The 60,948-nt window shown below is 43.6% G+C and overlaps 2 protein-coding genes and 1 long non-coding RNA gene across 10 annotated transcripts; 1 reads left to right on the top strand and 2 right to left on the bottom strand.

Moving 5' to 3' along the window:
• Positions 1–1,823: 1,823 nt before the first annotated feature.
• Positions 1,824–19,572, bottom strand: orai3 (ORAI calcium release-activated calcium modulator 3). Its single transcript, XM_003223890.3, has 2 exons — positions 17,814–19,572; positions 1,824–5,796 (listed from the first exon to the last, which is right to left on the bottom strand). The coding sequence occupies exons 1-2, from the start codon at positions 18,087–18,089 to the stop codon at positions 5,215–5,217; spliced, it is 858 nt and encodes a 285-aa protein (XP_003223938.1). The 5' UTR covers positions 18,090–19,572; the 3' UTR covers positions 1,824–5,214.
• Positions 19,573–23,694: 4,122 nt separating this feature from the next.
• On the bottom strand, positions 23,695–55,253 carry fbxl19 (F-box and leucine rich repeat protein 19). 8 transcript variants are annotated; one of them, XM_008115390.3, is made up of 13 exons: positions 53,521–55,252; positions 53,238–53,288; positions 43,362–43,566; positions 42,372–42,515; positions 42,204–42,290; positions 40,934–41,143; positions 40,075–40,107; positions 39,384–39,524; positions 36,528–37,240; positions 31,690–31,853; positions 30,983–31,144; positions 29,821–30,039; positions 23,695–29,286 (listed from the first exon to the last, which is right to left on the bottom strand). In XM_008115390.3, the coding sequence occupies exons 3-13, from the start codon at positions 43,533–43,535 to the stop codon at positions 29,072–29,074; spliced, it is 2,262 nt and encodes a 753-aa protein (XP_008113597.1). In that variant the 5' UTR covers positions 43,536–43,566; positions 53,238–53,288; positions 53,521–55,252; the 3' UTR covers positions 23,695–29,071. The 8 variants fall into 8 exon arrangements, with proteins under 8 accessions (XP_008113597.1, XP_008113603.1, XP_008113599.1 ...); XM_008115396.3 differs by having other exon boundaries at positions 39,384–39,512; XM_008115392.3 differs by lacking the exon at positions 53,238–53,288 and having other exon boundaries at positions 53,521–55,253.
• Positions 30,039–35,160, top strand: LOC134292466 (uncharacterized). The gene is made up of 2 exons (XR_009999711.1): positions 30,039–30,816; positions 31,594–35,160. It is a non-coding gene; the product is annotated as an uncharacterized LOC134292466 (long non-coding RNA).
• Positions 55,254–60,948: the final 5,695 nt, after the last annotated feature.

Here is a 60,948-nt window from a genome sequence, read left to right as displayed (position 1 = left end):
CTGTAAGTCAACTTGAAGGCACAACCACCACCACAACCGTACAATGAATACTCCCTATAATAGGAGTGGGAAACACATGGCCCTCCAGATGTTGCTGGGTTGCCATGCCCAGCATTCTTTACCATTGATTATGTTGGTCAGGAGTGATGGAAATTGCGGTCCAATATAGGAAGGGGGTGCATGATTCCCACCCATGGCCACAAATGAGATAAATCTAAAATACTGGCAAGTATTGGGCTTATTAGAAACTTTATTCCCAGTCTGCCATGATTCCTATTTACAAGATGGGAGATAGTTCATACAATTTCCCTGTATGTAGCACAGTTCCTTCCCTATTTTGCGACTTTGTTCTTTCTTTCTGTGTGTCTTATCCTAGGCCAAGATGTAAGGAGAAAGAGGACAAAACTGTAATTACAGGAAAGGAACACTTAAAACAATAGCAGCTGTTAAGGTGAGTCAGGGATAGGCTAGGGTGAGGACTTAAAAGGCAAACAAGTGCTGCAAAATATTTTGGGTCATTAAAACAGATCTATTTACCATGAATTATAATGGAAAACGAGGGAGAACTGACCAGTTTATCAGCACATACCTAAGGATACACATCCAAGAAGGTTGGAAAGACAAAGAAGGCCAAATAGCAGTCTCTTGTAATTTACTTTGTTTTTCAGAAAGAAATATTGGGAGATGTCAGCTCTGGAATTATGCATAACTCTTTTGCAAACATGTTTGGAACACAAAGTTTGCATTCCATACACACAACAGTGGCTGAACCAGAATTCCAGCAAAGATTTAGTGTGAGAGATAAAGACAAAGCTTTCCAAAAGGCTCAAAAGATAGCTGTTTTATTACTTTAAAAGACCCAGTTTTTGTTGTGGAGATGTCTCTAGTTTTGGGGGGGTTTGGGGGTAGATTTCATTGGGTGCTCCCTAATTTCTGTTTCTTTGGGAATAGATAATGAATTATATTGACTTTTAAAACAGATCCCATTGCAGAATCTTATATGTAAATACTTCCATACAGAATAACATTTCTGGGTTGTTGTGAGTTTTCCGGGCTATATGACCATGTTCCAGAAGCATTCTCTCCTGGCGTTTCGCCCACATCTATTGCAGACATCCTCAGAGGTTGTGAGGTTTGTTGGAAACTAGGCAAGTAGTGTTTATATATCTGTGGAATGATGTCCAGGGTGGGAGAAAGAACTCTTGTCTGTTTGAGGCAAGCGTGAATGTTGCAATTGGCCACCTTGATTAGCACTGAATAGCCTTGCAGCTTCAAAGCTTGGCTGCTTCCTGCCTGGGGGATTTTTTTTTTGGGGGATGTGTTAACTGGCCCTGACTAAAAGCAGCTAAGCTTTGAAGCTCCAAGGCTATTCAATGCTAATCAAGCTGGCCAACTGCAACATTCATACTTGCCTCAGGCAGACAAGAGCTTAAGCGGCTGAGGGGGAAAAGGAAAGGGCCTGAGGCCAGGAATTGTTGGAGTTGAAGTCCAAAACACCTGAAGGGCCAAAGTTTGCCCGTGCCTGATCTACCTTGTAGAAATAATGCAGATTAATACCACGTTCTTCAACTGCAATGGCTCAATGCAATGGAAACCTGGGAGTTGTAGTTTTACAAGGTCTTTAGCCTCCTCTGCTGAAGAGTGTTGGTGTCTCACCAAACTACAACTTCTAAGATTTCATAGCACTGGGCCATGGCAATTAAACTGATGTCAAACTGCATTCGTTCTGCAATTTAGATGCACCCAAAAAGACAGACAAAAGAAAACGCACACAACCTGCAGCTTCTCTGTTTGTTTTGAATAATTGCACATTGACAACTTCCTTTTCTTTAAAAACGTATTTATTTGAAAAACGTACACAATAAAAAGTGCATATTGCTCTTCATTATCAGATGAGAGTTTTAAAAAAAGTCAAGTGTGTACCAAACAAGTGTGTACCGTCCGCACGTGCAATGCCCCTAAACCAACGTGATCGACACATAAACTAAAACAAGCTTCTGCAATAATGGAAAACATTTTTTTAAAGCCAAAACTGTACATGTCCTTAGGCTGACAAATGATGTGAAGAATAAGTTAGCTTTTATTCTCATGACTGCATTTGAGAGCTGTCTGAGTTGAGTGTCAGTCAGTTGCGGAGTTCAAAAATTTTTCCAGCACGTCCTTGATAAGCATCACTTTTATGCATCTTTTTCTCTTCCTCTGGGCTGCCTGCAAACCATCATTTCTTGACATGAGATTAGCAGTTCCTGATGGATAAGAATCAAGCTTCCTTTGCATGTAAATAACAGTTTTCCCCCACCAAAGCACCCCAGCACCATTTTATAAAGTAAAACAGCTATGGGTTGCGGTGAGTTTTCCAAGCTGTATGGCTATGTTCCAGAAGCACTCTCTCCTGACGTTTTGCCCACATCTGTGGCGGGCATCCTTAGAGGTTGTGAAGTCTGTTAGAAACTAGGCAAGTGGGGTTTATATATCTGTGGAATAATGTCCAGAGTGAGAGAAAGAACTCAATTCAATGCTAATCAAGGTGGCCAGTTGCAACATTTACATTTGCCTCAAACAGATAAGAGTTATTTCTCCCACCCTGGACATTCCACAGATGAAAGCCTTCGACAACACAAAAACTATACAGTTTGATACAGGAAACCACTTTCAGCTGTTTTAAGTGATAAAAAAAACCCCATACAAGTTATGTGACCTCACATCAACCATATTTCTAGATAATGGAGGAATGAGGAACATGCAATAATTTGCAATGCAGGTCAAAGCTGCTTACTACCAACACTGTGGCCTTGCTGACTGAGGATTTATGGGGTTTTCGTTTGCCGGATTGGTGGAGGGCTGCTCCATTGGGTGGCCCTGACTCTCCAAAACATTCTTCTTGTCAAAAGAGCGGCCTTTTCTTCCCTATAAGGCAAGATGCAACTTTCGGGGAGGATAGCAAGCAATGGGACACACGATTAAGATTTATAATGTTGTTTGTGGTATTAAGAAAACAGAGAGAAATCCTCTCTCTCTCTCATAATGCTGGAGATCCCTTTAGCTTCATTGAAGTTAAAGTGGTGTCAAACTGCATTAATTCCATAGTGTAGATACATCCTACGTAGATCAGTGGTTCTCAACTTGTGGGTCCCTAGATGTTTTGACCTTCAACTCCCAGAAATCCTAAAAGCTGGTAAACTGGCTGGGATTTTTGGGGAACCACAGGTTGAGACCCACTGCCCTAGATTAAACTTTGTTTCAGATCCCACATGGCTCTTCATACATTCTTATTTTAAGCTTATTAAAATTTTCCAGGGCAGCTGTTTGGCTAACTTTGCAGGCAAATGATGCAAAACAAAGTTGAAGAATGCAAAAATAAAATACCAGTATTCAAATCCGTAGCCAACCCACATCTCTCCATATCTGAACCATGCTTTACTCTCAAGGTCTTCCTACCACTTGGGGATCCAAGGGGTTCCAGTCTGGAGAAGCAAATTTATTTAGGGACCCAAATTATAACAACAAGACCCGAAAAACTACATTCTGGTTTGGATATTAGTGATGGGGTGGAGAAGATATCACACAAAGCCATGGCCTAATGTTAACCTATATACCTTTGTAATTCCTACCCCTTTGAAGAATTTGGGATGTGGCTTTCTTGGTAGGGTGAGTTGTCTACCCCACCTCTCCCGCTTCAAAGGGATTGTCCTTGGCGAACAATACAAAACTGGTAGGAGAGAACAATTACAGGAACCGCTGCACACAATTCACCTTCAGATCTTCATTGGCCCTCCCGCTCTTCCTCCTCTGCCAACAAAAATATACTGCTTCCCCTCAAGCCTGGCTGCTAAGATGAACTGTCCTTCTATAGAGAAAAAGGATTGGTCTTCACCAACACCAAGCGCATGAGTCATGTTGGAAGCATTCTTTTGTTTGAGGCTGGGTCTAAGAATGCAACTGCTACCCTGGACCAGGAACGAGGAGTTTGCCTCTCCCTTCTGCTTGCCTACTCCCCACAAAAAACAAAACAATGCATACACCCATTTTCAGTGGCTAGAAACCTGGTGTGCACCACTGCTGCTACTGGACTTTGTCATCTCCTATTAACTTCTTTGCTCTTGTGGGAGAAAACATTGATATTGCTTATCAACCACATTGAGGAATTGGAAGAGATCATGGAGGAATACTGGTGGACAATGGCAAAGGGCTCTTCTCTTCTGTTTTGGAGATGGTCATGTCAGCAAGTGGCTGCTGGTTCAGCAACACAGGTACAAAACTGGAGGAGAAAAATAGTCCTGGCAGCCTAGCAAAGAGTGTCTGGCAATGAGTCAACAAGCAATAGTGAGATAACCTATTCACCTACTTTCTCTCCATGGCCTACGGCCAACCCTTTCCCTAGCATTAAACATGCAAATACCGCTTTTTATTCTCTCATAGTTTTTCCTTGCAATATATTTAAGTTTCTAACACCATGGTGCTAGAGGTTTGCAGGAAAGAGAAAAAACTGGGGTTTGAGCAACTTCGGCTTTTTAAGATGGCTTTCAGTCTACAACTTTTCCAAGCCCTAGGATGCATCAACACTGTAGAATTAATACAGTTTGACACCACTTTAACTGCCATGGTTCAATGCAATATGTGAAAGGTAAAGTACATTTTTGATTACAGCTCCTAGAAGAGATTATGGGATATGTATTCAAGAAAAGGAACATACAGGCTCTGGGTGGGAGGCACAGTATACAAGGGATTTACTGGCCCAACTTTTCCCAACTTGCATATTAAAATACTCAAGGATTGGAGAGATATGCAAAGAGGAAACAAACTGTACCCAAATAATCAAATTCTTTGTGCTTCCTCGCAGGGGGACAGATGGCATCTCTTTCCTTCAGAGCTATATTTCATTGCCTGTGGAAGTGTGGGCAGAATATTTGAATTCCCACAACTGAAGGAAAAATCCATTGCAACAAATCATTCCACACTTCCAAAACCCTTTTACTTTTTTTTTTTTGGCATTCAGAGAGGACATGAGTGAATTTTGTTAAACAGTGACAAGAAAAGAAAAACCTGTAAAGAGAGGTCACCGTAGCTTCTTGGTTAAGTTCCAGCTGTACCGATGACAGTCGCCTCTTCCGACTCAGGCAAGATGAATAAGATGTCCTAACATCTTTGGAAAAATAACCATCTTCAAAGGCTTTCATCAGTTGTAAGTTCTTCAAGCAAAGGGCACTCAATCCTTCACACCACTTGCAATGCCGTGGCTTCTCCGTCCAACTGATACTTGATCTGGTTGAGTTCCTCCAGCTCTTGTTGGTGCCGGTCTGTCTTGTGCCCAACTAAGGACCGGTAGAAGTGCAAGGCGAATATGATGAAGACCACACCAACTGGAACCATGATGACGGTGGAGGCCATGGCAGCGTTCCACCCAGAACTGTTATGAGGAGCCACCGTTGGAGTCGTGTCATTACCGGTAGGGACCGGCGCAGGATTACAGCACTGCCCAATAGGACTGGCACGTCCAACGGGCATAAATTTGACCCAGCAGATCAGCACCACCTCGGCAAGGAAGAGAAAGATTCCCAAAGCAGTGGAGAAGCCCCAAGCCAGCTCAATATAGTGGTGCATGCGTTCGTGCGGAGACTCGTTGACCGAGTTGAGGTTGTGGATGTTGCTGACGGCCTCGATGTTGGGCAAGATGCAGGTGCTGACCATGAGGGCAAAGAGGTGGACGGCCACCAGCACCGTGGTGCAGGCACTGAAGGCGACCAGCAGCTCTCGGGGATAGTCGTAGTCCTCGAGTTGTACCTCCACCATGGCCACCTGAGGAGGGGAGTTTGCATTATCATCTCTCACAATTGTCATGACAACCTGAACTCAAGGCAGTATACATGGGCCAACACCCTGTTAGAGACATACACATGCGTAAGTTAACCCTTCACTTCCCTATGTTTATCTTTTGCTGCCACAGAGGTTAATATTCCTTTCCTCCCCCTACAGCCACCAAAGCTCCCTCCTGGACTCACTGTAGGATCACTGATGCCCCTCCCTCACAAGTCACATCCATTCATGCTCAGAAGATAGGAGGATTGCAGAAGTATCTATCTACATCATTATATCTAGATGCAAAATGATGACCTCATAGAATCATAAAGAGATGGAAGAGACCACAAGGGCCATCCAGTCCACCCCACTGCCATTCAAAAATATACAATCGGAGCACTCTCATCAGATGGCTATCCAGCCTCTGCAGGGAAGTCTGCAGGGAAGGAGGCTCCAGCAAACTTCGAGGCAACACATTCTTCCTAATGTTTAGGTGGAATCTTTTGCTCTGTGTCCTAGTTTCCAAACCAGCAGCAAACAAGCTTGGCCCCTCCTCAGTGTGACATTATTTCAGATATTTAAATATGGTTTTCATGTCCCCTCTCAGCCTTCTTTTCTTCAAGCTAAAACATATCCAGCTCCCAAAGCCACTCCTCATAGGGCTTGGTTTCCAAATGTTTGGTCATTTTGGTGCAGCCTAGAACTGCATTGGCTTTTTCAGCTGCTGCATCATACTGTTGACTCATTTCCGCTTCTGGTCTTCTAAGACTGATCAAACAATACAGTTCGATCAGTGCCATCAGTTTTCAGCTCTAATATTTCTTTGCAATGGTGATTGTTGCCAAACAAATGGGCTTGCCTGGCAGGGAGCTAGGTCCTGGATAGGAAAATGCTCCCAATTTGCTGCTCCAGAAACTAGAACACAAACCAATGGATACAAGTCATAGGAGATTCTGCATAAACATTAGGAAGAATTTTATCATAAGGGCTGACAGTGGAACAGATTGTCCCAGAGGGTGATAGACTCTCCTTCTTTGGATGTCTTCAAAGAAAAGTTGGATGGGCTTCCTTCTGGATGCCTTGTTGTGTATATTTGGAGATTTTCATCTTTCTGGAATGTCTAAATTTTATATTCCTGTGTGGTAGGGGGTTGCACTAGATGACCCTTGTAACACTTTCCAGCTCTCCAATACTATCATTTATGTTGCAGTCTCGCCATGCCCACAATAATTTCTGATATGAACTGGAAAATATGACTGTGCACAGCTTGCTTTGTTTTCCCCATTGCCTCTTACTGTTGAGACTGAAAGTCACTTTGGCTGGTCTTAAAACACGATTCCTATTAAACCCCAAGTTGGCACTAAGAGCTTTTTTCCAGGGATCTGGGGGAAATGCCCCATATCTCAGCTCCAACTTTGGCTTCGATCCCAGCTCATTGGCACTTTCTCCAGAGAATTGGGGGCAGGATAGGGGAGTGATACAGAAAGGAAGGATTTAACCCACACCGGCTACAGCCTACAGCCGTCACTTTAAGAAACATAAGAAAGGGGAGTCCCCTTTGCCCATATAGCAAGGTTTGCCCTGTCACCCCAATATCACCATTAGGGGCTATTGGGCCAGCAGTGAACTCTTAAACACAGCAGCATTGAGGCATGGCTTCAAGTTATTTGGGAAGCCAAGGGAAGCAGGACAAGGCTTATTTTGGACAAGGCCAACAGCTGGTTGGCACAGGCTCCATAAAGTGGGATGCGTTGGAGACTCAGACAGAGCTGCCAAGGCATGAAAAGAAGGGAATGGACCTGACACCCAAAATATGATCTCTCTTTGTGCTCCACAGAGAAGTTTAATCTAAGAACGATTGGCTGAGAAACCCAGAACTGCTGCCCAGCCATGCCACTGGGTACTATGAGATTTCGACCAAGAATTCTGTTCCTGGCTCCTGTAATTCCTCCCTTTTTTCCATGTGCTGAAGGCTCCTTCCCTTAGAGCTTTACAACCCCCTTTTCTGGACATTATACTGGTATCATTCCCATCTAGGGAATAAAAAGCCAGAAGACTGTCACAGCTTTGTTCAATACATGCACTTTTTCTCATGTCAGAAGCAAATTGAGAACATACTGCAAATTGCTTCTGGTGTGAGAGAATCTGCTGTCTTCTTGGGAAGCCAGATCTAACAGATGGGAGCTCACCCTGTCTCACGGATTTGAACCACCAACCTTCAGGTCAGCAGCTTAGCTGGCTCAAGAGTTAACCCACTGCTCTACCACGGCTCATCTACATGCACTCACATGCAAGTAGAGTTGCCAATTCAAGAGCCTCCCAAGCCCCAAGGTTTCTTAGGGATGGCTGCTGGTGATGTAATTGGGCATCATCATGCCTTAAGTGCCAACCACAGTTGCTCACAGCTTGTCATTCTAACACAGAGAGACAATGTATTTCCCTGTTTGGAAATCAAGAAGGAAATCTCAGCTAATGACTTTTCCCATATCAAGGAGGAATTAGGGCATGGTTACCTTGTCTGCTACAAAAGAATTAGGATAAGGGACATTTAATCTAGCCTCCTTGCCCCTAGTCAGAAGGTGAATGACGAGCAGAATGGAAAGTGAGTCCTGGCACCACAGCGATTGGTAGGGAAGAAGTATCTAAATAAATACATTCAGTCCACATTTGCAGGTTGGACTTTGGCAGATTAGATTAAAATGTTCTATCTATTAATCACTAGGCGATCCAGTGAAACTCCATGGTCTGCTTCTCCCAAAATTCAACCACAGGATCACACTGGAGAACCTAGAAAATCCTAGAGAAAATGCCTCTTCTAAATGCCCCTCCTGAATACCAATCCAGTGATTCCATTTTGTTTTTTCGTGACAGGAGCGACTTGAGAAACTGCAAGTCGCTTCTGGTGTGAGACAATTGGCCATCTGCAAGGACGTTACCCAGGGGACGCCCAGATGTTTGATGTTTTACCATCCTTGTTGGAGGCTTCTCTAATGTCCCTGCATGGGGAGCTGGAGCTGACAGAGCGAGCTCACCCGCTCTCCTAGGATTCGAATTGACAACCTGTCAGTCAGCAGTCTTGCTGGCACAAGGGTTTACCCATTGCGCCTATAACTGTGTAGTGTGAATGGACTCCCTGTAAACTGTGTGACATGCATTCAATTTAGGTTATAATCCTGGTTGGGGACTGTCATGCTAGGATTCTTTTTTAGATAAAACAACCAGATATAAATTGTTTAAGGAGTGGATAACAACAACTTTCCTGATTATTTTGGCCTACAACTCCTATAAACTTTAGCTTTAGTCAATGTTAACGGATTCTGGGAGGTTACCTGGAGATCCTAATCCCTGTTTAAAGGATGGAAGATCTGAATTCAAAGTAAGGTAAAGGTTTTCCCCTGACATTACGTCCAGTCGTGTCCGACTGTGGGGATTGGTGCTCATTTCCATTTCTAAGCTGAACAGCTGGCGTTGTCCATAGACACCTCCAAGGTCATGTGGAGCGCATGGAACGCCATTACCTTCCCGCTGGAGCAGTACCTATTGATCTACTCACATTTGCATGTTTTTGAACTGCTGGGTAGGCAGAAGCTGGGGCTAACAGCAGGTGCTCACTCCACTCCCTGGATTCGAACCTGTGACCTTTCAGTCTGCAAATTCAGCAGCTCAGCGCTTTAACACGCTGCACCACCGAGGGCTCCCGGTGAATTCAAAGCATCTTCCTTAAAGCTCCTATTTTGAGCCACTGGCTTTCCCTTTCCCAGATGTGTCCCACTTCCCTAAAACCTAATGGCAGTTACAGAAACGTTATATATTTTTATTCATGAACTCTTCCAACTCTGAAAACGAGACCTTGCCATCGGTCTAATTTGCCCGATCCTCCCTTTGTCGCTTAAGCTCCCTGGTTGCTTTGGTTACAAGCAAATGAGATCACACAGTGTGGAATGCAGTTTTGCATGCGGACCTGGCCTGAGCAAGGAGAAGGAACAGTGAGTGGGGCGATGTGTGGGGCATTCTCACCCCAGCCTTCCAGCTCTCGTGTTATCTCCAAAACAACCCTGCAAGGGTTTATAGCAGGCATGGGCAAACTTTGGCCCTGCAGGTGTTTTGGACTTCAACTCCCACCATTCCTGACAGCCTCAGGCCCTTTCCTTTTGCCCCTCAGCCGCTTAAGCGGCTGAGGGGCAAAAGGAAAGGGCCTGAGGCTGTCAGGAATGGTGGGAGTTGAAGTCCAAGCGGCTGAGGGGCAAAAGGAAAGGGCCTGAGGCTGTCAGGAATGGTGGGAGTTGAAGTCCAAAACACCTGCAGGGCCAAAGTTTGTCATTCCTGGTCTATAGCCTTCTCTGTCAAAGGTAAAGGTCTTCCCCTGATATTAACTCTTATCGTGTCTGATTCTGGAAGTTGGTGCTCATCTCCATTTCTAAGCCGAAGAGCCGGCGTTGTCCGCAGACACCTCCAAGGCCATGTGGCCGGCACGACTGCATGGAGCACCTATTAGGGTATTAGGGGAGTGATTATCCACCCAAACCAATGTTTTCAAAATTCAAGGACAGCAAAAAGGATCAAGTTCCACCCTCTAGGATTACATTGTGCTGCCTAAGGAAGTAATTGCCCCCACACAAGTTCTTTTAAAAGTTTTTAAAAACTGACTTTATGTATTTCTTAAAAGATGACAGGTGTTTAAATCATCAAACAAAACACCCTAAGACTACAAAATAAGGTGTGGTGCTTTTGAAATACCTTTTTATTGGCAGAGAGCCTAGATCTAGTGGCAGGGGTATGACTGGAACAGGTCAAGATGACCAGAAGAAAAGCAAAGGTAGGAAAATAATTAGCAAAAGTTTGGCTCTCAGGAGCCCAATAACACAGTTGATAAGGAGAAGACCAATATGGATTCATTTGTGTTTTTTTATCAGAAGTGACTTGAGAACATACTGCAAGTTGCTTCTGGTGTGAGAGAATTGGCCGTCTATAGAGATGCTGGCCAGGGCACGCCTGGATGTGTTACCATCCTGCTGGGAGGCTTTTTGCATGTCCTCGCAAGCTAGAGCTGACAGACAGGAGCTCACTCCATATCGCGGATTCGAATTGGCAACCTTCAGGTCAGCAACCCAACCTTCAGGTCAGCAGTTCAGCTGGCACAAGGGTTTAACTCATTGCGGCTCCACGTTTGGGGGGGTTTTTGGTTTAATTTTTTTATTTACATACATTAACAGCTTACAGTGTAAACAAAACACAAAACAATATTTTACAAACATATAACCCCACCATCAAGGCCTGAACAAATATAATTTCCTTTGTCATAAATTTATGAGTCAACCAGTAAACAAATGTCATATTCAAAATTCCTGACCAAGAAAGTTGTATTGTTTTCCTTTTTCATTCTCTAAAACATATTTAATAAAAACTGAACAGTATAAATTAATATCAGATCTATTAGTTTTTCCCCTGAACACGCTCCACACTTGGATTAACACTGTAGAATGAATGCAGTTTGACACCACTATAATTGCCATGACTCAATGTGATGGAAACCTGGGATCGGTAGTTTGGTGAGGCACCAGCACTCTTTGGCAGGGGAGGCCAAAGTTATTTCAAAACTATAACTCCCATGATTCTATAGCACGGGGCCATGATGGTTAAAGTGGTCTCAAACTGCATTCATTCTACAGTGTAGAGATGTACCTTTGAAAACCGTTCCAGGATTGAAAGCTACAGAGCCTTCTGTACCTTTAATGCAACGAGGTAACAAGCAACACCTGTGGAAATCCGCTCTTATGTTTAAAGATACAGGATCCTGATCCAGCTTTCAATCTTGCAACTCTAACTCCTTGGATGGATGCATGCCATAATCTCCAATACAAACGGTGTGGTTACAGAAACATTCATGTAGGAAAAATTACAGACATAACTACAAAGCCCCAAAAGACTATGAAGACATCAATATAGAGCCTATAGAGGTGGGGAAAGGTGGCCCTTCTGCTGTTGTTGAGCTACAGTTCCCAGGAATGCCCACCACTTGTGATGAGTGGTGAGAATTGCAGTCTAATTGCATCAGAAATGCTGCACAATGTGCTGTATTGTCTATTTTCTTTTTAAGGAGGCAATATTTTAACTGGCTTCGTTTTCATTGCTAGCTTCACTCCATTCTCAACTTTTGTATGAAACATGTTTTTAGCTATGCTTATTTTAACTGGGTTGCTGTGATTTTTCCAGGCTGTATGGCCATGTTCCAGAAGCATTCTCCCCTGATGTTTCGCCCACATCTATGGCAGGCATCCTCAGAGGTTGTGAGGTCTGTTGGAAACTAGGCAAGTGGGGTTTATATATCTGTGGAATGATGTCCAGGGTGAGAGAAAGAACTCTTGTCTGTTTGAGGCAAGCATGAATGTTGCAATTGGCCACCTTGATTAGCACTGAATAGCCTTGCAGCTTCAAAGCCAGGCTGTTTCCTGCCTGGGGGAATCCTTTGTTTGGAGGCGTTAACTGGCCCTGATTGTTTCCTGTCTGGAATTCCACTGTCTTCTGATTAAAATTCCTCACAACCTCTGAGGATGCCTGCCACAGATGTGGGTGAAACATCAGGAGAGAATGCTTCTGCAATGGCCATACAGCCCGGAAAACTCACAGCAACCAGTGATTTCGGCCATGAAAGCCATTTACAACAGTTATTTTAACTGTTGTATATTGGATTCAGAATATAAATAAAAATATATAACTAGATTTTTTTTCAGTTTGAAAGTTTGTGACCAATATCACCAGTGGATTTTCATGGCCAAGTGGGCATTCAAACCCTGGTTCTCAGAGTCATAATCTAACACTCAAACCACTATATCACATGGGCTATATACTTCTAAAATAAAGATTCTATTTGGATTTGCACATATTTATTCAAGAAAATCAGAACTTTTTCTCCTTTCTCCAGATTTAAAGGAAATATGCCCACCAGCATGTGAAAGGAACTTCTAAAGCCCTCCTTTTACAAAAGCCAATATTGCCTCTGAGTATGTACAGAGCATAATTCCCTCTCATACCTAAAATTATATTTCTAAAAGCCCCATATATTTTAAAATAAGTTCTCATATTTTACATTTTTTACAAGGAAATATGGTTTTAAGATATTAAAATTTTAATGTGGGTAAGATTAGGTAAACTAAGCTCGAGGCAAGCTAACAGTCCCCTAAATGGTTAAGCTCAGCTCAGCTTTTTTACATCTATGGCTACCACCACCATCCCAAAGCGGATGTTTAACCACACTCAACATACTTCATGTCATCAGTTTCCTGATCGGAAAAGGGGCGTGAGACCGAATATTGAGTCACCAAAAAGCAGAGTGGGTGTGTGAGCATGTGCGTATATATTACAAATAGAAGTTTGCATTTCTGAACTGGAGTCAGAGCTGCCAAATTACAGGCTTAAGTTTAGAATTATCCTAGGAAACGGGAAAGAATCAGAATTCTCAATGGGAACACTTTGGAAAAAAGTACTTTCCCCATTATATATGAGGAGGTTTCAATTTGTTTTAACTTCTGCTTTTTGCAAGCTTTTGCTATAGACTTTTTTTTAGTAAATTAACTAAAAGTTTGCCAATGGAAGAAAACGATTGACACATTTCCGCATTTCCCACACTCATATATATATATATATATATATATATATATATATATATATATTACTCACACACACACAGAGCATTTATATTCCACCCTTCTCACCCCGAAGGGGACTCAGGGCACGCACACACATATACATACGTACACATGCATATACACATGCACACACACAGATATATAAAATAAAAACTCTTGAGGGCATGCAACAAACTATAGACATATAGTTTAGTGCTAAAAGGTTGGTGGTTCAAATCCGGGGAGTGAAGTGAGCTCCCGCTGTTAGCCCTAGCTTCCTCTAACGTAGTTCGAAAACATGCAAATGTGAGTAGATCAATAGGTACTGCTCCAGCAGGAAGGTATTGGTGCTCCGTGCAGTCATGCCGGCCATGACTTTGGAGGAGTCTATGGACAATCCTGGCTCTTCGATTTAGAAATGGAGATGAGCACCAACTCCCAGAGTCAGACACAACTAGAATTAATGTCAGGGAAAAACCTTTACCTATATACATATAATTTGCAAAGCTCAAAATACTGCACCATGCTGGCTCATTAGATAGACAGATAGATAGATAAAGATAAAGATAGAGATAGCATCTATCTCTCTATGGAGCCACAAGTGCTGTGGTTTGAACACTGGACTATAAATCTGAAGAACAGGGTTCTAATCCCCATTTAACCCACCATCTCTATCTCTATCAAGGAATAAGAATCATTGTCTGTGTGAACAACATATCACAGCAAATATGCTATCTAAAAACATATTACGCAAAGCTTAAGCTCTTTCGAGAAATAATGATACGCAATTATACTAAAGTCTTAGTCATACCTACTTTCACATTGAAACTGCTGTGTAACATCCTTTGGAGCCAATTTTTCGGTGCTTATAAATTATAAACAAGAGCCTCCATTAGATATTGCAGAACAAGTATTTCCAATGCTATGTTGTAAATACATCAGGGGCAGGCTAGAAATGGGGAGATGTAGGTTGAGTTTCCCATAGGGAAAGGAGTTGAACTGATAAAATTTATTATTATTACATTATTACTATGCTTGTTGTTATTATTGTTATTATTATTATTATTTTATTTGGCTCTTCAGCTGACTGAGTGATCTCGGGCCACTCTCTCAGCTTAATCTACCTCAAAAGGTTGTTGTGAAAATAAAAAGAGCTTCAGGAAAGAACAGTTATATGCTGCTCTGGTGGCTTTAAAAGAAGTGTGGGTTGAATGTCAATAAAAATATAGTAAGTTTTTAAAAATGATGTGACTATGCCATATTAGAAGGTTGCAACCCTGACTACTCTGTGAAGGTTTTAAATACATTACAAGTACAGGGATATGTGGTGCTTATTTGAATGGGTTGCTCAGAAGCCATTCTGACATAATGTTTGCCACTGTTGAATAATGAATCCCCATCATCCCTGAAGACAAGTTCTACTAGATATTTGAGATTGCTCCTGTAAGTAAGCCGTGCTGCAGCTAAGCACAAATACATACTTGCAATGTATCTACACTTTAGGCTTAATGCAGTCTAATAGCACTTTAATGGCTGTAGCTCAATGATGTGGAAACCTGGGATTTGTAACATGGGAAGGCACCAGCACTCTTTCAGAGAGAAGGCTAAAAGGCCATGTAAAACTGCAACCCTCAGGATTACAAAGCACTGAGCAATGACAGTTAAAGTAGTGTCAAATTGCATTAATTCTACAGTGTTAAAGCATCCTTGGAAAAGCTTTAAAGAAAAGGCTAGTCTCTTTTCAAAAACGCCGTTTTGAACACACACAAAACCTACACAGTAACTCAGATCTGTCTTCCCCTGCCAGCATAGCCCAAAGGACAGGATAATGGGACCTGAAGTCCAATAGCATTGGTAGAGTTATATGGACATATATGGGTTAGTGGCAAAGAGAAGAGAAACCTTAGGGATTTGAAATTTGTCCTACACTGTTTTTTTTATTGTGTCAGAAACTACTTGAGAACATACTGCAAGTCGCTTCTGGTGTGAGAGAATTGGCCGTCTACAGAGACATTGCCCAGGGGATGCCTAGATGTGTTACCACCCTGCTGGGAGGCTTCTCTCATGTCCTCACAAGCTAGAGCTGACAGACAGGAGCTCACCCCGTCTCGCGGATTCAAACTAGCAACGTTCAGGTCAATAATACAACCTTCAGGTCAGCAGTTCAGCCGGCACAAGGATTTAACCCAGTGGTTCTCAACCTGTGGATCCCCACATATTTTGGCCTTCAACTCCCAGAAATCCTAACAGCTGGTAAACTGGGATTTCTGGGAGTTGGAGGCCAAAACACCTAGGGACCCACAGGTTTAACCCATTGCACCACCACAGCTCCTACACTGATGCATGCTTATAATTAATACAACTTGTGGTCTCTTCCAACTCTATGATTCTATGAATTTTTCCATTACCTTTTCCCCTTGCTCTAGGATCAGGCCCTGCTCTTACTCTGAGATTTAAAAAAACTAGCACAGTCAATATGGTTGGACTTCAAAGTTGGGAAAAAAACCCTCAAACCATTTCTGAAGTTTCAAAAACTTAAAAGGAAGTGGGAAAAAACCCCTCATCTATCTTAAACGGGAAGTTCAGCCAAGAGTCCTTGTGTCCAACGTCTTTGATCTAACTCTCCAACAGTCAGCAAAGAAGTCCTTGATGCATCATTCAAAGCTAATTGGGACATAACCCAACAAACACCCAACTTGGTTAAAAGAATACAAATAAAAGAGTTGATTCAAACTGGATAACCAACTACTGGCCTCAATCCTTTACTCAATGCTATAGAATTCTGAGAGTTGTTGTTTTATAAGATCGTCAGCCTTCTTTGTCAAAGGTTCTCCACCAAATCCTGGGATTCTATAGCACGGAGCCATGGCAGTGCAAGTCGTGACACGTTTCATTAATGCCATAATGTAGATGCATCCTACATTAACTACCATGGCCCAGTGCTATGCAATTCAGGAACTAGTAGTTTGAAATATTTATAGTTTTCTGTGAAGGAGCTTTTGGTGCCACAACCAATCACAAGTTTGAGGATTCTGTAGGCAACAAAGTGGTGCAGTATGCAGTAAGGAGGATCAAAAGGAGAGCGAAGTGTGGGAGCAAAGGAGAGTGCATGCCAATGGTCAGGGAATGTCAATGGTAATGATCAAGCAATGTCACTAGTCAAGGGATGTTAATGCCAATGGCCAAGAGATGTCAATGCCAATGGTCAAAGGACATCAATTCCAATGGCAAAGGGATGTCAGTTCAATGAGCAAGAGATGACAATGCCAATGATCATGATATGTCAATGGTCAAGGGATAGCAATGCTAATGAACAAGTGATGTCAGTGGTCAAGGGATGTCAATGTCAATGGTTTGGGGAATGTCGATACTAATAGTGATTTAACTTATTGTATGGATTCAAATGCTTTTAATTGTTTAAATGGTGCAGTTGTTTCTATTGTACTGTGTTTTTAAAGGCATTGCCTATTTTGTAAAGCCACCTCCGGGGTTGAGAAAGGCGGGATAAAAGAACCGTAAATAAATAAATGAATGAATAGTCAAGGGATGTCAGTGTCAATGATCAAGAGATGCCAATGATCAAGTGATGTCAGTGGTCAAGGGATGTCAATGGTTGGGGGATGTCAGTGCCAATGGTCAAGGGATGCCAACAGCTAAGGGATTTCAATGCCAACACTCAAGGGATGCCAGTGCTCATGGGATGTCATTGGTTAAGTGATGTCAATGCCAATGGTCAAGGGATGTTAATGGTCAAGGGATGTCAAGGGATATCAGTGGTCAAGGGATGTCATTGCTAATGGCCAAGGGATGTTAATGGTCATGGGATATTGATGGCCAAGGGATGTCAGTGCCAATACTCAAGGGATGCCAGTGTCCATGGGATGTCATTGGTTAAGGGATGTCGATGGTCATGGGATGTCAATGCTAATGATCAAGTGATGTCAGTGGTGAAGGGATGTCAGTGTCAGTGGTCAAGGGATGTTAATGGTCAAGGGATGCCAATAGTCAAGGGGTGCCAGTGCCCATGGGATGTCATTGGTTAAGTGATGTCAGTGTCAATGATCAAGGGATACCAATGGTCAAGGGATGTCACTACCAATGATCACAATATATCAATGGTCAAGGGATGTCAATGCTAATGATCAAGTGATGTCAGTGGTCAAGGGATATCAATGGTCAAGGGCAACAAGTTGCTCCCGACACAAAAAAAATGGTCAAGGGATGCTGCCAACGGCCAATAGTCAAGGGGGATGTCATTGGTTAAGTGATGTCAGTGTCATTGCTCAAGAGATGGCAACGGTCAAGGGATGTCAATGGCCAAGGGGTTTTAAGGGTCAAGGCATGAGGGCTGGGTGGGGAAGGAGACAGTCATCCCCCCCCCCCCCTGCTTACCATGGCGAAGCCGGAGAGCAGGGCGGAGGTGCGGCTGGAGGCCTTGAGCTTGGCGCGGCTGAGGTAGAGGCGCCGCCAGTTGAGGGCGTGGAGGGAGTGCTGGTTGGCGCTCATCAGCTCCAGGTAGCTGCGCCGGACGAACTCCCGGTAGGTGGCCGAGACGCCGAGCGTCTCCGTGGACTCCGGGTTCAGGGGCTCCCGCTCGCCCTCGGCCCCCTCGCCATCGGGACCCTCGGCGGCGGCCCCGGCTCCTCCCCCGCCGCCCCCGCTCTTCATCGGGACTCCAAGGAAGCCCGGAAGGAAGGGGCCCGCCTTCTCCGGAGCCCAAAGGAAAAACTTTGGAGAGAGAACCTCGCCAAAAAGAGAGAGGTTTGGAGCGAGGCGTTGGGAGGGGAGGGAAAGGCAGAAGTTACTCCGGATTTGGGGAGGGGGGATGCGGGGGAAAGGGTCGGAGAGTAATAGGGAGATGGGGTCTCCAAAAATGCGGAAAAAACGGGTGCGTCAAAGTGAGTCCCGTGTCCAAAAACAGAGCAAGAGGAAACAGGGGAAGGAAAGAAAGGTGGGAGATGTGGAGGAAGGGAGGGAGAGGAGGAAGGAAGTGGGGAAGGTTAGGGGAGAATTTAAGGGGATGTCACAATGGCTAAGGGAAAGGGGTCCCTGGGACTGTGGGAGGGGTCTATCTCACCAAGAACTCAGCTGTGCGTAAAAGTGGGTTTCTTTTCCTCTCCAAAAATAGGACCAAGAAGTAGTTGGAGGAAGTGGGGAAAGGAAAGAAGAGGGAAAGATTGGAGTTGGGGATGTTTAAGGAGGAAGTATTGCTGGCTAAAAGGGGGGGGGGGGGTCGCAAAAGATAAAGGGGGACTTTCCTCGAGTTAAAGGGAGCTTTTTCTCCAGTGTTTCCTAATGCATAAAATAATGTTCCTCCTGTGCGTAAAAGTGGGCTTCCTCTCCAAAAATAGGACCAAGAAGAAGTTGGAGGAGGTGGGGAAAGGAAAGGAGGGGGAAAGATTGGGGTGGGGGACGTTTGAGGACGAAGTATTGCTGATTAAAGGTAATGGGGGGGGGGGGGAGGATGTCCCCAAAAGTAAAGAAGGGCTGTCCCCGAGTTAATGGGAGGCTTTTCTCCAAGGTCCTCCTGTGCGTAAAATAATGTCCTCTCGTGCGTAAAAGTGGATTCTCTCTCCAAAAAAGGACCAAAAAGATGCAACAGCCGAAAGGAAGAAAAGGGGAAGATTTATTTTTGGACAGGGGGGGGGGGGATAAGTAAAGATAGGTGTAGTTTCAGTGTTGGCCTGTGCGTAAAAGTGAGTCCCCGCTCCAAAAAAAGGACCCAAAGAAAAGCGGGTAAGCAAATGAAGAAAAGGGGAAGATTTGGGGGTGAGTTTAAGGGGGATTAACTCTGGCTAAGGGTTAAAAATAGCGGGAAGGGTCGCCCCAAGCGCTCACCTGTGCTTCCAAGCGGGTCCCCTCCCCAAAAGAGGAGCAAGAGGAAGCTGGGAAAAGGGGAGGGAGAGAGTGGGGAGTATTTCGCCGGGAGAGGGGCGCTCAGGAGATGTGCAAGTGGGGAATCGGGGGAGAGGGAGGAAGGAAGGAAGGAAAGAAGGAAGGAAGGAAGAGAAGCCCGGAGGCAACCCGGATCTCCTGCTCCCGCCGCGTCGGGCAAAAGTTGGTCCCCACGAAGGCGGCTGAGCTGAGGCGAGGAAGGAAGGCAGGCAGGGAGGGAGGGAGGCGGGCCGGATCGACTGACGGAGAGGGCGGGGAAGTCGGTGTGCCTCTTGTTTGCCTTGGCAGCCGGCGTTTAAAGCAAAAGCACCGGAAGGGATGGGGAGAAAAAGCAGAACTTGGTTTTCTTGGGGGAGGGGAGGGGAGGGGAGGGGAGGGAGGACTGCAACGCCCAGAATCCCCGCATCGGAGTAGACTGCTACCAAAAGCGAAAGTGTGGCTATGTAGCAGGTATGGGCCAACTTGGGCCCTCCAAGTGTTTTGGCCTTCAACACCATTCCTAAAAGCCTCAGACCCCTTCCTTTGTAATAATACAGTGCAACAAAAAAATTCTTAGTGTCTTGGTTTTGAGGCCTGTTTCTGAGATTATTTTGGGTGCTGATTCAGAAAATTGCATGGAAGAACCACATCAGCTTCAGTTTCTTAGATATGGTTATGGACGAGCAGATGGCAACTGGTAGATGACATATGTTCTGTATCTGATTAAACAGAGGCTGGATGGCCATCTGTCAGGGGTACTTTTTGCTTTTTCTGCATAGCAGGGGGTTGGACTAGATGGCTCCTGCGGTCTCTTCCTACTCTATGATTCTATGATCTCAGAAACTAGAGCTGGCTGGGGAAAACTGGTGCCATTTTTGGCATCAGCTGATCAAATATACCCAGAATCAGGGCTAACATGTGTGGTACCAGAATGTGTTTTGACCAGTGTAGTGAACTATTTGTTTGTTTTGTTCATGTGTGTTTTATTTCTCGTTCTATTTAAGTTGAGTTTTTGTAGGTTGCTGTGAGTTTTCTAGGCTGTATGTATGGCCATGTTCCAGAAGCATTAACTCCTGATGTTTCACATCTATGGCAGGCATCCTCAGAGATTGTGAGGTTTGTTGGAAACTAGGCAAGTGGGGTTTATATATCTGTGGAATAATGTCCAGGGTGGGAGAAAGAACTCTTGTCTGTTTAAGGCAAATGTGAATGTTGCAATTCGCCATCTTAATTAGCATTGAATGGCCCTGCAGCTTCAAAGCCTGGCTGCTTCCTGCCTGAGGGCATCCTTTGTTGGGAGGTGTTAGCAGGAAGCAGTCAGGCTTTGAAGCTGCAATGATATTTAGTGCTAATCAGTACTAATTAAGGTAGTTAATTGCAACATTCACACTTGCCTCAAACAGACAAAAGAATTCTTTCTCCCACCCTGGACATTATTCCAAAAATATATAAACCCCACTTGCCTAGTTTCCAACAGACCTCACAACCTCTGAGGATGCCTGCCATAGATGTAGGCAAAACGTCAAGAGAGAATGCTTCTGGAACATGGCCATTACAGCCCAGAAAACTCACAGCAACCCAGCGATTCTGACACGAAAGCCTTCCACAACACATAGAATGTTTGTATTTGGAAGTAGTGGGTGGAATGTATTTATGTAGTTTTAGTACTACATATCACAAAATGTTGCTTGTTTACTATTACTGTTCAATAATACTAATGCATTTATGTTCCTTCTCAAATTAATATAGTCTCCTAACTTTTATTTTTAAGTACCATATTTCTGTAATTCTAAGATAACCACTTATTTCAGTATCACCAACAGGAAAAAATGTTTTTATTAATATATAGGAAAAGCATCTGCAATTCTAAGACATACCCCATTTTAAAAGCTCTCTCCCATGTCACATCTGATCCAGCCCCAAATGGTGCATAGCTGTCAAGGAGTATGCAATATAAAGCTGCTGTGCATATTCCCCACACTGAAATTAGGCAGGAAGTAGAGGCTTGCTTAGAAAGCTCGGAAAGGGTAGAGGCCAGATGCTGGAGCCAAATGCACAAAGGTTATGTTTTGAACAATAATTTACCAAATCCCCCAAACATCATGGGCAGTGGCAGGAACTTTGACACCATCCACAACTTTTTCTCCCGAGCTACTGAAATGAGACTCACAGTAGACCTCACCTGTAGAATGCAAAACTGCTACAATAGACTGCAGTAGTTTGTCAAAGGCTTTCATGGCTGGAATCACTGGGTTGCTGCGAGTTTTCCAGGCTGTATGGCCATGTTCCAGAAGCATTCTCTCCTAATGTTTCATCTACATCTATGGCAGGCAACCTCAGAGGGTGAAATGTCAGGAGATAATGCTTCTGAAACATGACCATGCAGCCCGGAAAACTTACAGCAACCCAGACTGCAGTAGGTTTTTGGTTTGTGCTGGAATTTGGTTCCAAGACACACATCACTTCCTCTGTGGATATAAAAATCTGTGGAATTGTGTCCCTTTGTTTTTTGGAATTTCCACCAAATCTATTTTCAAGCTGTAGAATGGAGGGTCGACTGTATACTATATTTCAGATGGCAGATGGAGTTATAAAAATCCCAAATACTTCCATCAAGTAGAAAACTCTCAGAAAATAGAAAACTAATCCCTCAGGGAGTTCACAGGGAGGTTTACATGTTCGATTTGTTTTTTAACAGAGGTAGAATTGTGTTTGCATTTCTTGTGTATAATATGAATGGTGAAGTCATTCTCTTGCTATTGCATCCCTACCTTATTCTGTTGTATGTGCAGACTGCAGTTGTATTTATGAACACTATGAGTTAACAAATGAAGCATTTTCCCAGGGGAGCTAGGCAAAATATAGCGACTGGAATACTTAACTGGAACAAGGGAAATCTTGGATCAAAGCCTCAAACTGAGCCATAAATCTCACTGGATGAACTTGGGTCAGCTACACTCTCCGCCTGAACTAACTCACAGAGTTGTTGATGTGAAGACAAAACTAGTGAGAGGGACAGCTCTATAACACCGCCTTAAGGTCTCTGAAGAAATGGCAGGATATTCAAGCAGCTAAGTAGTAAATACTGTAAATCTTTGAATCAGACTTACATAGAATTCATGGTAAGAATTAACTTCCTAAAAATATACTTGATGGAAAATTGAAGAAAAACTAGCTTAAAAACAAAACAATGGCCAGTTTAAAACTGAAGGAAGAAAGGATCGAAAAGGCTAAAGTGGACAGATTTTAAGAAACGTGACAAAGAAAAAGGAGTTTTTGAGTCGTTTTGGAAGGAGATGTGATTCAAGCCTGTTTGATTATCATGCCATTTCCTTGGCTTATTGGAAATCCTAAATATCTTAAGGGCAGCAGATCCTATCTGAACTTAGAAACTAAGTAGGGGTTTTTTTGTGTGTCAGAAGCAACTGGAGAAACAGTAAGTCGCTTCTGGTGTGAGAGAATTGGCTGTCTGCAAGGACATTGCCTGGATGTCTTGATGTATTTACCATCCATGTGGGAGGCTTCTCTCATGTCCCCGCATGGAGCTGGAGCTGATAAGAGGGAGCTCATCTGCACTCCCCCTGGGTTGGATTTGAACCGGCAACCTTCAGGTCAGCAACCCAACTTTCAAGTCAGCAGTCCTGCTGGCACAAGAGTTCAACCCACTGTGCCACCGGGGGCTCCAACAAGTAAGTAGGGTCAATATTGGTTAGTACTTGGAGAGGGTTTACTTAGGTAAGGAATAGTTAAGAAGTGCTTTTGCCATTTCCTTCTTCTATAGCACTGGTATTTCTTAGCAGTCTCCCATCCAAGTACTAATCAGGGTTGATCTTTCTTAGCTTCCAAGAGCAGATGGGATCTGGTGCCCTTAAGGCAGGCATGGGCAAACTTCATCCCTCCAGGTGTTTTGGACTTCAACTCCCACAATTCCTGGCCTCAGGCCCTTTCCTTTTCCCCCTCAGCCGCTTAAGCGGCTGAGGGGGAAAAGGAAGGGGCCTGAGGGCAGGAATTGTGGGAGTTGAAGTCCAAAACACCTGGAGGGACGAAGTTTGCCCATGCCTGCCTTAGGTCTTTAGAATACTAAGAGTGATCTTGAGTTGACTGAGGTGGGAAGTAGTAACCCTCCAGATGCTGCGGGACTGCAACTCCCAGCAACTCTAGACATCATAATGAATGGTGAGAATAACTAGGACTTGTCTGACAGATTGCTTTGTGATTCCCACCTTTCCCCTATGGAGTGTAACTCCATGAACCCCGTTTGTCTGGGAATGTTGGCGGCACAAAGAAAAAAAAAGGAAAACAAAATAAAACCTCTGAAAAAACCAAAAAGGAGAGTTTATAAAACACATTTCCAGAAACCATAAAATAGAACCCATTGGAAATAAAAAATAAAAAATAATTAAAAAAAACCCCAACATGTTTTATTCGCAACATTTTTCTTTAAACAAAAATGAAAAGAAAACCAAAGGAGGGCAGGTGGGAGAGGGGGTATTAAAAAAACAAAACAAAACAAAATAAAACAAAAACAGGCTTTTAAGACCAAAACACAGATTTCATTTTTTCAAAGATTTTGTTTTGTTTATATAGCAAACAGTTATTGTACAATAACAGAACCCCTGAAATTCAGATCGGAACCTGTTCTTGCGGCCCCCCGAATCCTGCCCCCGCCCCCCAAAGCCCCAACAGTCCCAAAAGGCCGGGAAGGAGGTGTTTTGATTGAACACTACCAAAGACACATTGCTCCAAACCAGATTTCCCCTCCCCTTTTTATATTTACTCCCTTTCCCTCCCCGCAAAGCTGTCTCAACGGATGGGTAAGAAGTGGGCACCTGTGTGATTCAAGTTCTGTGAGGCATGAAGAATTGGGGGGCAAGTATTAAGACAGTGAGAATATAGCACTGGTCCGCTAAATTGGGGGAAAGCCCATTTGATACCTGTTATAATGTGTTGTTTAGGCCCTGTGTTTGGTGTAGCGTGTCTAAGAGATATGCCATGGCAGACTTGGGGGGGACGGGGACTTTGAAGCAGTTAGTTGTTGAGCGGGAGCAGGGAAATGAGAATATAGCATTAGTCTGCTAAACTGGGGAAAAGTCCCATTTGATATCTGTAATATAGCATATTTATGCCTTGTGTTTAGTGTAGTGTGTCTAAGAGACATGCCATGGCAGATCGGATAGATGAGAGAGGGAACCCTGGAGCATTTTGCATGGAGAGGAAAAGAGAGGGAAGAATATAGTACTAGTCTACTAAAATTGGGGGGTGGGGAGTCAGTATTACTGCCTGTGTTATAGTGTGTTTAGGCCCCGTGTTTGGTGTAGTGTGTCGAAGAAACATGCCATGACAGACCAGACCAGATGGAGAAGGAGAAAGCTTGGGAGTATTTTCCTGTGGAGGAGAAGAAGAGAGGGGAGAATATAGCACCGATTTGCAAAGTTGAGGGAAAGCCCCATTTGGTACCTGTGTTATAGTGTGTTCAGGCCCTGCATTTGGTGTAGTGTGTCTAAGAGACATGCCGTGGCAGACCAGATAGAGGAGAGGGGGGACCTTGGAGCATTTGTTGAAGGCTAACATCTCAGAGAGGATAGAGGGGCAAGAAGAGAATTTCAGGAGGAGACATTTCTCCGTGTCCTTGTACCATTCTAGGACCAGTCCCTTTGTGTCCGAGAGACGGTTACCTACATGTCAATGAGGGGATGCCTTTCCAGTGATTGTAAAGTGGGAAAACCTGTGTAGGGGAGGGAAGCAGAGAAAGGGGGATTTCATTGCCTGCACCCCTTGGGTCCAAACCGTATCTCTGGCCATGGATAGCACCCCCAAATTGGTCCGTCCTCCTCCCTTCCCCCCTCAAAGCAGCAGTCTATGCAGTCAAGAGACCCTTGGATGATATTTTTGTTCTTTACCATTTCTTTTTAAACCTGAGGTATTTTTCTTTTCTTTTCTTAGTTAAAACAGTCGTTCAAAAGGAAGATTAAACAAAAAATGTTAAAGGATATGTATGAAACAGCACCCTATTGAATCACCATCCTTGGCAGAAGGAAAGGCAAGGATGGGTCACCATGGCACAGGGAATGCGATCCCCCTCCTATATAAATATTACTCTTTTGTTCTCTGCTGCCCTCCATCCCAAATGCAGTGAAACTGACAGAGGGGGAATTTGACAGTTCAGAGCCAAGTTTAGCTGGAAAGAGGGGTTTGCTCTAGTGCGATTCAACCCACGTTTGTGGTTTGCACCATGGAGTGTGTAGATCTGGAGACACCAAAGGGAAGGAAGGCAATACAGTACATATTCACGCTGTGCCCGAAGGGAAGTCAACATTTTAAGGATACGGAAAGGCCTATTGGATTTCTCCCCTCCCTCCCCATGATGATAGACCCCCCCATCTCTATCATATCTTTACCCCAAAGTCTCTGCCACCTTCCCCACTTCTCAAATGCTTAATACTTTCTTCTTAGGAACTTCTAACAGGGTGACTAAGGAAGGAGAAAGTCCAGAAGTGGGGGGCAGTTGGGGAGAAAGGAAAGATTCCTTGGCCCTCTTTGGCTAATGGAGTGAGAGAGGGAAGGATTTTTTTTTATTTCATCAGACAAATAAAAATTAAAATAATAATAAAAAAACACAATTAAACCGAACCAATTTTCTTTAAACAATAAAAAAGAGCACCCAACAGAAGCTTAAAAAAAAAAAGAACCACCGAAAACCTCGCCTCTGATTCCACGACCGATCGCTGCGTTTTTCAAGTAATGCTTTAGTAATAAATGAACGTTCAAGTATATATATATATTTTATAAAAGTTATGGTTACCAGTTTGAAAGCCAGTCTCACACCATCTCGCCCTCTTCCCAAATCCCAACATGCAGAATGGACTCTTCCTGGTGCCCCCTGACAGTCCAGGTTAGAGACAGTGGGAGGCAGAAGTGAGAAAAGAGGTGAAGAAGAAGAGAAAAAGGCCAGAAAAGGGGTTTTTCAGAGCCTAGACTCTGGGAAATCGTTTTAATGAGAAAGACTGGAGTGGAAAAATATTCTGGGGGTGGTCAATCTGTGAATCCAGATAACCTTCTATTACTTGCCACACCACTCACTGCTCCCCTTGGAAAGCCACTGAACTTCAATCTCTGTTCCATCTAGCAAGTCAATAAGAAAGAAATATGGAGATGAGAAGGAAACATGTAAGAGGACACTAGACAGGAAATAGGGAAAAAAGGAAGGGGTGGGGGGAAGAGCTGTATTAACCTTGCAATTCCACCTACAAACAGAAGGAGTAAAAGGACAGATAACAGCTTCGATCCGGGACATTCTTTTTGCACCCTTTTTCTACAGTATTTCTCTTTCCACCTCCATTAAAGTAAAAAACACACACACACAAATGCGCGCACACACACACAAATAAAAGGAGGGGGGTTCAAGTTTGAAACTGGGGGCAAAGGGCAGGCAGAATTAAAGACCAGGCCTGGCCCTGTCCCATTGTCCCATTATCTTCTACTTACCCCCCTCCACCAGTTTCCAAAACAGTGGTTTTTTAAAGCTTATGGACCCAAACAACTAAACAAAAAGAGAATGGGGGGAGGGATATGAGAGTTGAAGCCACAGAGCCGGAACAAGACAGCTGCCATTTACCTCCCAAGATGAGGTCAGAAAACATAAGTAAACAGAGCAAAAAAGAAAAGATAGTGAGGCAACATGCTAAACCCATCCTCGCTTCAACCCTGTTTGCTTCAAGGAGAGGCTTTGTGAGGAAGGAGGAGGGAAAGTGGAATTTGGTAAAGAGCGCTGGCACAATCACACAACCTTGGGGTCAGAGAGGGAGGAAATAGGTGTTGCAGGTGGGAAGATAACGTGAGTGTGTCTGTGGGAATAAAAATGCTACGGGAGTAGACTTGCAGGTAGAAGTGCCTATATATGATCATGAGGGATCAATGGAAATGTATAAAGATAGACTGGAGGACAGCAGGCAGAGAATGGACATGTTGCACACATGTGCTGATGTACATCATTTATGCCCAGAGTGCTCATTTTTGACTTCTGTCAGAAGCAAAACAGAAAGGGGGAGAACTCACAAAATAGTATGGTGTGCCCCCACCCCACCACACCTGGCCTTCAAGAACATAGGAATGAATTGTTCCCAGATTTAACTGCTCTGTAGAGGATACCTAAGAAGCATCCCTAGGAGTGGTCTAAAACATACAGTAGAATGAGAATAAAATGGACTGCGCCATTTCAAACTGCAAAACAGAGGAGACTCACAGGAAAAAGGTTTCCTATTTTTCCCCACTGGGTCTTTCTTGAGAAAACATTACCTGCATGTTAATACAGAAAGGTTTAGTGTCACATTCTATACAATGTGCAAGTTTACTCGTACAAGGAGCGGGTTTTTACAAAACAGGAATCCCTTCTTATATGTATGAGTATGGAAACAATATCAGGATGATGTTCAAAGATAAGTTCTGCTCACTCTATTCAGGACGGTTCTACAGGCAGAACAAAAGGGGACAAAAATCCTGTGAGTGTCCACAGATAGGCCAGACATAAAGTCTCCATATGAAGACAAAACATAGATGTGGAAACTCAGAAGTGATTCTGAAACATACTTCTGTGGCACTGAGTATACAATGAAGGTTTTTGAATGCATGTAGCATGAATGGAAGCGAGGTGGACAAGAAATACAAATGGGAGGTGAAAAGGTGAGTGCGAAGGGCCGAGCAACTGTTGGAGGGCCCACTCATGCATGTGCCTTTGCACGCATGTCCACGTGCACACCACGTTTTTGTGTAAACAATATAGCAGCAGAGACAGTGTACATATGGATTGCAGTGTGTGCGTGTTACCAGTTTTGGTGATCGAGCGCAATTTGTGCACAGGTCAGGCACATGTGTCAAGATACCTGAACATTCAGATCAGCCAAGAGGTTGGGTGGGATACAGGAGTAGAAAGATGTGAGGAAAAGGGGAATGTATCCAGAGAGCAAGGCTTTGGGGCATCCAGGGAACCGAACCCTTATGTACATGGCAACCCAAAGCGTACATACTGCAGTGGGAGAGGGATATGTGCAGTGGTGTGGACGGCATTTCAGTGGGCATGTAGTGAGGCGGGGTGAGGAATCAAAGTATCAGCTGCCTGGGCCCCCACCACCACCTTTTAAAAAGCCACACTGAAAGTGAACATTGGGGAAAACATGGAGGGAAAGGAAAGTGAGACAGGCGTACAGACAGGCAGACTCACACACACTTTCAAAATCATAAAGGCAGCATGTGCGGTGGTGGGGAATGGATGAAGTTGGAGTGCACATTTGCATCAAGGAAGGGATGAGAAAAATAATAATCCAACACCATACAATAAGCTGCCTTCCTCCTGAGCCAGCATTTCAAGCTCCTGCCCACCTTGCCGCAGCCATCCCGAGGGAGTCGTGGTACCCATTGCAGCCCAGACTGATGTTTTCAGGGATGGGGAGAGAAAAAGACGGCGCAGCGCATGGTGGGAGGAAGACACCATTCCCAGCATTGTAAAGCAACAAGGCTACCTGGGCCCCACTTACTCCGTGGCTCTGTCCTGGAACAAAGCGATGGAGCAAAAGGCGACCAGCCCTGCAGCGGCGGCAGGCCCGATGGGTCAGGGGAGCACATCTCCTTGCCCTTGTGCCGCACGCTCAAGGGGGGCTGGGGGTGGAGACGCCACTCCGGTTCAGTGCATGGCTTTAAGTAAAAAGGTTCTCTCAGAGTCCGTGTCCGGTTGTTTGATTGGTGAGGCAGAGTCTCCCCGCGCCTCCACCCCAAGGCGGGTATTAGCTGTCCTTCAGCAGCAATTTCTCCTCGGGGCAGCGGAAAGGAGGTGCCAAGGCAGGGGCAGGGGGGACCGAGGCCCTGTTGGTGACCGAGTCCTCAGCAAAGCGGGCACAGGCCTCAGGGGTGACATGGTGGCAAGAGCGGAGGTCAATGCGGGAAAGGCGTGGGCAGCGGCGGAAAAGGGGCAGACACTGATCCGTCAGCCGGTTACATCCTGCGAGAGAAGGAAGGGGCAGACAGGTCAACAATCTACTAAGTCTAGAAAGCAACTCATGTTTTGCTAATATAATATGATCCTGATCTGTGGAGTGACACATCATACTCTCAGTACTGTGCTATTTGATTCCTTTGCACCTTTTAAAGTAATATAATTAGTTACATTTCAAAACCCAATGAGCAAAGAATAACTTCAAAAACGTAATACCCTGAAGGCACCTGGATTACATCGGATGTTAAGGAGGGTCAGGCTTGGTTAGTACTTGGAAAGATCACTAGGGGCTGCAGGTGACATTTTAGAGGCAGACCATGGCAAGCCTAAGGATGTCCTATGAAATCCATGGGACTGCCATGTTGACATGCAATTTGAAGGCAGATAATCACACCCAGACAAAACAGTTGGGGAAAACTAATTTCAGGACTTTCTTGAAGGCCAACTAAGGGTTGGAACCAGGACAAACAGGAGATATGGGAATTGTGAATGGCTTTGAGGGAGAGGCATCACCAACCCTGTCTCTGTGGTTAAACTTACCGGTGAGGTTGAGCTCGGCAAGGGTCTCTCGGAGTGGAGAGTTAGCAGCGGTCAGCAGGTTAACAGACTGGTCGCCCACATGGTTGCAGTGGCTCAGGTCCAGTTTGGCAAGTTGAGGGGTATGCCGGATCACCAAGCGCAATGAGGAGTCTGTGATGTCCAGCCCAGAGAGCCGCAGCTCAGAGACATTCTGAAGCCGGCCCCGACTATCGGTCTGGCCTGGCATGGTGGAAGGAAGAAAAGATCAGACCAAGTGAGCCAAGAGGGAGTGTGCTTTGGGAGATGGATTGTAACAATCACTAAAAGGAATGTGTGAAATAAGAAGCTGTGGATTTTATTTTTTTATTTATTTACGTCATTTCTATCTCGCCTTTCTCACTCGAGGGGACTCAAGGCGGCTTACAGATCTGGCAAAGATTCAATGCCAATAAAACAAAAATACAATACAGTAAAACATAGAGCAATTAAAAACAAGCTACTAATAGCACCCCATGGAATGCTGGAAGGCAGACTATGGGGTAAAGAATATAACCTTCAGGCTTGTGTGCTGAAGGATAGACAGGGCCAGTGAGAGAGACATAAGGGGTCAGGTATAAATAGGAAAAAAGGCAGTTGGGAAGGCAAGAATGCAAAAGACATGAACTGGGTCTTGAAGAAGCTGAGAATATGGAATAATGTTGAGAATTCAGAGAAAAGTGTTACTTTCTTTAAACCTGACAGTTACTGCATACTATGTGTGAAACCCGCATAATGCCAGATGTTTTATTTTATATACTAGAAGTCTTTACTGATTTTATTTCGTGAATTTGGGTCTGGATGTTTTAATATAATAATTAACAAGGAAAACTAGCCATGCATTATCACCCCAAACCCGCTGATCAACATGTCCATTTACAGTGGTCATGTTGTGGCCTGGCTGTCAGATCTGGGCTCAAATGGCAAAGTGAGTGCTAAGAGGTTTGGGACTGCACAGCCAAACTGGATTTATCACAGCAGGTAAGCAGTAGCCATGTTAACTGGGGTCTTTAAAATGTGTAATAGTGAATTCTCCCCTCCAATCTGGTCCAATAAGGATGATGATGATGATGATAATGATAATAATAATAATAATAATAATGCTTTATGGAAAGCATTACTATCTCCTGCTAGATCCGCTTTTTACCTGGCTTAGCATCTGTGGCAGGCAAGAGCAGCTCACGGAGGTGGGAGTCCTTGATGTCCTCGATCCAACGCAAATCTAGAAGCCGCAGGGAAGGGAAGTTGGCTGTGCTAAGCGCCGATACAGAGCACCAAGAGCAGCCGGTCAGAATGAGCTCCTTAAGGCCTGCAAAGATGTAGGAGGCAGTACATGAATGGAAAGAGAACATCAGAACCAGCCCTACAACTCCTCTAAAATGTGCAACTAATTCTCAGTTTGAACTTCCTTCCTACGCCAATGTTGTGATTTCGGGCTTACATACTCAAACTGGCACCTCAGAAAATAAATTTAAACACATTAAAACAATTTAAAAATGAAAAAGTAAAACAGAATTTGAACAGACTAACAGCTAATTAAAACAAGTTTAAAGCCATGCACATATATAGTATTCAGATAAGATCTAAATCTATCTCCCCCCCCCCGCGCGCAATATTCCTGTCCTAAAGGAGATTGGGCACAATTGTCCCTCCTTCCCTTGGTCCACTTGCTGCTGCTGCGGTGCTTTATGATTATAAACCTGTACCAACTGGAGTGCTATGATTATGTTTTAACTTCTTTACTACATCTTATTTTAGCATTTTTGGAAGTTGCCTTGGATTCCATGCTGGGAGAAATTCAGAATATAAAGCACACACACAGCCTGGCCAACCCATTTTTCTCCTCCACAATACCTTGCAGCCTGTTGAGAAGCCACATTAGCTGCTTCTTGGAAATGTTGGTCCAGCTAAGGTCAAGACTGGCTGGTTGCCGGCGGATGATGCCACTCAGCATGGAGGGAGTGATGGATTTTCGTCGGCTGAGGTCAATGTGTGTCCAAAGCCGCTTGTCACAGCACCTGGAATGGGACAGAGACCAGTAAAGAGGAAACAGTCAATCAATTCAGCAAGCCAGAGACAGCATGCAAGAGACTATACATATGGGAGAAGGAGGAAGGAGAGAAAATCTGTACTATAACTTAAAATGTCTGCTCATTATGCTATAACAAGGGTGCAAAATGAGGCAACCCTCCAGATGCTATTGGACTCAATATCCAGAATACAAGCCAGCCTGGCAATGGGGGAGGGGGGGAACCAACATCTGAAGGGCTACACTCTCTTGACTCTATTTAATATACTTTGAATCAGAGCTTTCCAAATACTTTATGTTGGTGACACACTTTTTAGACATGTATCATTTCATGACACAGGAACTGAGTTTTACTAGCAAACCAGAGGTTAACTAATCTCTTATAACAGATATGGACACATACATAAATTATAATAATGAAATGTTTGGGGACACAACATATTCCATTATAGTGATTTTAAAGAAAATTGCTATAAAGAGCTCAGCTAAAAGATATAAAACCAGGAAAGATTTATTCTGGAAATCTGAAAGAGAAAGGTATCCCCTACCATATGTAATGAAAATGGTATTGAAATTTTACAATTAGAACTAGAATTTATGCTGTGTCTTTTCAACGTGATATATGTACTAATTAATAAACCTACAAGGAAAATAAAGGTGTATTTGATCACAACTGCAAGAATAGTACTTGCAAAAAACTGGAAAATAACTGAAGTAACTTCCATCCATGACTAGCAACTGAAATTAAGAGAAGTGATGCAAATGGACAAAGAAACTAGGACAGTGGTTCTCAACCTGTGGGTCCCCAGATGTTTTGGCCTTCAACTCCCAGCAATCTTAACAGCTGGTAAACTGGCTGGGATTTCTGGGAGTTGTAGGCCAAAACACCTGGGGGCCCACGGGTTGAGAACCACTGAACAAGGATAATGAAGGGGACCACTCTCTAAACAGTGAGGAAAGAGTGAGAGAAAGGGGGAAAATATTTTAAGGAATATGTCTAATAGCAGGAAAGGTAAAAATTTCAACCAAGAAATAAAACATGAGTGGGGAATTTATGGGAATAGTGAATATTGATATAAAAAGGACTATAAAAGTCTTAAAAAACATTTAAGTTAGAGGAAATAAGGAAGCAGTAGTAGTCTCTGTGAACAAAACAAAAAACAAAACAAAAAACATTAGGTATTCCAGCTCTATTTTTATGAAATGGAAAGCAAGAAGATTAAGGAAGAACCTCTACCTCACAAGAGAAGAAAGGAAGTCTAGACAAGACATTGAAGGAATATCTTTATTTTTATTATTTAATTCGACTATGTTATGTGTGTTTGGTTTAAATATGTCCTTTTTCTTTATCCTCCTTGGTGATGTATGCTCTTTTTTTCTTGAAACTCAGTAAAAATATTGTTTAAAAACGTATCTCATTAAAACCTTTCATTTAAATTTTTAAAAAAAATATATGATCTGTGATATACATTCCCAAAATGTTTGTCAATTTGTGTTTCATTTTCATGACACACCTATACTCTGCACCCAACACACAAATGTGTCGTGACACACAATTTGAAAAGCTATGCTTTAAATGCTTTTAAATTGTTTCAAATTAGTGACATTTTAAGAGCATAATTTATTCCATTTTCAAAAACAGTTTTATCATAATCTCTTTCTATGTGCACATCTGTTTTAATCCATGTTTGAGCTACCTTTGGTCTTTTATTGGGATAAAAGAGGGATATAAAATCAAAATGATATTGCTCTTCTTACATAATTGTGCTTTTGCTTGTAAAAGGAAGAGGCAAACAATTTCACACAGTGTTGAGAATCAGTATGGGGGATAGATTTTTCTTCTGGTGCATGGAAAGAAAGCAGTGGTATTGTTGCAGTATCAATATATTCAAGTGAGTTCAGTTCACAGTTGTTAAGGGCGTGGAGGGCTCCCACAGGGCAGATGTTTCCTGCTCAGTTAAAATAATCAAAACAGGGAGGAGGAGGAAGTCTACTTTTAGATTTTGACAGTGACGATATCAAAGAATTCTTACTCCAGCATATAGATGAGAAAGAGCTACTATAAGTCATTAATGCACAGCTGCTTGCCCCTTAGGGCTGTGGGGCTTTTATGAAGTGGTATGAAGAAAATCTCTCCTGCCAACATCTACATAGTTCACTGTTTTGCACAGTACGGTGGCCCCAAAGGCAACTACTGCAAATATTTTAGGCAGCCACCAAGTGGGAATTGTTTCACACACACCCCAGCTTTGCATTTCTATATTAAGATTGTATACTAGCACCATCCTTGAATCATGCTTTTTACAACAAGCCTTTGCATTGCTAAACAAGATCATTGGCATCTAATATGTGTCCATCCAAGTTGGAAACAGAGCATAAATCAGCCTTCCTGAAGGAGAAGCAACCCAAATGCATTGGACTACACCCCAAGCAGTACATCAGAATATGGGCTTTATAGTTCAATTTGCCTAAAGGACATTGGGTTGATGGGCAGCTGCAGAAAGTTGAAAGAATTTGAACAGGAAGGACCATATTCTCACATATGAATCGGTCAAGCACCTGGAGCCTTAGGGAGATGTCCTTCTCATATTATGCCCCACATTAGCATGCTTGATTCAAATGTGGGAGAGGACTTTCTCGGTGGATGTCCCGAAGCTTCAGAAATCTTTTATTAGAGTCTAGTCCAGTGTGTACTATCAGCAAATGTAGACTTCTTGTTTTGTTTTGTTTTAACAGGTCTCTAGGAACTACCTATTTAAGGATGTTCATTCATTGTTTTGTATCACTCTTGTTTCTTGCTTTATAGTGAAGGACATTGGGTTGATAAAAGGCTGCAGAAAGAGGACAGTTTAAATATGAAGAGAACCACATTCTCCTGAGGGGGGAAAGCCACCCTCATCTTATGTACCTCATTGGCACATTTAATAACAAATGTGGGAGAACCTTCCCAATGGCTGTCTCCCAGGGTCTGGAACTCTCTCTTGCCTGGCTCTCTCCATCAGCAGAAGTAGACTTTAATTTTAGCAAGTTGGTGCTGTATCACTCTTGACTTTTAATGAATACATTTTAGATCTACTGACAGTATGATTATATTTTACATTGTTATATGTTTTCATTGATAACCTCTTTGAACTGTATCTCTTTAAAATTTTGCCACCCACTCAGTCCCAGGATTGGAAAAAGGACAGGTTACAATTAAATCAAGTAAGAATAATGAATAATAAAAGTGGATACATATCTCATTGTTGCTGTTAAGACTTTGTTTCCACATACAAAATAAATGACAGCACATTTCACTGCCTTGGCTAACACAAATGATTTGTCCTCCTTTCTCTCTCCCTTTCCCAAATCTCTTAAGATCACAATGCAGGGTACTACCTGCTCTTGTTACCAGCAGTCTCTGAAAAAGGCTATGTGGCACAACAATGATCCTACTCTGCAGAAAAGCCTTTTCCAATACCTCCAAAGACCAAGTGACCAGGCACACATCCAGCTGAGTCACACATCAAGCATGATGGCCTTGGGCCAGTCACCACTTTTCAAATCTGCCCCAAGGGGCATTTGGTGGGGGTCAAGCTGGGGAGAAAAAGTGCAACAGCGCCACTTAAATTCTAGTCAATCTGGTTGCCTAGATGCCATGCAATTTGTTCTATCTCTGTTCTTCTGGAAAATGGAAAGCTTTTCTGTCCTGATTTCTAGGAATTGATTGCAATGGACTTTTAATACTTTGATATGTTTCTTCTGCTTTTAATGGACTTTAAAAGGCTTTCACTCCACTTTGAAAATTGTACTTCAAAATAACATACATGCACGTTAAGCGGCATTAATACTGTGGAAACTGCCTGTCGTCCACTATGAAGTAAACAGTGGCATATAAATGAATTATTGGTCCTGCTGTTGTTGTTATTAATAATAGCTACCAACACCAAAGCTTAGTCTAGTTCCTTTTTTGGACAATACGTTCCTTAATATATTACCAAGAGTCCTTTGATATACAGTAGACCTTCCACTTTCACACAGATTAGAGGGCAGGACCCACATGCAAGTGGAAAAACCACAAAAAAAACCCCACCTTTTTGCCTGATAACACTTCTCTAGGAATCTCTAGGTTCTCCAGGGTGAATCAATGGCCAACCCCTGCCCTGGAGATCCTAGACTACTAGAGAGAGAATATTAAATTAAATCCATAAAGGTTAAACATGCAGATGTAGAGTGCAGATCATTGTTTCAAAGCGCTAAGCAATAACTTGGACAAACTGTACAATACACATGCTCTCAACCCACCATAGATCCAAGTTTGATTTGCTAGCATGGGATCAACTACTCATGCTGGGATCACTCACTTTTCTCCCTCTGCACCTCTCATTCTTATTATCATTTCTGTTTATAGGGTTGGCAAGCTGAGTGCCACGTGAGCACAGATGTACCCAGCTTATATCTGACAGGACTGGCAGAAACTAGTAATAAAACAGTGAGCCAGAGAAAACGTTGATGCAGAACCACTCTCAAGAGAAAATTGTTGGGAACAAATGCCACAGGACATCAGCCCCCTCCTTTCTGCTCCCAGAGACTTCTGATGCTCCCCAGTGCCATCCGTTTCCCCTTCTCTAGAAGTGGGACAGAGGAGGCGCCACACCACCCCGGATGCGAGCATGCCACTCACCAACGGCTCCACGTTCGGCACACCCTCATGCAGACGCACAGCTCTCGATAGCTGAGGTATTGGAAGACTGCCAACCAAATGTCCCGCTGCATGATGTGGTCGGAGCCGCTGTCCAAAGGAAGGGAGTCAGGTTCAGGGCTGTCGGGGGGAGGCCGGACCACATGCCGCTCCAGCTGCAGCAGGGGCTTTGGAGGGGAGGGCACCAGGGGCCAGTTGAGGAACTGAGTCCGGGCCACCATGCGGAGCCCCGTCTGCCCAGCGGGACGGCCCGTCTTGCGCCCGCCCGCCTGCTGCTTAGCCCGCTCGCTCCCCCGGCTGGACGGACGATGATTGTTCTCCTTCTCCTGAGAGTTCCCCCGAGCTTTGGGCTGCTTGCCATTCCGTGCCGTCTCCGAGCCACCATTGCGCCTCCCGCCCTCTTCTTCATCCTCTTCGTCTTCCTCATCTTCCTCACTGGCGCTGAAGCCCAAGGCAGCCAGGCGCTGGGAACGGGTGGCTGGAGAGGCCGCTCGGCTCGACACCCCTCCGCTGGAGCCATCCGAGCCCCGAGAGTCCGTATCAGAGTCCGAGTCCGAACTGGAACTAGAACTGCTGCTGTTTTTCACCCGCTCCAGCATCTGGCACATCTGCTTGAAGCGCTCCAGCTTCTCCCTCTGATGGGACTTGTCCGACTGGACTGAGGACTCCAAAGGGCCTGGCGGGACCTTTGGTTTCTGGGAGGAAAGGAAGGAATTATCGTCATTTAATTTATTTAATTGTTCTCATTGAATTAATTACAGATTTGCTTACTTGTGTAAAGACAAAAGAGATGGAGCCAAACTAGTCTCCTTCAGCAGGTAATTCTAATTTGGAACTGACAATATTTTAGATATTCATTTTAAGACAATATTTACAATAGGATGAGGATTCCTTAAGATTTCTGTATTTAGTCTGCTCATATAAACTTCAGTTGCTATCTGTTTTGTCTCCAATATGTGAAAGACATACAACCAAGTCATAGTTGGAACCCCATAAGTAAATAAAATATTCCAGATCGGTCAGATTTGTGTTCCCACAAGTCTGGGATCAGTATGATCTGGTCAGAATTATTCATGCCTTAATAATGTACAATGTTAGATTACTGTACGTGAGTTATATGCAGGTTTGTCTAGGAAATTCTGAAATTCCAGCTGGTTCAGGATACAAATTGGGGCAGTTAGAATTGATTAGGAGTCCTTCACTGGGTGCCGGTATATTTCTGGAGGTAATTCAAATTACTATTTTTTTACTGTGAAGGTCTCAAGGACAAGAATGGTGTCAGTTCCTACATGAATGCATCCAGCTGTTAAAATCTGTGGTGGAGGTCCTGAGATGCAGATGGACTCACTTCCAGAAACAGTATGGATTGATAATATAAAAAATCCAACTATCAAATATCTCCTTTGCCATTGTTATCAGCACAAGATAGAAGTGGCTTTCCTTGATCATTTTAAAGTAGAATTTGATTGAATTACAGTCACTCTCCACATTCACTGTGGCTAGGGACACAGGGTCCTGGTGAAAATGAAACCATGAATTTTACCTGAGAGAGCCGCTCTCTTGGAGCATCTAGGTTTTTCCAGCACAACTCTATGGGAAACTTGAAGTTAACCACAGAATCTCATTAGAGAACCTATGTTCCAAGTGGATGCTCTCCCAAGGTCCCCCAGCATGACTGTATGATCAACTTCAGGAGGAAATTGACTGTAGTTTCATTGACAGATCTAGGGAAGTGGTTCTCAATTTGTGGATCCCCAGGTGTTTTGGCCTATAACTCCCAGAAATCCCAGCCAGTTTACCAGCTGTTAGGGATTTCTGGGAGTTGAAGGCCAAAACATCTGGGGATCCAAAGGTTGAGAACCATCAATCTAGAGATTCCTTGGCAGAACATTTTAAATCAAATCCACAAATAATAAAATCCACAAAAGTCACACCCGCAAATGTGGAAGGCCTTTTCCTTTCGATCTGCTCTGTTTTGAAAAAATATTTTCCCAATCGTTTCAATTGTTTTCATGTTTTGTTTTAGATTATTGTCTGTAAGCCACCCTGCTGAGCATATATTTGAAACGCAAAATATTTCTAAATCAATTCCTGGGAAACACATCAGATCACATTGCTAGACATCTTCTGGAAGCAGTAGGCAATCTTTGAAAAAAAAGAAAAACCAGCAGCCAGGGATAGAACAGTGTGAATGTCAGGAGTTAGTATTTGTAAGGAGCTTGTAATGTTTTCAATACAACGTTACCTGCCTTGTGGTTTTGAGGTAGAACAAAGCTATAAATCAAATAAATGATCAGGATGAAAAAAATCACATTTTTATGAGGACTTAAAAAAACAACAACCTATATCCATGGTTGAACTACAGAACACGGAAGAATCTGTACTCAATACAGAATCACCCCAAAAAATATCCAAAGTTGCAAACAATTAGTATTTCTTGACTACAGCCCCACCTGGCGGCTAAAAGGAAGTATCAGTGAAGCACAAAGGGGAAAAAGACAATGCATAGAGGGCATATCTCTATGCATTATGTGAGCATGATACAGATATTTTTAAGACAACTCCATGCTGTCCCCGTATTCCAGGAGTTGTATTGGGAAAAAGTAACATTGTTCTGAAGATGTCTGTCAGCCTGTATGCTTGTTATACATTTGGAGAAAGTACAGCTTTACAGCAACATTTGACAATAGTCTGAAGGCCAATGACGCAGCCGGGACTTTGAGCAGCGTAATCCAAAAAAGGTGGAGGGTCAGAGATTTCCCCACTCTGAGCTGCCAGTACTCACTTCCATTCTGTAATATTGAAAGAGGCAATGACTCCTCCTGTCAGGTCTCTCACCTCTAAGTCACCAGCCGTGATCTGGCTCAGATGGATGGATGGGTGGGAGATGGACCCCTTCACCTCAAAATCCCCGCTGCCCATGCGGCTCCAGGTCTGCATGGACTGCAACTTGTTCCCATCAGAAGGCTGCTCAGCGGCCTGCGATTTGGGGCAGAGAGGGGGGGGGGGAGAGGGAGGAGGAGGAGAAAGCCCAAGCAAAGATGTGAGTCCAGGCAGAGCAGACACAAGACACACACACAATAGTGAAGTAGTTCATTAAATCACACAAAAGCCTGTCTTTCGTGTGATTTAAAGCAGAGTCCAGCAACAGTACTGAGAAAGGTTCAGGATCTATCCCCAGATGTGTTGGTCTACAACTCCCATTCTGCACCACCATGCCCTATGTGGGTGATGTTTCCTATCATCCAACTTATCTGAAGGGAGGACAAAGCTGGGGAGGCTTGGCAAATAAGGCATCAATTTCTTACAAGAACCATACTGTTGAACATGTCATGTGTAGATGCTGCTCAGGTGCTTTTCTCAGTCATGTTGGGGAAAAATATTGATAGGCCAGACTTTGCATGTGCTAGGCAACCTTACCAGCCATCAGGGCAGACCCTCTCAAACTGAGTCCCCCAGTCTATTGACTGTATTATGCCCAGCCTTGCTTAATGGCAACCTGCCAAGTGATAAAACTCAACACACTCACCTTCTTCAGATGCTTTTCCCGTGCGCCTTTTAACTGAAAGAAAAAGATGAGAAATGATGATGATTGAGCAGAATGAGTTCGAAAGCCAGGATCTCCCTACTGGGAACTAGAAGAATTTACAGAGTTCAGACCATAGATTCTTGAAAGATGGGAGGGTAGTGAGGTAGAATCATAGAATCACAGAGTTAGAAGAGACCATGAGGGCCATCTAGTCTAACCTCCTGCCATGAAGGAATATGCAATCAAAGGACTAATGAAAAATGGCCATACAGCCTCTACTTAAAACTCTTCAAAGGAGGAGACTCCACCACACTCCCAGGCAGCATATTCCACTGCTGAACAGCTCTCACCATCAGGAAGTTCTTTCTAATCTTTAGGTGGGATCTCTTTTCCTGTACTTTGAATTTGTTGCTTTGTGCCTTAAGCCTTTGAAGCAGCAGAAAACAAGCTTGCACCCTCCTCAATATGACATCCTTTCAAATATTTAAACATAGATATCCTCATAACCTTGCCTTCTCCAAGCTAAACACACTCAGCTCCCTAAGCCATTCTTCTGAGGCTTCTAGACCTTTTACCATTTTGATTGTTCTTCTCGAAACACATTCCAGAAACCAAGCTAAGGCTGACTTGGGGTACAATTCTGCAGGGTCTTTCTAAGTAGCCGCTTCTAATCTAGAATCTTGTTTCATTTGTGCTAAGACTACCATCTTCCTTATCGTCACCAAACATGACCAATGAAAAGGCTCTTTTTTTGGGGGGGGGGGGGGAGAAGATCTGAGAGTAAGAAAAAGGAGTAAAAAACAATTTCGCATTCTGCATAAGTCTAAAGTCATTCAGTCATTCCAGTCTTCTCCCTAACCTTTTTTTTGGGTCCCGTGTCTGGGGGCGGCAGCTCCTTCTCCTTCTTGCGCTTGTGGGCTCCACCCTGACTCTCCTCAGAGGGCGGTTGGGATAGGGGAGGGGCGGGTGCCAACTTCTTCTTGTTCTGAGCGGGTTCATCTGTCAGCTTCCACCGGACACCATCTTCCCCATTGTCAGAGCGCCGCTTCCCTGTGCCATCACTTGAGTCCTAAGTGCAAGAGGATGGAAGGCAAACAGAGTCATCAGCACATGCATGTGGTTCCATAACTTACAAACAGACCTGAGACATAAAGGAGTTTGTGTAAGACTCCCCTCCCCCAGTGCCTCCATAACCATGCAAATTTGGGAAAGGGAATTCCAAGACAGAGAAATCCCAAAGGAACAGTTGAGGTGAGAGAGACTGCCAGATCAACTTTGTGTAAAGCAAAACAAAAGTAACAACTGAAACAGAGATCTAAAACTATGTACATTGGGCCAGAGCTGGCTGTCAAAAATAGTGCTATGCATCCCTTACTTTTATTTTAAGGATGTGTTTTTGTTTCAACAATTCAAAAAACATTTTCCAGTGCTTGGAAAAGTTACGTTTCTGTATTACAATTCTGAGAACAATAGGAATAGGAGGTTTCTAGGAGTTATGGTCCAGAAAAACAAGGCAGGCACATTGCCCACATATCCCAGTGGAAGATATGAGAAAAACACAGGAATCCTACACCCATATTGTCCTTGTGTACATAAATGATACCTTTCTTGTAGTAGAATGGTGGGAGAACCAGTGTTGTGGGGATAATTTGAAGGAAAGAATTCATGAACATAGATGGGATAAGGCATTTCTCTTCCCATCTCTCGAGTTCTTTTTTAATTATGATAAAATTATGTTTGCATGTATCTCAAGTAACACATGGAAATACTTTCCCCAAGGGCAGTGAGACAAGCAATGCTGTAGTTTCTTTGCACTATAGCTCTGGGAGGAGCAGTCTTCTTGAGCAATAACTGTGTGAAATTTCAGTTGGACAGTCCTCAAGATCCTGTAGTCATTATTGAAAGCCCTGTTGCTAACTAGTATATTGGCCGGGGGGGGGGGGGGGGGGGAGAAGAGATGGAGTCTATGTCTAATGTGGAAACGAATAATGAGCAAGAAATCTTATTTTTACCAGCATTTACTAAATGAGACCCTTGCATGTTTCCCCCATTGCTCTCTATCCCTTCATGGTTGGCCTTTTGCCACACCATTCCTCTGCTCCTGGCATTCTTGCCCCACATTCACGTACTTTCATTGATTTGCCTTCTCTCTTGCACTTGGGACATTCCCAGCAGTTTGGAATCTCGTTGTTGATCACTCCTTCAGCAGTCCCCATCTGGAAAGAGAAAACAAGAGGCATAGTTGAAGCGCAAGAGTGTAACAGATAACATCCCTCCTCCTCTGTCTGCCAGCTTACCTTCAAACAGCCTGGATGCACAATCTCATTGCAGATGGTACATTCCATGAGCGAGAGGTTGAACTTCTCCTCTTCACTCTCCACTGTATCCTCTTTCCCGGCCTCCCCACACACCAGGCACACAGCCGTGTGAGGTAGAACTGGCTGTAATGAGAGAGAAGATCAAGAAATGAGTGAAAACTCACAGGGGCCGTTGGAAAGAATTGCTTCCCAGAGGCGGATGTCATCCTAGATGGCTGATTTGTGGTTCCCAAATTCTTTTAGGGTGGCTCAGTTAGGAGGCAAAGAATACACATACATTCTTAGCTTTACATTGAAGGGAACAATCAAGGTTATAAGTCTCAATTTTACTCATCTGGGCCAGTTTTCAGGGACGAAAAAGAAATGTCTGAAGATTAAGATATTTTAAAATTGTGCTTTTGGTGATGGCTAAGGGCTTCTGAGAATAGCAAAAGCAGGGCTCAAGGGCCACACGTGACCACCAGCTACACTTTCATGGGCTCTGTGTTAATACTGTAACAGTACAGGCCTCTGGATCAAATTTTCTTCAAAATCATGCGGACTAGGAACCCACAGTATTCCAAACCTTGCCTTGTTTGCCATGCTGAAATGGAATGACTGCTTAGGGTTTTTTTTATTCCCAGTCCTTCAGCCATAAAGGCTTCCACAACCAACTTACAAAGGGGTCATATAAAAGTTCCCTTTTTACAATCTAAAAAGACACAAAACACAAGGAAAGTGGGATATCATTGGAGGAGGTGATTAAGTCTAGAGGATGTTGGCTGCTCTTCTTCAGAGGCCACAACAGTGGTAGATGGTATGGAAAGATTCTCTCACTAGCTACTAGAGCCAAGACATGATGGCGATGTGCCTGGCTGCTCTTCTTTCCCTCAAAGGTTGCATCAGATAATGAAAAGAGGACCTCACACCAGCCACTAGTACAAAAGTATGCTGGAGCATACATGCCACCAGCTTTCCCATCCCACTCACCGCTGTGCACTGCCTCTGGAGGCACGACTGCTTCATGCGCCCAGGGCCCCCAAACTTCTTCATGTCCTTACAGAAGTGGCACTCCCCACACTCTGATCGCAAACAAGCTTTACACTTCCGGCACCGCGTCCGCCGCCGGCGAGCTCCAGCCCCTGCCCCTTTGCTGGACGACATTGGCTACGTCCCGCTTCAGCTACTCTCTGGGCTGCAAAGGAGAGAAGAGGCCAAACATGTGAGTTAGCAGTCATTTTTTCTGCAAGTGGGATAATGCATAGTAAAAACAATTCACAAGTGGATTGGGCAAGGGAAAGAAGTTTAAAAGTAAAACAAAGGAGATTAGACTTCAGTATAATTGTTGAAGTGATGAAACCAGATCTAAGGAAAATTTAGGGTTTTAGATTAAAGCTCTTATACTAGTTTTTATTTATTTACAACATTTACACCCTGCCCTTCTCACCCCAGGAGACTCAGGGCGGCTTACAAATGAATTGAATGAAATAAGTATATATAGTACAGGCAATCCCCAGGTTACTAACAAGGTAAATTCTGTATGTTTGCTCTTAAGCTGAATTTGTATGTAAGTTGGAACAGGTACATTTTTAAATGAAACTTCAGCCAAAAATTATATCTGTTTTATTTTCAATAACATAGTGAAGGGTTAACATCCCTGTAACATTTGTTTTGCTGTTTGTTCCCTCTTACAGAGAACTGCATCTCATTTTGGTCCTTGTGACAAGTGGACTTCGAAAATTTTGGGTTGTCGTAGAAACAAGGATTAGTGACAAAGCTTCAGTGAAGACACCCTTTTTCCATGATAACTCTTAGAGGAGTCAATTTCCCTTCCTAGGAGTAGATTTCATCGCACTTCCTGTTGTCTGATCTCTGTTTGTAACTGATATTTATAATTCGGAGACTGTCTGATGTGTATTCCCTCAAAGCCAGCATGTTATAGCGTTACCATCCATGTAGCGTTACCATCCATATATGACATATGACTACATATACTATAGGCCAGGCTTTGAATTCCTAGATGACATGGAAACCCACTGGGTGACCTTGGGCAAGTCGCATTCTCTCAGAAAAAGGCAACAGCAAAGCTCATCTGAACACATCTTGCCAAAAAAGCCCAGTGACAAGATCCCATAAACCAGCAACAGCTTGAAGCCACCCAACAACAAATATTGAGCCATATCAGAATAACCTAGATGATACAATATATTCACTTCACAAAGTCTAAGAAACAAAACCAGTTTCTTTCTTCTAGCTGTAATCTGAAACAAAACACCTTAAAATAGGTTTCACAATACCAAACCTGTAACTTTCCCAAGCTGAATTTATAAGTCTACAGCTCCCAGACTCTATCAGCAAGTATAGCAAATATTAAAAGATTTCAAGAACAGTTGTCCAAAAGGACACTTTTCCAGGAGAAAACTCTTAGATATATGTTGCAGTGCAAGGACAGCAGGGAATATACATAAAGGGGGAAATTGTGGGCCAGGTGTTAACAGCAATCACTAGACAACAGGAGTAAAGAAAATAAGTCTCACCTATCGCTGCAACAAATAAAGTAAGTTAGAAAATGCCACATTGTTTTCATCATTTAAAAAGGCTATTAGTTTGAAACAGACCACTGACCCATCACACAAAGATAGGGAAAGAAGTAAAACTGGCTCACTACTAAAACAGTAGAGCCAGTATGGTGTTTGAGTGTTGGACTAGAACCCTAGCAGATAAGGGTTGGAATCTTTGTTCAGGTATGGAAACCCACTGGATGTCTTGTACAAGTCACACCCTTTTAGCCACAAAGAAAGGCAATAATAAATTCCCTCTGAAGAAACCTTGACAAGAAAAGTCAATTATAAGGTCACCTTGGAGTCGTTTTAAGAAATGGGAAACAACTTGAAGGCACACAACAACAACAACAAAACCCAGAATGGATTCAAAGGAAAAAGAACAGGGTCTCAGTGAAACTTAAGACAACTCAAACAGTTCTGTCTTGGCAGGACTGATCAGTGGGATTCCTGTGGGCCATCAGTAGTCCTAGGAAAACAAGGATAGGATGCAGACAATGCCACCTGGCAAATGAAGGTTGGCATGTGCAGGGGATTTGCATCCCCAATATAAGTTTCTCAACTAAATATTGCATCTGGGTTACACCAGTGTGGGAACTGTTGGCAAGCCAAACAAAATCCCAGCAGCCACCTCAGCACTAGACACATGGGGCAGATCATGCAATATTAGACCTAAGCAACCAAGAACCAAAGTTTTGAGGAAGCTTATTTTTAGACAACTCCCAGAATCCCACAACCTATGGTAAGTGAGGAGTTCTGGGCACCGTGCGACAAAAAGTAATTTTGCCAAGCCCTGCCAAGGGCCTCAGCTTGCGGCTGTTCTCCTACTGTATGGTGACTCATCCAGCTTCACCCACCACTATATTTTTTCCTTGTAAGCAGTAATATCCTAGAGAGAAAAGATGCAGAAATGTTTATCTAGTACATCCCAAAGAAAAAGAAGCCTCATCCATGACCAGGACTTTGAATTAATACCTGAAAGAGAATGACACTCATATTTATATTCAACTGACTTGTTGAATAAAGAAAATTCTGTTTGGTTCTTGTCTTGGGCCTGCCATTTTAAAAAATGCTATTTCCATGAGAAAACTGTCATCACTTGTATAAATTCCAGAGACTTAGAAAAATAATCCACAGGACTATCATTTATAAACAAAATATGTATATTTATGCAGATTTTGCCCAAATATACCAAGTTTCCCCAATTCAGGCCAAAACAAAATGCTGAACTAAAAACAGAGAAATAAAACTCTGTTTCTCTGCATTTTAAAGTGAGACACCATCTTCTGCTGTCCAGGTTGGCTTGAATAAAATCTGGTCATGGTGGCAACAAAACTGCATTTACTTTCCAAATAAGAAAGCAGTTAATTGGGTGCTGAAGTAGGCATTTGGATGTAGGCATTTTGCACTTTAGTCCAGTTTCATCCAGCAAGCTATTTTTGAATCCTAGTGCAATGCAGGGATCGGGTCTGTGCTATCTGACAGAATAGTAGGGGTCTGGATAGATTCAGTCCCTCCTGTGGGTTACAGCTCCCAGAAATGGTAGGCAACCCTGCAGATGTTTTTTGTTTGGCTGAGAGCTTCCTTGAATCTACACCAGCATATTCTGACAATCAGGGAGCATGGGAACTGTAGTTTAAAACATGTGGAAAGCCCCAGATGGCTACATCATATGCTACACATTTTTGGGCCCTGATGAAGAATCTGACACATGCTACTTTCACTTTCATCGTGATAGGCAGGATATCAGCAAAGAGCAAATAACTCTCTCTATATGTTGTTGCTGTTGGACTGCAAATCCTATCAGTCATAAAAACATAACCAATTGTAAGGGATGCTGATAGCTGCAGTTCTGCAAGATTGGCAGGGCTGTATTGATTCCCACCTGCAATTGATTCCTACCTGCTTTGAATGCGATTTCCTGCTATTTGGCAGGGGGTTGGACTGGATGGTCCATGAGGTCTCCTCCAACTCTACTATTCTATGATTCTATTTAAATTGACTAAATAATATAAATATAAGTAATATCACTCCCACTGCCCAATCAGGAGAGAAAGTCTGCCAGCTTTCCCTGCTCTCTCACAAGATCCAATCACTGCTTCCAAACTATTAAACTATAAAAAATAGGCATGAAGTAAGAAGAAAAAAACATAACATAGGACCAAAAAAATCTGTTACCAAACACCAAGTGCCAAGGTTGTAACGAATATATTTTGCTACAAAAATAAATACAAGTAGGCAACAAAGAAACCACATTCCTCATCGATAAAGCCTTAGTTTGCGTAAATGATGCAAATTTCAGCAGTTTTGGTAAAGATTGTCCCTTGCTACATTATTATTCTATTTTGGCGGTGATTATAGAAAGCCTAGATTCGCCACCTAGAACTGCTTGTCATTGAAAATCCTGCTTGACCTTCTTACCCCTATTAGCTTATAGAATTTCAAGTCTAGAAACTTGAAGAGCGTTGCTCCAAATATCACCCCCTGAAGTGTACAAAGCAGTCACTGAACATGCATGGCTCGGAAAGCAATGATACTGCAACAGCGGAAAAAGGGAGAAGAAAAATAAAGGCAAGGGTCAATATGGATATTTTTGTATAAAGAAGCAATAGCAAATTTAAAAAAAAAGTATGACTTTACTCCAAATACTTTTCTTTAAAAAATAAACCAACAAGCACATGCACATACATGTAACTCCCCAAATCTAGATGCATTCAACTTCACATTAAAGCATGGGGAACTACATGAGAATAATATCCAAACAAATGTCATTCTGCTTGAGTATGGCTAGGAAGCAAGGACTGAGATCTAGGTTGTAATTCTATCCTTGACACACAGGGATCACAGAGACATCAATTTCCTTTAATCTCAGCCATCTGAACAAAATGATCTTCCTCACAGGGAAGCTGTGAATGCAACAAGAATCAAAGTCCCTTGGATACTTTACAGTCCCTGTATAAACAATGGAACTGATATGGAATAAAAAGAATCTGCTTTAAAAAAAGAGGCAACTCTGATGAATGGGTCAATCTGGAAGAGTCAAGGAATGGCTTCACTGCTCTTACTTACTGATGTTCACCTTATACCCAAGTAGCAAAAGACATTATTAAAAAGCATTCATGCTGCTTTCGATATAGGTTGTCCACATTCACTGATTTATAGAAGGGGTTAGAACAAAACCAATTTGTTTTCCCAAGAGAGAAATAACTGAAAAGAGCACACAGGCATCTCAGTTAGGGGTAACACCCCTTAATAAAGCAATCTGCTCTTTGTCCTCATTAAAAAGTGCTGCTTTAGAAGAGTTACTAACATCAATTATAAAGCCCCTTCCACATAGCTGAATAAAACCCCACATTTTCTGCTCTGAACTGGGGGCCCTTCCACACAGCCCTATATCCCAGAATATCAAGGCAGAAAATCCCTGCCTTGTGGACTCAGATAACCCAGTTCAAAGAAGATATTGTGGGATTTCCTGCTTTGATATTCTGGGTTATATGGCTGTGTGGAAGGGCCCTCACTCACTACTCTAGTTGTGATCCTCTCTAGGGGCCCTTCTACACAGCCATATAACTCAGAATATCAAGGCAGATAATCCACAATATCTGCTTTGAATTGGAATATATGGCAGTGTGGATTCAGATAACCCAGTTCAAAGCAGATATTGTGGGATTTTCTGCCTTGATATTCTGGGTTATATGGCTGCGTGGAAGGGCCCTAAGGGGAAAGGTGCTGCCACCAAGGCGACAACACAGTGTATTTCATGCTTTTACAAACCAATCTGAAATCAAATCTGGAAAAAAGGTGGGGAAAAACATACTTGTTCTGTAATGATTTGAGAGGAACAAGAAAAAGTCAAATATCTAGGCAACAATGTGAGTTATTTTTTTTTCTTAAAGGAATTTTCCAGACCTGTTAAAGGCCATCATGCCTGAACTGACACAGAAGGGACCTGAAACTTTTAGAGAAGGAAAAAAAAAGATAGGGAGCAATTTTTGAAAGAGTAAGTATCTTGCGGAAGACTAAACCAGACAACACAGGGAAAGGCCAGGAACAATCTTGATGCTTTTCAGAGAGAACATTTCACAAACATTATCAGTTGTTTTTTCCAAAAAGAACAACGTCCTATAACAATAATTTTCATAGGAAATCTTCCTGAAATGTGCAGGAACAGAGTAAGACATGCTGTCAAAGGCTGCAGCAAGATTTAATGTTGCCAGCAGAAAAAGTAATACCAAAGGTTTTTATGAATGTCAATAGCTTGCACAGCAAAGGACTCTCTCATTTATTTCACCACTGTCAATGGCTGGTACATCGCACTGAAATATGATGCAAAAAGCATAATTCCCTGATTTAAAATCCAAGAAATCTAGGAGAAAAATAAAGTGCTCATGTTCTCTCTTCCGTCATCATTATGTAGATTACTAAATTAGGTATCACCCTGAGCATACAGCTATTTCTCCCCCACAAAATATATCACCTTGTAGGTGTAATCTTCCCTCTTTCTGTATAATGTCCATAGAACTCACTCTAAAGCATGATGTCATCACTTCCCACCACTGGCTGCCAGTGATTGGAGAAGGGGCAGGGAAGGGCAGAACACTGTGATGACAGAACATAGGTAAGTTCTTCCAGATATTATGGGGTGGAGTGAGTAGAGGCAGGGCACAGAGGAACAGTTGATGCAGTAAGAACAAGGATTGTGTTAGGGAATGTCCAAATTGACTCTACTTTTTACAGCGGACATATAAAGTAAAACAGGGACAAATGTGAGTATAAGGAGATACCCATATTATGGGTTCCTCTCTTTACATCCAATTTTTAGATGGTATGTTTCAAGGAAGAATAAAAGAAGAATGTGGTCATGTTGCCAAACCATCTTTTGTGAGAGGGTCCAAATTAATGATTGTTGTCAAAATAATCTTACAGTATATTTTCAGTTAACAGGCCCCCATGGGGATTGGTAGACTCTGCATAAATGTAGTTTCTGGTTGCTTGAGAATAACTATTAAAATAGGCCTAATACTGTACCCCATACTATACCTCACCAAAAATACTCTAATGACATGATATTGACTTAAAGAAATTAAAAGCAAATTAATGCAAATAAAGACAATTTAATGTAACTGTAAAAACTGATTTTACTGTGTAATAAATTTTTTATGTTTTATTTTATTTAAAGGAAGAGAATTCAGAGATAGCTACTGCAGTTACACAGAAAACATGGTATCACTTTCTATATTTAAAAAAAATTAAGGGATAGGTCTGGAGCAAGGTGGCAGTTATGGAGGCATTTCTCAAGAAATGTACAACTGACACTGGTTTTAGGAGCATTCAACTGCTACTTTTCCTTTCCCTACACCTTCCTTCAATTCTCACCCACAAATGAAAAATACTTGCAGTTTCTCTTCCTCACCCTGTGCTCTTCTTGTAAGATCAGGTGGAATCCAGACACAAAACACTATCCCCTAAACATATACATTTATAGAAACATAGCTCCAATATATGTGTGTGTGTTTTTCTTCAATTCTAAGATGCCATTAAGTGTACGATAAACAGTAATTTCAGTAATACCACCAACTGAGAAATATCTAAGACAGAACTAAGATTCTAAGGTGCACTCTATTTTTAGAGATGTTTCTATGGGGGGGGGGGGGGGGAGTGTCTTGGAATCAAATGAATAATTTCTCTCTCTCTCTCTCTCTCTCTCTCCCCCCCCCCCCAATATATATATATATGGACGGATGGCAGGCAGGGAATTGGACTAATAATTGGACTAATAGCTAAAACATTTTGCCAGCTCCTGCTATTTCCCTTCCTCACCTTTCTCTCAAGATTAGGTGGAATGGAGGTATAAAACAACTGCCTCCATTTATACATCTATGAGAACATAGCTCATATAGCTATATTTGTATGTATGTATCTCCATCCATGTCATTCTCCCTACAACTTGCAAGGTCAGGTGGAATGCAGGCACAAAACAATCCCCACAATACATCTTTGGGAACATGGCTTGACTATATATGTAGGATTACACACACGTACATATGCACACTCCCAACATGCATCCAGTTCTCAGCCACAAAATGATCACTGCTCTTCCTAACATTACAGCTGGAAAATTCTTGCGGTTTCTCTTCCCACAAAACAAGACCCCCTATGGAAGAATATCCCCAAGGCTTACATATATCCGTATATATGCCTCCCTCCCCTCAGCCTGCAAGACCAAGTGGAATGCAGGCACAAGGCGACCCCCACAATACATGTATGGGAACATGGCTTGACTATATATATATGTTTACACACACCTCCCAAGCTGCATCCAGTTCTTACCCACAAAATAATCATTGCTCTTCATAACACTACAGCTGGAAAAATCTTGCTGTTTTTCTTCCCCTAAAAACAACACCCCCACCTATGGAAACATGCCCCCAATGCTTACATATACAGTAGAATCTCACTTATCCAAGCCTTGCTTATCTAAGTTTCTGGACTATCCAAGCCATTTTTGTAGTCAATGTTTTCAATATATCGTGATATTTTGGTGCTAAATTAGTAAATACAGTAATTACAACATAACATTACTGCGTATTGAACTGCTTTTTCTGTCAAATCTGTTGTAAAACATGATGTTTTGGTGCTTAACATGTAAAATTATAACCTAATTTGATGTTTAATAGGCTTTTCCTTAATCCCTCCTTATTATCCAAGATATTCGCTTATCCAAGCTTCTGCCGGCCAGTTTAGCTTGGATAAGTGAGACTCTACTGTACCTGTATACGTGCCTCCCTCCCCACAGCTTGCAAGATCAGGTGGAATGCAGGCACAAGGCGACCCACCACAATACATCTATGGGAACATGGCTTGACTATATATGTATGTTTACACACACCTCCCAACCTGCATCCAGTTCTTACCCACAAAATGATCATTGCTCTTCCTAACACTGCAGCTGGAAAACTCTTGCAGCTTCTCTTCCCCAAAAACAACACCCACACCTATGGAAACATGCCTCCAATGCTTACATATATATACCTGTATACGTGCCTCCCTCCCCACAGCTTGCAAGATCAGGTGGAATGCAGGCACAAGGCGACCCCCACAATAGATCTATGGGACCTTGGCCCCAATGTCTCCACAGGCACATCTACCTCATCACGCCCCAGCCACGGCCTCAGTGCTGACAGGCCCGGTCCCGGCGCAGGCTCCCCTCCATCGGGCCCCCATGCTGCCAGTGGCAGGGCCCCCTCCCCTCGATTCCCAGCGGCAACAACCTGCTTGACACATCTCTCTCTCCGCGAAGAGTCCCTTGTCTTCTTACGTCCAGGCGGCCTTCGGGGGCCGGGCCTCCCCTCCAGAGCCCTCTGGGCCCCCCGTCTCCTCGGGGGGGCGAAGCGGAGCCATCCTTTCGCCGTGGCCCCCCTGGATCCGGCTGACACGGCCCCTCCCCTCCTTCCCTTCCCCTCCCCCTCCCCTCCAGGGGTTAAAACATGAGAAACACACACAGAGGCAGCCCCGTACGCCCGCCAATGTCTTCCCCCTGGAAACCGCGGCTGGGAAACTTTGGTTCCGCGCGGGCCCCTCAGCTGCTCTCTGCTGCTGCTGCTCTTTTCTCCTCTCCCTCATCACCCCACCCAAAGGTGATACCCCCCTGCTTAAAAAAATAAAAACACTACAGTTCATCTGCTCAGAGGCTATATATACCCCGACTATGAATGGGTCTGTTTATTTTCATTGTAGGAATAATCCTCCTTTGCCCCCTCCCAAGCCCAAGGTGACAGAATGTAGGGGAGAATATCCAAGAAAGCAAAACAACAAAGGAGATGATGGGAAAGAAGGGGGAGGGGGCGAGCAAGGGAAATACAATAGCTCATCTAGATATATTTTAATGGGGAGGGGAAAGGTGTAGATCTCAACAGATATGCATCTGTTTATATGCAATCCGTTTGATGGCTGAACCACCCCCCCTCCTCCCTGCATCTGAGTTGTTGTGATGTTTTCACATGCTGTGTGCATCCACACAGTCCACACTCTATGTGTATTGAATGCAGGAAGGAGGGTGGGTGGGGAGGGGGCAGTTTGCGTAGCATTTCTGTCCCTCCTCCTCTTCAAAACATCACTGGGCTCAAGGCAAGGTGACGAGGGAGAAGGCTAATTTAATTTTGAATTGAAAGCTTAGGGTTGTGGGAAATGGGATAAAGAGTTTGCTTTTGGAAGGAGAGAGAGAGACCAACATTTTTAATCCCTCTATTTATTTTTTTCAAAGGGGGGAGGGGGGGGGGAGAAAGAGAACAGGGCAGTGGCTTACCTTTGGGAAGCGCATCCAGGCACCAAAGATTCCTCCTCATCCATCAGAAGCCTCCAAAAGAGAAAAGATGCTGTACGTCTTACAATCGCCACACTCACACACTCTCTCACGTATACAGACATGCATATATCCCAGGCAGGCACTAGCGGAAAAGGTGGCCAAGGATGGGAGGAGATTGGAGATGTGGAATACAACCCCCCCCCCCCACATCACCTCCACCCCACTTTAAAAATCCATGAAAGGTTTGGGAGGAGGGAGAGGAGAAGAGAGGGGGGTCACTCACCTGCTGTGTGGCCATGGTGTGGATGGCGATTCTAAGGCTGGATTTGTTGTCATGATGGGGAGGGGGGCTTGTGGAAGAGATCCTGCCAGTTGCTGAAGGATTTGTGTATGCGCCTCTCTCTCCCAATCTCTCTCTCCTTCTCAGTCCCCCCCCACAAAACCAAAGTGGGGGGGAGGAGAGAAGAAGAGGAGGATGAGAGGCTAGACGATCTCTTACAGATGCATAGCAGCAGTTTCCCCCCACAACACACACACACCTCAGCCCCTCTCCTGCTGTACCCTCCACTGTTCCCTTCCTTGCCCTTGGGAGAAAACAAGGGGGGTGATGTGCGAGAAGGCACCCTCCCTCCCCTTTTCAGCTCCACAGGACATTAAAACACACAGAGAGAGACACACAGAAGGGCAATCTGGACCCCCACATCTACTCAGGGTCCTCTAAATTTGGGGAAAGAGCTTTGGTATTGCCTGCACGCAAACTCCAGACCCCCTCCCCAAAACCCTCCTTGCTTCCTCCTGACTCCTCCTCCTCTGCTGCCCACCACTGAGGTTTGCCTCAGTTGCCCAAACACCCACCCTCCCCTTTTTTCAAATGCAGGCAGACCACTCCCCTCTGGAAGCCCACTCCTTGAGCTTAAGAGAAGGTGGAAGAAGAAGTGGGGAGAAAAGGAAGAAGGGGGGGGGGGGCTTGCCCTCTTCTTGGCTGGAAGGAAGTGGTGGTGGTGGTAGTAGTGGTGGGAGGGGGCTTCCCTTCTGCTTAGCTTGTTACTCAAAACTCACTTTGCAGCAGGCAGGGTGGTGGGCTTGATCCTGGAACACATGCAGCCCCCAAGTATACCTATATTTTAAATGACTTTGTTTTTTGTTTTAGCAAAACAGGAATATACCTTGCTTTGGACCCAAACTAAAGCTCACAATCTTCCAAACTGTCCTAGCTTTCCTGAAACAACGAAAGGGGAGGTAGTCCCCTTACGACCTGAAACCTTGCCTGTTCAATGAGGGGGGAGGTGTCCCCTAAATCCACTCCTTGGGCTTAGAGGAAGTGGGATCAGAAGGGAGAGAAGGAAGACTCCCCTTCTTCTTGGGCTTCGGGCTCAAAACTCCATCTCCATTCGTTCTGCAGCAGGAAAGGCGGTGGGCTTGATCCTGCAAAACATGCCCTCCAATAATATATAAGATTAAGTGTTGGTTTCAGGACAGCAAGGATGTCTCTGGCTTTGGTTATAAAGAGCCCACTCTCCTTTACTAGTAGTCTTTCAACCTTCCCTGCTTTTCCAAAGCAATAAAGGGGGTGATATTTAGCCTACAATCCTCAAAACTTGTCTGTTTAATGGGGTGGGGGGGCCTTTAAGCCCTCCCCAATTGCAAAGAGGGGGTGCCTGGTGCCCCCCTCCTGTCCCTCTCTTCAAGGGGGCTCTGAGCTGCCCAGCAGTCTCTCCCCCCACATAAGGAGGCCCTTCAAGCCCACCCCCCTCCCTTCAAACGCTCAGATATAGCAATGGGGTCGGCTGCCTCTTCCCCCTGTGCCTCATAGAGAGGGGGGCTAGGCCTCAGGCTCCTGGCTGAGAGAAGAGCAAGGCTCCCGGCCTCGTTCATCCTCTCCTCTCCCCCTCCTTCCTCCCCACAGTCATTCACTCGCACATACTGATACACCTCGCTCACACAGAGATGCACACAGCCACACAAAAACTCATAATGGCGGCCCCGGGAAGCCCAGCAAGGAACGCTCGCCGCGCGGGGGCTGATGGGGGTCGTAGTTTTCTCCACCCCTCGGGACGCATTCGGCTCTGCGGCGCGAGGGAGGGGCCCGGACTACAAACCAAGATGGCGGACAAGGCCTCGGCGCGGTGCCGTCTGGGAATGGTAGTTTTGATGCCCCGCTTTGTACCTTAGGCCCTGTTGGTCGCTACGGCGAAACAAGAGATGTTTGGACTACAACTCAAATGGCGGATAGGGCGGCTGAGGAAGAGGGATTTGGCTCCGCCCCAGACTAGGCCACTCATAGAGGCCGCTAAGCAGCACGGGGAAGAGAGTCCTCTCCTGGAGGCTGATTTCCCTCAACAAGGAGAACAAGGACTACGACCAAGATGGCAGAGGGCGAGGGAATTTCTCCAAGAATGGAAAATGCTGCATGGGCACTGTGAACCTCTGAGCATGTGCAGAGTTCGTTTACTTTCGAAAGGGATTTTTATCCGCAACCCCCACTTTCAAAATCAGAATACAGCTAGCTCAGGCATGGACAAACTCGTGGCCTCCAGGTGTTTTGGACTTCAACTCCCACAATTCCCATTAGCCTCAGGCCCCTTCTTTCCCCCCCTCAGCCGCTTAGAACAAAGGGAGACCAAAAGCAATGGCCACATAGGTGAGCAAGCCAACAAAGGTTCACTCTTCCTGATCTCACACTGGGCCAAGAGGAACCTCAATTTGTGGGTTGCTGTGCATTTTCCGGGCTGTATGGCCATGTTCCAGAAGCATTCTCTCCTGACGTTTTGGCCACATCTATGGCAGGCATTCTCTGAGGTTGGCTATACTGGAAAACTATGAAAAGGAGGTTTATATATCTGTGGAAGGTCCAGGGTGGGAGAAAGGACTCTTGTCTGTTGGGGACCAGTGTGAATGTTGTAATTGATCACCTTGATTAGCATTAGAAGGACAAGAGGGATCCTCTCACCTCTGCAGGAGTCTACCGTATACCATGCAGCTGTGGACAAGTCTACATAGGGACCACCAAACGCAGCAGCATTGCCCAGACACGAATCAAGGAACATGAGAGGCACTGCAGACTAACTGAACCAGAGACGTCAGCCATAGCAGAGCACATGAGGAACCAACCTGGACACAGTATATTATTTGAGAACACTGAAATGCTGGACCACTCTAGCAATTATCATGTCAGACTACACAGAGAAACCATTGAAATCCACAAGCATGTAGGCAATTTCAACAGAAAGGAGGAAACCATGAAAATGAACAAAATCTGGCTACCAGTAATAAAAAAACCCCTCTAAAATCAGAACAGTAAATAAAGAACGACACTCTGAAAACAGAGGAATTACAGACATGAATCAATCGGGACAGCTAACACCTCCGAACAAAGGATTTTTCCCAGGCAGGAATGAAGCTTGCAAGGCCATTAATGCTAATCAAGGTGATTAATTGCAACATTCACACTGGCCTCCAACAGACAAGAGTCTTTTCTCCCATCCTGAACCTTCCACAGATATATAAATCTCATTTGCTTAGCTGTCCAATATACCTCACAACCTCTAAGGATGCCTTGGACCGCAAGAAGATCCAACCAGTCCATCCTCCAGGAAATAATGCCCGGCTGCTCACTGGAGGGAAGGATACTAGAGGCAAAGATGAAGTATTTTGGCCACATCATGAGAAGACAGGAAAGCTTGGAAAAGATCATGATGCTGGGGAAAATGGAAGGAAAAAGGAAGAGAGGCTGACCAAGGGCAAGATGGATGGACGGTATCCTTGAAGTGACTGGCTTGACCTTGAAGGAACTGGGGGCGGTGACGGCCGACAGGGAGCTCTGGCGTGGACTGGTCCATGAGGTCATCAAGAGTTGGAAACAACCATGTGATTGAGCAGCAGCAGGACTGGATGGCCTACGGGATCTCTTCCAACTCTATGATTTTATTATTCTATGATCTGTGGCAAGCAGTATGGCGGCAGCTCCTACCTTACTGTCCACCAGCGGACCCATACAGGCGCCTGCCCCTACCCCTGTGCCCACTGCAGCGAATGTCCTCCAGTCTTTTCCACCATCAGCGAGTCCATGGGGACTCAGCCCCTGCTCTTGGAGAAAAGCCATGGCCACGAGGGATCTGGTTGGCATTTTCTCGCTTGCAAGGCGATAAGGACAGTGATTCGAAACATATCCTTTCCCCCTAGAGGATGCTGACATAACTAGGATCTTCCCTCACATCATCCATTTTGCCCCCTGTGGCTCACATTGACCCACATTCCATGAGGATTATGGGGTGGCAATTGGGATGGAATAAAAGAAAAGGCAATGGGGAGGAAGAGGGGCAATGAAATGGTCAGTCACCATTTGTCAGAAGGGGATTGATGAATGTCCAAATCATGAATTGCTACTGTAATTGTTACTAAAGAGACATGTGGCTTACTCAAGTGGGCAAATAACTAATATTTTTATAAGAATGTAGTGAGGTTTATTCATTGCTGTGCCAATTCATTAAAAAGTATAAGATGGGTATCGGGAAAGTACAACCTGATTCCCATTTCTTCTTTACCCAAATCTGCCTGATATATTGTCAAAGGTCACAGAACTTCCCTTCTCCATTTTATTTTTTTCTGTGCAATTTTAAGGCATTGTTTTTGCCTCCAAATCTCCTGCCGTGTTTCCCCAAAAATAAGACAGTGTCTTATATTAATTTTTGCTCCCAAAGATGCACTAGGTCTTATTTTCATGGGATGTCTTATTTTTCCATGAAGAAGAATTCACATTTACTGTTGAACCAAAAAAATGAACATTTATTATATACTGTACAGTAGTTGTCATCACAGACCAGCATAACCAGACAAACTGTGAGTCCTATCAAGAATTTCTTGTTACTACCATTATTTCCATGTACAACACTCTATGGTACGTATATTTACCGATCCTGCATGTTCTGGTGTTCTGTTCGGCGGGCATGCTTCCAAACAAAACCTTTGCTAGGTCTTACATTTGGGGGAGGCCTTATATTTAGTAATTCGGCAAAACATCTACTAGGTCTTATTTTCTGGGGATGTCTATTTTAGGGGAAACAGGGTATATATGTCCAGGCTGCCCACAAATACAATGCTCCATATTCTTTCCCCTTCGACCATCTTCCAAATTCTCTCGGCTGCAGAAATGGAAGTGTTGTGAAGTCGATTCAAGGAATGGGTGACATTCTGAAATGACTTGGGAGAAGTTGGCTTCCACCTCCTGCACAATTCCAACTGGTATATTAATTTCAACACTGGTTTATCAGAGATAATTCAGATTCTGGGATGGAATAATATGGGAGAATGGTATTCAAGGGTATTGTTTACTAGGGCATCATGGATTTGGTCATCCTGGATGATTATTTGATGATGTAAGAGTTGAACTGTTTACTGGTCTAATTCAGGGAATGATAATTTGGTATCTCAACCAACAAGGGAACTAGGTTGAGAGAGCAGTTTATTATTGAGTTATTGGGATTAACTGTTCCTTAGAGAAGAAATTAGATCCTAGGAAGGTTGCTTAGATTACGGTTGGCAAGAGAAAGAACATTGCGTTGGTATCTAGGTAACCAAGATAGCAGAAGCTTTAGTAAATCTTTGGCTGTCAAAAAAAGCTGGTGAGTGGAATGGCAGGCCTTAGCTCCATCTTTGTATGAAGTAGCAATCTCTCGGTTTACTGAAAAATGAGTGTTTTACCCATGTGCTGAGCCCTTAGCGGTACTCATTATCCAAAGCCATGGTATTTGTAGTTGATGGAAGTTGTAGCCCAACATGTCTGAAGAGTGCTAGGTTGGGGAAGGTCTAGTTTTCACCCCAGGTGTGACCAGATCAAAGTTGTTTTTGGATCAGCAGCCAATCTGTTTTTATTCTAAATGCAGAGGAAAAAATAGGACCACACTTACTTGAACCTTCCTCACATATTTTGTAGCAGAATTATTGTACTTGATTGTGGCTGTGGAGTAGCATGTGGGCCTGTCCAGTCAATGAATGTTTAGGCTTTTGGCCACTTTTCTTTTAGAAAGATATTCCACACTTCTGGTGCCAGGAAAGTTTCCTTCATCCCTCTGCCCTTCCCAAAAGAAGCTGGTGGAATTCTGCAGCTTTCCCATAACGTCAGTCCCTGGTTTCGCATCCACTTCTGACATCCTATTTTGGCTTCTGGGATGGGAAGAGGAGGTGGTGTGAACCCATGAAGCAACTCAGAATTTATAAAGAAGCAATTTGCTTGGAATGGAAAGCAAGGTGTCTGAAAATGTGAATGGGAGTTTAAACATCCTGATATATTTCAAAGAATTCAAGGTTCCAAAAAAGAAAATGGGTTCCCTGGAACTACAAAGACAAGTATCCACTATTACAGTAATACAGAAATCATTAAACCTAAATTTCGTTCGATACAACAGTGTGAAAACCGATGCAAAATGCGTTGTTAAACAATCAAACAAAGGACTGTTACATTCACAGTAGAAACAATATTTTTCTCTTGAAGGATGAATTTACTCCTCTTCTCTTAAACAATAAATGTTCTTTAGTTCTTTGATTGTTCCACATATACAAATTGAGTCCTCTTCTTATATATAATGATTGTTCTTGTTTCTTTATTATGGATAGTAGACTGCAAAATTCATCCTTCAATAGAAAAATATTGTTTCTACTGTGAATGTAACAGTCCTTTGATTGATTGTTTAACAACGCATTTTGCATCGATTTTCACACTGTTGTATTGAACTAAATTTAGGTTTAATGATTTCTGTATTACTGTAATAGTGGATACTTGTCTTTAAAGAATTCAAGGTTGTCAGAGTGAAACCTGGAGACGATTCCCCACCTTTATTGGTTATGTAGAAAATGGAGCTTTTTGTGTAGACAACTCAAAAGGCAACTATGTGAAGTGGAATGGACTTTAACCTCCAGGAGTTTGACCTTTTGAATACAGTGCAAGGATTTGTTGAGCGCCTTCAAGTTATTTCCAACTTATTGTGAACCTATAATGCAGTTTTCTTGGCAAAATTTGTTCAGAGTAGACCTGCCATTGTCTTCCTCTGAGGATGAGAGGATGTGACTTGCCCAAGTTGGCCATTTAGGTTTTATGGCAGACCAGGTAGTTGAACCCTGGTCTCCAGAATTGTGGATGTAAGGGTCTCCTACACTATTTATTATTATAAACATATCTGTATTTCCAAAACCAGAATTGATTTTTGGTCACTTTTAGTTGTATTTTAGTGGTTTTGGGACCTCCCAGAGTATTTTAGTGGCGGGAAATGTGCTCCTTCCCATTTCCCAACATCTGGTCTAAATCAATGCTGTAACTAGAAATGCATTATGTTGATTATTCTCCAATGTTAGTCAGCAAGGCTGATATGTCATAGGATGACCACAAGGTGGCAGCACCAGGCCATCCGTGAGAGATGTAATATCAATTTCTTCTGAAATAAATTGCATCTGGAATGGATAAAAAATAGGGGTGAGATTGCAGCAAAGATTGCATGCTATCTATAGAATTATCTTCCCTGGAGATATATGACAAAAGAATATTTGAAGAACTACAGTACATGGAAAAGTTGCTTGTTATTTCCAGCTTATTGTGACTTTAAGGCTAACCTATAATGCAGTTTTCTTGGCAAAATTTGTTCAGAGGGGGCTGCCATTGCCTTCCTCTGAGGACGAGAGAGTGTGACTTGTCCAAGTTGGCCATTTGGGCTCTATGGCA

The sequence above is a fragment of the Anolis carolinensis genome, chromosome 6, assembly GCF_035594765.1.
Source record: "Anolis carolinensis isolate JA03-04 chromosome 6, rAnoCar3.1.pri, whole genome shotgun sequence".
NCBI classification, from domain to species: domain Eukaryota; kingdom Metazoa; phylum Chordata; class Lepidosauria; order Squamata; family Dactyloidae; genus Anolis; species Anolis carolinensis.
This window is presented reverse-complemented; position numbering and strand designations above follow the sequence as displayed.

Coding starts and splice junctions, on each gene's coding strand:
- orai3 (XM_003223890.3), bottom strand. CDS start 18,089: ATGAAGAGCGGGGGCGGCGGGGGAGGAGCCGGGGCCGCCGCCGAGGGT. Junction 5,797..17,813: donor TGCTCTCCGGCTTCGCCATG/GTAAGCAGGGGG, acceptor TCCCCTCCTCAG/GTGGCCATGGTGGAGGTACA.
- fbxl19 (XM_008115392.3), bottom strand. CDS start 43,535: ATGTCGTCCAGCAAAGGGGCAGGGGCTGGAGCTCGCCGGCGGCGGACG. Junction 40,108..40,933: donor ACACGGGACCCAAAAAAAAG/GTTAGGGAGAAG, acceptor TTTTTCTTTCAG/TTAAAAGGCGCACGGGAAAA. Junction 29,287..29,820: donor TGCCGAGCTCAACCTCACCG/GTAAGTTTAACC, acceptor CTTCTCTCGCAG/GATGTAACCGGCTGACGGAT.